Raw genomic sequence first — 72,089 nt, 5'->3', positions numbered from 1 at the left:
TGAAATGGAAGGGGAAAATGAAACACGGATGAAAGATTGCAGAGACATTGACTTTATGGTGAGGCAGGGAGTAGTGACTTGGAAGACAATTTGTTTCACTGCAGACTTCCCAAACAAATCTAGCCAGTCATCCCACCAGTTTGAACATCAGTTTATCTTCTGTAAAAAGATTCTGAGAGAGGAACAGTCACAAATTGTCATGGGCCATGGTGAATATAAAACAGAATGGCAACCACCTTCTAAGTGATAAAAACCAGTCTGAACAACAACCAGAAAAAAAAAGTTTTTATCTGAACATTCTCAACAAAGTCACAGTTCATGGAGGAAAGCAAACAGAAACAGACAGTGAGAAAGTTGAATCCATTTCTGCTTGTCTCCATGATGGATCTATACCCAATATATGCAGTTACTATACTTTCAGGAAGCTCATTTGTGGGCATCAGCATTGCAGGGCCTATCCCCAGTTGGCAAACGTGATGTTATCACACGTCCCTCAGCATTAGGGAAGGACAACAGCTTTCTGCTGAAATTGTGTTTTTCTTTCCCTGCTGTCATTCTCCTCCCACCAGGTGTTTTCTGTGAATCATTGCTTTGCACACTAAGTTCTACTGATGTGGCTGAAAGAACAGACTTTAATTTAGGTAAAGTGGAAAAGACCTCTTGGATATGGATGGTGCCAAACTGATTTGTGATTAGGCAAATATAGCCCTGGAAGCCTCTCAGTCTCTGAGTGCTATCACAGGAAGCCACAGAACAAAATGTCTTTCATTCGAGTGAAATATTTTTAAAGCATCTGGCCTCTTTCCTTGCCTCTCCCATTAGAGACTGCTTCTAAACCTGATTTCTCTGATGGTTAGAAGCTTTCTTTTAATTTCTAGAGTATATTCCTTTATGATCAGTTTAGAGTCAGTTGCTCTTGGAATATCCTTCAACTGTAATATCTGATTTTACACTCCAATAGATTTATAGAGAGGAAATCTAGCCACTCTTATCCTTCACTTTCCTGGCTGTAAAAGCCATTCTCCCTTCATCTCTCTGCATAGGCTATGAGCCTCCCTAGCCCTGGTCACAAGGCTCATTCTTCTCTTCACCAGCCCCCATTGAAACTCATCTTTCCAGGAAGTGGGCAACAAGAATTGTACTCCATTTTTCAGATGAGATCTCTCTTGACTCCGGCATACTAATAATCACTCTTCCTTCTCTTTCTGGATACATTGTAGGGTATTATTTGTCTTTACACCCCTGAAACATTTTGGGGCTCACAGTCGCTGTGCAATGACAGTGTGGTATATTATTAAGAGCAAGATTTTGTCGTTCTCTGGCATTTCCAGCTGTTGAGCTACAACAGTGTTGTGTTATAGATGCTGATCCATTTCTGCATATTAAAGCTAAGGCACTAGGAAAGCCAGCTACTGAATTCCACTCTTCCAAACTGATGCCTTCCCTTTCTGCACAACCATCAGCCAGTTCTTTATCTACCTTCTAACTTTTTCATAACTTCTATTTTAGACATTAATTTCACTTATGGCACCATGTCAAGTACCTTATTGTAGTCTGGACAGGTAAGATCTCTATCATTTCCCCAATCTAAAATAGTTGTTTTATCAAAGAGAAATATTGACTTATTCTGGCATGCTCTGCCTTTGACAAACTAATATTGCATTGTTCCTCATTGTTCATTTGCCTCTGTGGTTTTTTTTTAAATTATTCCCTCCTACAGATTGACTCTAAACCTGTAGGCACCGTGGCGGTCAGAAGAATGGGTCTGCATTTCCCTAGATCACATTCTTTTCCTTTTCTTAGAGATAACTGCATCTGTTATTCTGCAGTCAGACCACCAACTTGACAGATTAATTAAAAATCCACCCTGTAAGATTTGCCATTTCATATGCCAGCTATCTCAATATTCTGAGATATTCTGGTCCCTGTAACTAAAGCTGATCAAGATGCTTATGTTCCTGTTTCATCGCAAATACAGTAATTTCCTTTTCTGTACACACAGTGTTTGCTCCATATTCTCCTTTGTCAGAACTACTGAAAATTGGAGTTTTACTTAATTAATTTTTGTTGTCCTTGGGTCACACCTGGGATCCCCTCATTTTTTTCCCCAAGCATCCACATGTCCTTTCCACATCAAGTCACAAAGGAATAATTTGTTGTTTTTTTTGCTTGCCTTTGCAAGACGTGTCTTAGGCTGGCCTTTAATCATTCTTAATTAACTTTTACTGTTTTAACCCTCCTACTCCACGGCACACAGCAACCCTTTCAGTGACCGGCTACTTTTTTCTGGTGCGACCTGTGCTTTCTGAGCTGCATCACTCTAAAGGGCCACTGACAGAATCGTTTTGGAGCCACTGGATAAGAGATGTCACAGGGTCTTGCCTGGGTTTAACATCAGCCACGATTCTAAACTATTAAGAATTAAATGTATTCAACAAGTGTGTGAAGATACACCCTAAATCCTTAATTGAGATTTAAATGAAGGCATTTCTCTATACGACCCAGTTGCTCTGGGTCAGGAAGAAAGAAACATTTTTCTTTCCTTGCCTGTTCTACACATTCACTTATTTTGTAGATTGTGTCTTTTGTATTTTTAGAAGTGAATGTTGCTAAGGCAACCAAACTAGCTGAACATTTTGTTTCCCTAAGAACAATACATGTTTAAATATGCAGGCAATTTTCCATTGTTCGGCAGAAATGGTGAGATCAGTCAGATTATCCAGACCAGACGAGGGGAGTTTAGGTTGGCCTTCTCTTACATGTTAAAGGCTTCAGTGTGCTGACAACCATCCAACAGCTCTGTCCAAGCGGAAGCAGTACACAGCAGACACCCTGACACAGACTGCCCTTATGAAAGGGGGAAATGTTTTGGTTTATTTCCTTCTATTACACTCCCCACAATAAATTAAAACGTGTATATTTCCAAGTAGAGGAGTTACACTCAGTCCTGTGTTGATGATGACACAGAGCCTGCTCCTCTTCTGAAAGCACAGCATCAGATAACAACAGTATCTACAGATCAGAAAGAACAAAGAAAAGATCTACCCACTTTATGACATCCTCCCCTCTTGCCAAATCCATGACTTTCAGGCACATTTCAAGCATCTGGAAAAGATTTAAACTGCAATATTCCAGCTGCTTCCTGATATGCCCAAAACTGGGTGGTGATGGGATCCTGCATGTGACTCCCACCTATACACAGCTCAACAGCCTGGCTTTCTGGCTGACTTTGCACCAGAGCAGATTCCAAAGGGGCTGGCACAGCCCATTCCACTGGCTGTTCTGTGATGGCAGGAACTCCCACATCGTAAGTGGTGTTGAGCAAAGTGCAGTGCTCATGCCCTGCCAGAGAACCACACACTGAGACTGAGATACATTGAAGTCAGCTTCTGACATGAATATTGGGGTGATCACTAAGTGTGCGTAGTTTCACTTTTCCCTCTGACATTGTGAGATGGCTAAAACTATAAAAACCTGAAGAAAATATGATTCTGGCTTAAAAATGTTTTCAAAGACGTGCCAAATACTATTGTAATGCTGAAAACACCAGGAAGGGAAGGGTAAATAGAAGAAATATAAGAGATTGAAAGTGTGAAAAGCAGTCAGCATGAGACACTGCAAAAGGCATAGAGGTACAAAACCCATGGCACAGTCAAGAAAAGGGATGATCCAGAAGCAGGGACCAGCCTGATACTAGAGTATGGAAGGTGCAGAGGAGAGTCACAGTGGGAAGTAAACTGAGGAATGCAGGACTGAAGCTGTCAGTGACAGCAGAGATGCTACACAGTGGAGCAGTCACTCCTCCACTGAGTGACACACAGCACATGCCTGACTGACGAGTGTTACTATGAGATGGAGCTACTGATCCTTTCCAATATCTAGCTCTGGAAATGTGCTACTCCCTCTCCCTTCTAAATATCTTTCCAGGAGACAGGAGCAATAGAGAATTAACACTGGATTGCAAGTCATCCATCCGAAAAAAGAACTTAAGAAACCACTTGTTGTTCATAATTTGTTAGTTTCTGTGTGCATATTTGTGCTCTGCTCTTTCTCTTTTTAAAAGTGAAGCACATCACCTAGAGCATACCTATACTTTGGCCTAACAACTAATCAGTGCAAAGAGGGTTATGCTGTTCAAAGAACAATGGGAAAGTTGTCTGGGTTATCTATGCCAGATCCAAGCATACCAAACAAAAAGAGAAGTGTCCTAGGATTGCTGAAGACACTGGGTTGAAATGGCAGTGTTAGTTTTCAGGAAACTAGCTGGTTCTGAGGATGATGGACAGCTAGCGAGAGCCTGAATAATTAGAAAAGGCCATGAATCCTGGGTTAGCTTGAAATCTATGGGTGCCATCAAAGAGCCATACAAGCCATACAAGTCATAGAACTCCTAGCTCTAAGACAAGCTAGCCTGTTTGGCTGTTTTCCAGCCTCATCATTTTTCCTGAAAGACAAGAATAACAAGACGAGAAAAGACAAGAAGACAAGATTAGATGTGGCCCAGGATGGATATATAAGTTGCACCAAGGGAAATTTAGGTTGGATGTTAGGAAAGCCTTTTTTTACTGAAAGAGTAATAAAGTGTTGGAATTGTCTGCCCATGGAGGTGGTGGAGTCACCATCCCTGGATGTGTTTAAAAAAAGACTAGATGTGGCACTCCGTGCCATGGTTTAGTTGAAATGTTAGGGCTGGGTTGGACTTGATGATCTTAAAGGTCTCTTCCAACCTAGTGATTCTGTGATTCTGTGATATCACATAATGTTCAATTAAACTGCTGCCAGAAGTGTTGTTTGGGATGATTTCCTTTGTTTCTCCTTTATAGCCTTCTCCCTCTCCCCGCAGACTGGACTGCCTACCTGACTATCTCCTCAAGCCCAGGACTTGGCCAAGCTGACCAGGAGGAAGATCCAAGTCCAAAACAGGGCTCATGGGTGAGCAAGCTCTTTAGTCAGAGATGAGGGTCTAAAAGAACCTTAGAACTCGGCAAAGAAAAAGATGGAACTTTTGGCAGAATGGCAGAAAAAAGGTCTAGGAATGGGGCAGATTGGTGCAACCCAGGTTCACAGTTAGAGAAGTTGGTGAGAGCCATGATCCTTCACACTGCAATACCTCTGACTGCAAAAAAAAAGTGATAGTTTCAACTTTTTTCCATGGTCTAGTGAAACTGGTGCAATCACGGCATGGAGCACCCGAGCCTAATGTTCTCCTGGGGCATCGGATTGTAGGGAGTGATGGAGGGGGAAAAAGAATTGGGAATTGCGACTCAGAGTGCTCTGGGAAAGGATACCAAAGGGACAAGGAGCAGAGGGGAAATACAAGGTGTGCTTGCTCTCAGTGCAGCCTATTCTTGGAGCATCAGCAAAAAACAAATCCTTTGTTTCATTTAGTGTAATACAACACCTACTGATTCATTAAATGTCAGTGTCTTTGCCCATGCCAAGTGTTACCGATGAATAATTCTGTCACCCAAATACATCATGTACCAAAAAAGGGAAGACTGAACTTAACAGGACCAAAACCGAGAAGGGATCATTTTAATTTAAGAAAGAGCACCTGCTATGTAAATAATCACTACTTGGTCACTACATGAGAAAGAAAGGGGAAGGTCCCACAGCACTACTGTTGGACCAGAGCTAACACAATGGTGCACTCACAGCGCCAGCTGTGCCACACATCTGCAGTGAGTCTCATTGGGGCAAGAGCAAGAAGCCCAGGGATGTTTCTGCACAGTTTACTGTATACTTCCCAGAACCTGGGCTAAGCCAGGATTAGTTTCAAGACTTGGCACTACCAGTGATATTACTCATATCACTTTGAGAAAATCACTTACCCTCCATCTGTCTCAGTTTCTTCACCTATGAAACAGAACCTGAGAGTGGCTTTGCAACATATGACTGCTTTTCTGGCTCTGGCTTCCCCACCTGCTCTACAGCTGTAGCACGGCAGTCAGCCCGTGGATCTGCTTTCTGTAGCCTTAAGGGAGGCAGCTCTTGCTGTAAGAGACCGTGGCTGTGTGAATATATGAGCAGAGAAGTCAATGCAACTGTTATTATTACAGACAGCAGTAGTGGCTTGTTGCAGTGTGTTTTTATTTTGCAGGTTTTTCTCCCCCTGATTTTAGAGTGACACAGACCTGCCTTTGTTATTCAATTTAGCCAGGTGTCAGTTTATCTCTTTGCTACTTAGCTACTTTTCTGCCAAGTTTCAAACCCCTTCCTCCCACATCCAGTTGTTAACCCCTCCTATCCCAAGCAGTTTTCCTCCCTCCTATCCCTTGCCCTTGTGCTCCACCGCCAGAGCTCTTGATTAGTTGAACATTGTATCCTCCCTTGAGACATGCCCTCCTTTACAAGCTGTTGTTTGCCCCCAGCTCGTTGGCTGGGACCCCGAGATTCGAGATTCGGCGAGTTTAACATCAAATAAAGTAACCCAGTGCCACCCAGGCCTGTGCTGCTGCTGTTCTTTCGTTCCACGTTGCACCTCCACTGGTAGCTGGGATTCTGCAGAGCCCCGAAAGAGGGGGACTGTCGCCCCCACCACTGTCACCATCTAGGTGGGACGTACGACAGTGGCTGATACAACTTCTCTGAAAATGTGATTATGGCCTAGAGAAGGCAGCTGGTGCAGATATGGAAGCCATGCACACCTACGACTTTCAAATCCTATTTGTATTTATAAATGTGAACTCACTGCAAGGTGATTTACTCCTACCTTTCAGTAAGCGAGATAAAATACCCTCTCTGAATATCCCATAAAAATATCTGAATAGTATTTTGTGACCACTCCCCAGTGTAGCCACCCCCTGACAAGGCTCTGTGGCCTCTGCACTCATTGTGAGCGCTCCATCTAACCTGGGAGAACAACCTCTGTCACACACAGCAGAAAGGATACTTTGCATAAAGGAGCAACCAGAAACTGCATTTAGGACAGCTCACTGTTCTGCATGGAACAGTGAGCCTCTCAAATTATTTTTATTATCAGTTTTCTAAGGACAACAGTTTTATATTCAGTTGGTATAAGAAACACAGCTGCAGTAGGCTTAGGGGGTTATATGGATGAGATTACTTTCTCTTTTTTTACACACCTGGTCTCCCAGCTACTGTTCTTATTAGTCATCTAGGGAAAAGCGAGGAGGGGACCAGGAGAAAAGGGGATGAAATAGCAAAGATGAAGGTAGATGCTCATGTTAGTCTCATGAAGTAGATGATCAGATTTTCTTTCTTCACAGTAACTTGAATTTTGCCATGAAAAAGGAAAAAATTTAAAATAAAGTTGTAACCCTGTTACAACTCACCAGCAGAGCAATCTGCAAATCACATTTTAAAAAATGTTGCATACCCAAACATGAATGATAAGGTTTTCAAGAGTGAGGAAAAGGGAGGTTTGGATTTTACTCCAAATTCAACTTGTTCCTCACAACTTGGACGTCTTCCTGATATCAGTGCCATGAGTAAGAGGCATTACATAACTATGCAAAATGCCAGAGATGTGGGAGCACGAATCCTGTCGGGGCTCAGGTATTAGACTATGACTGAAAATATTGCCATGATTTCCACAGCAAATCCACTGAGTCACGGAAATGTTAGGGATTATTCACAGATCTACATTTCCCTGGCTCCTCTCCTGTGGGAGGAGCCAGGAAAATGCAGATCTGGAAGGAGAACTTTTGCATGAGCCAGCTTCTGCTTAAGGCAAGAAGAGAACACTTATTGATCTATCTGAAAACAGGCTAGGTGTCCTTTCAACTAATTTTACACCATGAACGAAACAGACCCTGCCCCCTCCATCCTAGGTACCTGGGTACAAGGATGCCTTTATATTCAACCAGCTTGGCTCTCCTAAAGCTTTTTTGTACTACACAAATGCAGAGAATTGGCTAAACAGACTGGAACTTCTTGACAGCAGGCCCAGGGCTGAGGACACTGAGAGATGAGAGAGTAGGATCTGCATGAGTGAAGGGATCTCCACACAGGCTTAAACAAGCAGCTGCCTGCTTTGATTTCAGAGTGATAATATTCTTCCAAAAGGCATCTTAGGGTTCAGCTGCTGCAACACTGTTTTTGGAATCAAATTACTAGAAAGGTCAAAATTGTCAACATGTGCTTTAGGAAGAGGGAAAATACCAGGCAAAACCTGTAAGCTTCCACTGTTGAAATATGTCTGCTGGACTAGCAGATGCTAGTATTTTCTTCCTTTTACTGTAGGCAGAAGAGCGTCCTCTCACCAAGGGAACAGAGAAGGAGGTCATTCTGCTTGGAGTTCTTTCAAAAATGTGCAAGGAGGCGGAGACTCTTGTGACTTTTTCATAATTTAAAAGGCATGAAACAGTGTTAGAGGGAGTGAATGAATAGATTATGTTCCTCTTACCTGACATGCCCCTAACCTGTGCACTCTCTGTAGGGCCTCTTTGGCACTGTTTGGCATGATTGTTCTAATGTTATAAATGTAAATACCTGTTATTGATCCTACATCCAGCAGGAGAAAATGACTGTGGAGCTGGTGCTACAGCCAAAGGACAGGGTCTAAGAAGAGAATTTTACTCATGCCTCCATTACATGTGTTGGGGCATAAGCATAATAATTATTACACTACAGTTCTTCAATAAGAAGCATTATAAAGCAAGCAGACAAAGGCCTCCACAATGTTTGAGCTACAACTTTGTCTTTCTTGTTTACCAGACTCTGTGAGGCCATCTGAAGGCATTTAATGCCTCAGCATTCCATTAAACATCAAGGTAGCTGGCAGATCTGGGCAATTTATTTTCCTTTTGAAAGGATTCAAAGAAAAGTTAAAAACATCTGTTGAGGGATAGCATAGAGTTCCTAATGGAGACTTATTTTGGATGCATCATGCAAACGTTGCCTCTTTGAGCTGGACCTCACTGACTAAAAGCCAACCTTATATTCTCCAGAATATGGCTAAGACAACACTGAACACAAGGAAGAGACTGTGCTCAGCCCATGTTCTCTGCCCTAAATTTTGAAGTTTATCAAGACAAACAGTGTACACACAGGCCTCTCTCCCACTGATGCATTCAACCATCTCTTCCCATGCAAGTTAGCTGCCTCTACATTCCATACGCCAGTGGTGCTTTCATTTTGTCATGCATACCCCAGACGGATAATAGGATTCACCTTGATATGACAGTGCCAGTCTCTAAATTAATTTGGCCCATGAAAAATCATCTTTCTAATCCCTGAGAATGTCATATGTATGAGCTGCAGCCTTTCTGGTATGAATTCTCCAGAGTAGATTCAATTTCACACAAGTCCTAGCAAGACAGACCATCCTAGGTTAGGAATTCATACCCTCCACAGCCTTTAATCTTCAGAGAGACAAGAAACCACTGCTCTCCCTATAGCACCCACCTTTAAATCTATACATAATTTTTCCTTCCTAGAGCAGGGAGGTTCAGTCTGGGAATCTGGAGGTCAAATGCTTTAAACTGTCTTACTCTCTATCTCCCTTTCATGTTTGAACATGCTTATGTACAGCACTGCTTGTTTACATACAGTCTTCACCTTCACCTGCATCATTAAGTTAATGCTTTTCCACAGCATTTTTCCTCAAGCATTTCCCCTTGACCCACAAAGTCCTGTCACCTGAGTTTAATGAGCCATTGAACTTGGCTTAGGTTCAGGTTGTTAGACACTGTGTTCAAAACTGTTAATCTTCCAGTGTTTTCCTATAACCTCTCCTGAGCTGCATATTCTTGGCCAGCTACCTACTCATGAACTCTACTGTAGTATTTCTATGGAGACAAGCATATCAGGTTCCACTTACCCAGAAGCGTACCCAGAATGGCTCTCTTGAGTGCTGCAGGGCTGCAAACCAGGGAGGTGCTCACAGAAGCCCTCCAGCCTCACCTGAGTGAGCACCAAAGGACATGCTCCAGTACAGCTGGGCACACACATTTGTGTGGCCAGTTGAATCTGGCCCAAGGTATACATACAACAAAGAGGTATCTCTCATGCCTTTTACTCTTCTGAGAGTTCACCTTTGCTGTATGGTTTGCATACTTCTTGTTTCAGATGCAACATGATTATTATTATTATTGAAGACCATTGTTTCACAGTCTTTTTTCTTTTTTTTATTACTGCTTTGCATTGCTGCCTTGGTTAAAATACTGCTGCTGCAATCAAGTATTTTGGTTAACAGCTGAATAAATGCTTGAAGACATGAATAATTATCCTAATTTACTCTATTAACCCCACACACAAAATTTAAAGACTTGCAAGCACCGTCACTGGAGAAAATATTTCAGAAAAAGAAAATATTAGGGAAGATGTTGCTCTGTGCTCAAGAAAGACAGTTCAGGAAGGTTGTATAGAGATCATATTTAGTTTGCTTTTAATGTTTTGAAAGGGGAGAATCTTTTAAACTTTCATAAGTGAGTACCTGCCTCAGGACAGTGTATCCTTGACTCCATTTTCTCCAATGGAGACCCCTCACTCTTCAGACCTGCACAGTTGTTTGGACCAGAGTGAAATAGCTGCAGTCATGACCTTGCTCTCACCTTTCCCCATGACCACCAATTTCTTTGACAGTTAGAACTTTTGGGGGCAGTGTAAGGATTGTGTCCACCTGATGATGAGGCCAGGACTTGTCTTTGTGCAGGAATATAGCAGATGTAGTGAAAAACACAAATCCTCTGCTCCTCTTTTCTCTCTGGGGACTTTGGCATCCAGCTTGTCCATGCAGAATTCCCTCAAGGAATGAAAAGGGCTCAGAAATGAAAGAACTGGTTTCAGGCCAACACTTGGTCCTTCAGGCAAACTCCTGAGATGCCCTATGTGAAATGAATTGCAGACCTCAGCCTCTGAGGGAATTAGAGTTAATAGCTTAATGTTCTTAACAAAGAAGGGAAAAAAAAAAAAAAAGAAGCCGAGCAGGCATTTTGAACCTCCTCACTGCTGGGCTGTGCATTTCCTTCTTAAGGCAGTTTCAGGAGAGATGGTTGTTAGGGAGAGGGAGTAGGTTCCCATTTTGTATGCGGATTTCAGTGCTGAATTGAAGGTCTTATGGGCTCATGATGCCAGGGCAAAAGCAGCAGTATCTGGCCAGTCCTTTTGCAGTGATCATCAGATGACCTTGAGATTTACCCAACCAGGGCAGTACGGTTTCTATAAACATTACATTTTCCAGGATTGTGTTTTCAGCTGTACCAGAGACAATCCTAGAGAAGAATTAATTCAGTCAGGCATACACTCCATTCCTTCTTACCCCTTCCCTCTCCCCCAGCACTGGCCCTCCCTTACTGTGGATTGTAAAGAAAATCTCTGAGATTTCTCTTTTAGCACTGACCTTCTGAGCTATCTAATGATGAAGATAGGAAGAGGCTGCAACCAGACAGTGGGAAAAAAACCCCTTTTGCTAGCAGGGAAATGTGTGAGTAATATACACACTGTTGGATGGTGGCCAAATCACTCTAGTAACGGCTGTTAGTTCCCCTTACGAAGAAAATGATCAAATGAGAAAGAGGAACTGCAGTCAAGTGTCAGAAATGCTGAGTCGCAACGGGAGAGTGCCGCATCAGATGGAAATTTACCCAGGAGCCAGCGACCTTCACATGCTGGGGATGAGGACCAAGGGCTTATAGGCAGGGAAATCCTGCCCTTGCTCACACACTGCTGTACTACCTCTGTCACCACCCAAGCAGAGCACAGCCTGGAAAAGCAAACCAGGAGATCAGCTTCAAGACAGAGTGGGCTGCCAGGACAGGCTACATGGCATGAAACAGGGTACTGCTCTCCATAGTGTGCAAGGATGTCTGGACCCACAGCCCTGCCTAGTCCTCAGGGATTACTTGCCTCAGTTAATTAATTGCTGCTCATCTGGCTCCTCCCCTGCTCCTTTGGATGCATAGATTTGAAATCAGACATCTGGGTCCAGCTGACCCATACCTGGGGCTGCCACAACAGGAGACAGTAGGCAGCAGAAGTGGCTTTACCACTCCCTGCTTTTAGGGCAGTGCCTTGGGTCAAGGTAGAGCTTCCCCAGTGCATGCACTGTAGCCATTTTCACATGATTTCAAGCCCATATTGAAAGGAGAATGCAGAAATACTCTGGCTTCACCTTTGTCAGAGGATCTCAGGTTTGGGATACCACCAGAACATCTCATCCTCTCTCCCATATACTGGCACATAATCAATGGCTTTCCTGCAAGTTCTCGGCCTCTCCCTGAGAGACAATGAGAAGTGGAGGAGGATGTGCAGTAATGCCAGAGGGCAAAGGATACAACTATTTTCATCAAGGAAATACATTTTCATCAAAGAATACAACTATTTTCAAAGATGGAAAAAAGAGGAGAAAGTACCTGGTGCTGCAATGATGGGGATGCTGGCTAGATGGTGCTAGAACATGCTTCTGTGCTTTTCTCATGAACTAGCACAACATTATTGCTGTTTTTCCTTTAGACAGAGGTTTCATTTCCATTGCAAGAGCCGGAGAAACTACTGTCTGTTGATGGTATTGCTAATAGAGAACTGGTAGTCCCCAATGGAGCTCTTGTTCGTGTCAAAGATGAAGGGCTTTTAGAGTATGAGAAAGATAATTCTCTCTTTGCAGTACTGGGGAATGATAAGCAGCTGTCTCAACCCAGTAGTCCCCTGTTGGCTAAGCACGACACAAAATATGATATCTGCCTGACGTCATCCCTGAACTCACACCTTCTTGTGTTGTGCTACAGAAACTCATTCTTAATCCTCTGGTCTACACTGGATTAAGCTCTCCTGGCTGTGCTGATAGAGCCAGCTCCAGTCACCAAGGCAACAGCAGGCTCCTCAGCCCCTGCAAGGAGCATATCCACATGGTGAGGTGAAGATTCTGGCTCCAGCACACCCAGTCCTGCAAGCCACACACTTTTAATTTGCACGTTGTGCTTTTTATTTGGCGCTGGATCCTGTTTGTGGCAGAGCATCTGTATGGCTCTTCAGAAGATCCAGGACCAGGCAGGAGAGATCCTGTGCCTGCTGAGCTGAAAACCAGTGGGCTTCTGGGACATCTGCTGGTGGACTGGTGCTTGACACACAAGGTCCTGAGAAGTTCAGGCATACACAAGGACTACTTCCAAACTCCAGAGCTTGGATTAAATGTCTCCTATTCTCTTAGTGAATATCTGTGATGAACAACAAAGACTGAGGGTAAATCAGATTTTGAATATAGGTTCAGACCTAAAACAAACTCCCTATATATTATGACTTACACAGAGCCCAGCCACCGCTAGAGGGAACAGAAGCTCACAATGAATGACAAAATTACAAGATTGCTCTCTAAAATGAATGCAGTCAATGAGAAAATACTAGCAGGTGTTCTCCATTAGAACTGGAGATGAAATACAGACATCTGATCTGGTAAGAGGAGGAAATGGCAACTGGAAATGGAGAATAAGTATTTTGAACAAGTTTTGTATCTTTGCCTGTCCTCCAAGCCCCATCTCCAACTTCTGCAGACAGGGGATTAAAAGTGGACACCTTACACCCAAGTCTCCTTGAAGCTGTTGATAGGAAATTAGGCAAAGCTACAGACTAGGACAGCATATATTTGGTGGAAAAGAAGATATCACCTCATCAAAAAGAGCTTACAAACATCTCAAACCCTCTCTTTGTAATGGCAAATGTTGCACACTGAAGCAGAACCAGCTGGGTGAGCTGTCCCAGGCTTGCTCCTGGGTGCTCTATGAACATGTTGCTCTGCTCTGGGCTTCACTGTCCAGCCAGCCTTTTTCCACAACAGTGGAAAAAGATCAGTACCAATATGATCAGGGAGAAAGCTAAAGTAAATTTTTTTCCAAGAGGTTAGAAATAGCCTCAACTTCACCAGCCAGTTATCCAGAACTGAGAGAAATAGGAACTAGCAATTGAGACTAAACAGTACACATCCCTGAAAGTCCTCAAGGTTAGTAATGAAAGGATTTCACAAATCCCTGCTGCTGACTGCTCCTTCAGAGCTGTTCATGCTGCCGTAAGTATCCTTTGGTATGTGCTGAGACAAGAGCAGTGTGCCTTGCTGGGTACCCTGATTCCAGGCACTTCACAGCAGCTCTCCTGCTGGCTGATGGTACAGAGCAGCCAGGAGCCAAAATGGATATAGGGCAGAGCAGTCCTTACATAGTAATTCTCGCTAAAGTTTAAGGTCAGGTGAATAGTAATGTGGGAAGGAATTGCACTCTTACTGCCCCTTGTGTCAGTCATTTAAGTCTTCCCTTTCCTAGCTCTTGGATTTGTATGCCTTCATCCTCTGTTTTACTATGTCAGGTGCACTGACCTCCAAAGACTTGCTCCTGATTCACACTGTTACAATCAAGAGGAGAAGAAGGACTCAACATTATTGTTCCCAGGAATTAATCCTTCTGTGAAGCAGCTACAGGGAAATTTAAAACAGTAGTAGAAACAGTCCCATTAGTGCCTTTTGTCCGCATGACTCATCTTGATCCTGTTAACTGCGATTAACCTATTTCCTAAGAAATGCACTTTTTGGTCCTGCCTACTTCTTATGCACAAGTTTTCCTCTAATTCCTGTTGATGCTACCCTGCCTGGCACAGAGTGAGCCATTTCCCCTCATTCCCACAAGCAAATCCCATGCAGCCCTGTGCAGCAGGTATCAAGAGCCACCTGGTCACACTACAGAGAGAAACTCAGTCCAGAGGCCTTCAGCTGAGCAGTAGACATAGCACAGCTCCAAAGGTAGGTCGTGTCCACCAGGCACACCACCACCTACACTACCTCATAGAGTCTATCACAGCTGACCACTTTACTACAGGTGACAGAGAAACAGCCCCTGCTGAAGAAACCTTCTCCTGACCCAATTTCCTGATAAACTGTGCTAAGAAAACCCCGCATCCCTCCTGAGAACTCTAAGATGCTCCAGAAAATCTGTTTGGACACTGGGGACTCAAAATTGTTTGCATTTTGAAAATTGTCTTATAGGCGCTTTTAATTGTTTTTGTCATTTTGTGTTGATTCAGTTGATCCTTCAGAAAAGCTTTCTGAATAATACAAAAAATGGGGAATTGTGGAGGCCCTGGGGGGCATCTCCTAAGTTATACCCCATTGGCTCCTTCCCCTGTTCCTATGTTCCTGAGCCACTCCTTCCCATTTTCTTGATTGGCCCTTATCTTTGTATGGCCTGGCCTGAGACCAGGGTCAGCTTCCAGACCCCTGGGGGGAGAAAGGGGGACTCTCCGTGTGTGTGTGTGCTCGGACCTGAACATCTCACTGCGCGGTGGAATTAAACACCTGTGGATATTATGCAAAGGCCCTTTTTGCTTCTTTACCCTGGACTTTACTAGCAGCAATTCCAGCTGCAATAGTCGTGTATGTGGTTCTTTTCTGGCCTCTCTTTTCCCCTGGAGGAAGAGGAAAACCTTGTTTTTAGTATGGCTACAAAATCACCATGGCTGCCTGGCACAGAAATCAATGGAAGGGCATGAAATCTAGTCCAGTCCCTGTCATGGCACTTCTCAGGTGGGAAATTGCCTTTACCTTTTCCTCCCACCCTCAGGGCCAGTTCAGCTACCCCCATAGTCTGCCAAGCACAGCAACAATATTTTTAACCAGCTGCAAGGACTTCACTCACAGACTGGCTTAGATGTGCACACACACAAGTGCTACTGATGCTCTCATGGCCTGTCTTCCTCTGCCCTCATCTTCAAATGTCAGTCTCATAGAGGTTCTGGGGCTGACTCACTCCAAGCACAAATTCTGGCCTGCCCATGACCTGCATGTCTAAAAATTCTCCTCAGCCAGCTTTATTTCAGACCTTGGCTGTGGGCAGGAATCATGTGTCTGGGAGTAAAGCTGAACTCCTTTGTGATTGACAAGGAGGCCTCTGGGTATCTTTAACCTAATACTGCTGTTGAAATGGGCTGGTGCCACAGAACACAGCAGTAGGAACAACTCTGACTGAGGTCAGGGAAATGCCAGCCTGCAGTTTCAGATCTTCTATAGAGGCAGAATGACCATCTTCTATAGAGGCAAAATGATCTATGCCTCTGTCTAGATCCCAGTTTAGGCTTGGAATATGAACCATGAAAAACTAGCAGGGTAGTTGAATCCCAGAACTGGAATTGGGATTCTCCCTTATCTTTTCAGACAGATGCTTCAGGATTTTTATGTGAGACCCTCCAGTACCCAAACAGGAGCAATATGGCCTCATTCCACAGAGCCATAAATTCTCTTATCAAATGTTCAGTTCTTGACCTGATCAGCATGGGAAGCTTGTTCCTAAAACAAAAGGTGTTTGCACAGCACACAAGGCAAAGAATTAGATTCTTCTGTACAGATTACTAGCACCTTAGAAAAATCTGGCCTGTCCAGACTTCAGTCATTTCTAGAAGGTAATTCTGCAATACTTTGCACCCTCAGATGTCACTCGGAGTTTTGCTCTTGATTTCTGTGGGGACAGGGTTTATTTCAAGGTCATTTCATCTTATCAGAAAAAAAAGGCACTTCATATACTCTGTGCACACAGGCCATTCAGGGAAATGCTGTCTCTGTAGGACAGCCATGGGCTGACAAGACATCCACATGCATATAAAAATCACCATGTCAAGGTCTTAATTTTTCTGAAAATTTTTGCCTCCAAGCGCTATGCAAATTAAGCAGTTCACCTTCATTTCCCCCTGCTGGAAAATAGGCTGAATACAGAGAGGACTTACAAACAGTACTTGACAAAGTGTATAATTCTTTAGTGCAATTAGGGCCCCAGTATGGGACAGGAGCTGTGCATTTCACCACTCTTGCCTGTGCTCATATCTTAATGTCATCTTGAGAAGTTTGACATTGCTCAACTAACAAAAAAATGGCCAAAGCATTTGAATGAAGTGAAGGCCAAACAAAAAATGAACTGTATCACAAGTCAGCTCTGCAGCTCTTAAGCCAGCCCTCCTTCCCTGCAGCCAGTCTGATGCCAAGATATTGCTATACCTTTGGCAGACACCTGAAGAAAGATGAAGTGAAAGTGTGAAGCCATACATTGCCTTAGCACAACCCCATTCAGGAAGGTGAGAGCTGGGGTGGTGGGGAGCCCCTGCTTGAGATATGGAGAGAAACTTGGCCCATGCCCAAGGGTCTCACAATAAAATCATGCACTTTAATATCTGCACTGGACATAATGCTTGATGGTCTTTAATTTTTGAAGGGATAAATATGAATCTAAATAGGGAGTAGGATATGTAAATGCATACATTATTTTACTAAATAAACAACCTTTTTCTCACCTATTACCTCATGAGCATATCTTTAGCTACAATGAGATAAGACTTGTGGTGGCTGTCTGTTTGGAAGCTCCAGTAAGAAGTGCTTCTGTCAGACAGCTTTCCTCTCTCTGATGTTACAAAACCAAGGTGGCAGTGGACTGCAATGTGATGGTCAGTGAACCTCAACAAGCCTTGAGATGGTTCAAGCAGTGCAGACTAGTAATTAAGCATTAACAAACATCAGTACAGCAAAAGAGAATATCAGAGAGCAGCAAAACAGGATTCTGCTGCAAAGCTCCAGTGAGGTATAGAATATGTCACAATTTTCATGGCAAACCACTTTCCCTTCCTATTCTTGGTAAATCCCGTCCCCTCTCCAAAAGACTTCTCTTTGCAAAGAAACAACAGGGGTGAGGTTCACACAAGGGAAATTCTTGAGCATGAAATGCAGAACACAAAACACAACATCAGCCTGAAAAGTCCAGCAATCCATTATCATAAGCTTATATGACCCACATTTTCCATGTTTCTAAAACACAACCAAAGTAAACACAACCAAAGTAGCTAACATCTCTTATGTGGCAGGAATCCAAAGAGGCAAGCCAAAGCAAGACTGGGCAGACCTCCAGCAGAATGGGTTAGCTTCAAAAGCTGAAGTGCACTTAAAACTTTAAGGGGGAACAAGGGGCCAGCTTTAAATGTTGTTTTGTCAACCATACATGGATTTCCAAGCTGATGAGAAGTTTCATCAGATTAATACTCCACCATTAGGCTATAGTTTTCTACATAGAAATGAAGGCATTTAAGCAACAGGAGCAAGTTTTATCGTTCTATCAAAAAGCATGACTGACAGTTGCTATTTCCAGTATACTCTGTTCCACACAAAGGGTAAATTTCCCCCCAGAAGAGTAACTACTATTTATTTAGCAGGAGCTCAGGTCAGAAAGAAGAGACTGCTTCTACAAATGAAGAGCGCTTGGGAAATTCAGGGTAGGACAGAATGTTACTAGCATCTTGCAAGAAGTAGCACAGACACTTCTCTTGACAGTCTCTACTCTTGTGCAAAATAGTCACCTAGCAGCCATCTTATCAGTATGGGGTTACTCTTTCTTATTGCTGTTTTGCCATGCCTTGTTCATACAGATAACTGGCGGCAGATGTAAAAGAAGTGAGAAGAAAAATAGGTCTTTAAAATAAATATTTTTTTCCTCTGAGCACACTCAGACAAAAGACAGGGTTTCAGAGATCTTGTGGTGCTTTTAGGAGAGAGACAGGGAGAGACAAGTCATTTTAGGGAAGCCAAGTAATTCTAGCTTTAGTGATCTGCAGTGTGTATGTTGCATTGAGCAGGATAAAGGGGAAAGGGGCTACAAGCCTGCTTATATCAAGCAAGTGCAGATAGAAGAAGCTATTCACAACACAAAAACATTGTTGTGACTCTTAGCCTTGCTCTACTGGCAGCCTCAGTGAAGGCAGCAAGAATTCATTCAGTTTGGAGACTGAACTCCTATCTCTCTCCAGGAGTGAATCTAAGGGAGTAGGAGCACTAGGAAGGAGGGGAGGAGTGGAAAGCAAAAAAAAAAAAACTTGTTCTTCTCTTATTGAAATTGGCAGACAGCTCCCCTGGTGTCCTCACATTGGCAAAGTGCCTACCCTCCTCCTTAGCAGCTGCCCCTTGTTTCAATGTATTTAAAACAAGATAATAAATCTATCCAGAAAAGACATTTACGTGGTGTCTAAAATACAAAGAGTGCCACATCAATACAAATCAGAATTTTGAACTGGCTGTTCTGACTTCACAGAGTATATTGCTCAGAAGTTTTTAAAATAACTACGCGCAGAATTTATGTTATTTTTTGGAAAAGTAAAGAGGAAAAAATACTGACCAGAAAACCTCACTCAAAGCCTAAATATGTCCTCTAACCAGCTGTTGTATACCCAGATGACTATTCTTTTTTTGGGGTGCACTGCAGGGCAAACACTGAAGATTTCATCCAGGAAGAAATCTGGGGACTTTTTCAATGTGAGAATACTGAAAGAAAATTTGTATTAGGAATCTTGTTTGAAATAGAGGCTGAGAAAAGATGGGCTGCATCCCCACATACTACTGCACACAGTCAAACAAAAGATACTGAGTACAGAAAGTCCCATGGAAAACTGTTCTTGACTCTTTACACACTGCATGCTCCACAACATTTCAGAATGATCTGTTTATAAAGCAAAATACTAATGGCCCATAACAAAGCTAAAAGCCAACACTATATTGGGCCACAGAAAAAATAACAGAGAAAGGAGAATTACTGGAAGTGTCCAAGGTCTCTGAAATAGCTGGGAGTTTGCTAGGGAATTTCCTAGCTGTTAGCATGTGAAAGGGAAGCAGGACTGGCAGCAAGTGAGTCTGCATAGCATATGAAGTGTTTGGGTATCAGATCCAGATTCAGAAATATGGAAAACGAACCCCACCTTCAGGGATAAGACCTGCTGAAAGAGAGGACAAAATGGCAAAATGGTAGCAGAAAAGGAAGACAGGAAGGAGAGAAGGTACAGAGAATGGGAATGGCTAAAAACAGAAAAAGAAATGGTGGTGAACTACTAGGATTTTTAAAAATGCCAGTTTTTTTATAAACTCAAGTGTGTGACCTTGATGACAGGGAACCTTTCCATGCTTTTCCTGAGATTCCCATGTCTGTAAAATAGATAGAATAATTCTGTACCTCAAGATTCTTGCATGGAAAGTGCCAGAAAGCTATTGAATATACAGTGTAAAAAAGTATCAATTAGGCATAAAAAGAAAAAGCCAACTCAAAAAATAATCACTGGTGTCTGTGGAAACATGTCATACTGGGTGCCATAAAGAGCTATGCCATTTATATTCTTAAAAGGAGGCATGGCTGAGAAAAGCAGCCCTTTCTTCTTATTACCACTGAGGTCCCAGCAGACCTTCCTACTGAAAGAACACACTGTAAACAAATAAATGCTGATGTGATTGTGATAGTGATTGATGAAGGAAGATCAATATCTCATTGTGTTCAGCACTGTGAACACCTAATAACCTTACTCGAGAGCCTCGTATTCAGACTGCAAGGAAAAGACAGTAAAGGATGGAGTAAGCTGGTAAGAGATGTAGATGCAGCAATGAAGTCGCTTTTTCAGATTGGGTTTCATCTTGGTGAAAAGATAAGTGATCCCATCATCCTGGGCTCATGTTTATAGGAATCTGGATCTGTGTGTTGTGTATGAAAGCAGCCAGCAGTGCTCTGGTGTGGAGGGCAGAGGCTGTATCAGGGAATTTGTTGAGCAGTAACTATATGCAAATTATTACCTCTGCAGTGGATGACAGAAAAGGAATTTTTGGCAACATCCTCTCCAGGATTTTGCTGTTCCTCAGGGAATCTTCTGACTAACTGAAGGGCACTTATGAGTTACACTACTTCATTATTTCTGCACCTTGGACACTCTTTTGCCTGCAGCGCTGCAGGGATCTTAGCATAGAGCTTGGGGTTTTGCCAGTCAGCTCACTGGAGTACTGAAGCAAAGCAATGAAGCCAATGCAGCAAAAATGCTGATAATACTACAGTCTGGGAGAAATTCTTTTCATATTCAACTCACGACAAAGCCTGTTACAACACCATAAATCCTCTGTAGCAGGGAGAGAGGGAGAAGAGAGAGAAGCCTGCTTTCTCTGCTTTTCCTGCACTGTCTATTCTCAGCACTGTGTGTCACGCTCTCCTTCATCACTCTCCATCACTTCTGCACAGTTCAGGAAGATTCTAACATCTGGGTCTGCAGTGTTATGAGTTAGCAAAGGCCTTTTCCACCAGAATCCAAAGATCACAAAAGCCAGAGAGAGAGTTTCTTGCTGTCAAACCACATATTTTTGCTCTGAGTAAACTTGACAGAATAAATAGAGAGCCCCCATAGTGCCAATATTAAAAATAATTTTCAGAATACAACAGAACTTTAAATGGGGAAAAAATGACACAAGGTTCTTGGAAGAAATAAAAGCAAATGTAAATGTCAAATTCAGTTAATGTCAGGAAATTGTATATTAAGAGAGATGGGTTCATAGCAGTTATTATAATCACTGGCTAAGAAACAGCTTTTTGTTTCCTGCTGAATAGTTGGTAGTTTTTACCCCCATCTTCTCCCACAATAGCACAAAACTGTGAATTTACCCAAGAAAAGACAGAGAGCAAGAAGCAAGCAATAATAGTTAATACCTGGAGAACATGGGTATTTGCTTGGGGTTGCAAGACATCAATTGTCAAATGAGACCGTAACTTAACAACTGAGTTTACAGCATTAGGCCAGAAGTACCAAAAATGAGCAGAAGACCAAACAGGAATATGAAGAGACAAAGTAATTTGTTTAAGGATTCAGAACAGAGTGGCAGAGCTATCTTCAGCTATGACTAAACCCAGTGTGTCAAGATTTATTAACCCAGGATTCCAGGATTTACTAAATCAGTAACTCCTGCTGAACTGTTGATATTCTGAAGATTAGGTTTAAATACACAATAATATTGTTGGAGGGATGATATAAAAAGGGTTTTAGGCAATTCACACAGTTCTTTTACTGGGTCCAAGGTTGTCATCTGGAGAGCTGCAGCACTACTGGGCCAGGGACATTGATAGTTTCAAAGGCAATTAGTCTAACCCATTGCTGACATAAAAGAACAATGGTGCACTCCTTTTAATTGATGAGTTTTGGATTCATCATAAAAGTAATGAGGTGAGAGCTGGGAAATGTGCCTAATATAGGCTGAGAGACAGTCTGACTTTCATTGCATGTGTGGCATGCATCTGCATCCATGTTGCTAAGCATTCTAATAGCACAGAGACAGAACATGCCTCCTAAAGTGAAAAATATACTATTTTCAATATCATGCTTCGAAGGGTAGAGTGATAAAGAGAGCTACAGAGCAAGGAGTGCTCAAGTAGCAGAGTAACAGCAGCTTTGGTTCTGTTACCAATTCCTCTGGTCACAAAGATATTACATTACGCTTGTATAACTCATGATTTCTGTCTGCAGGTGGAAAAAAGACAAGGTGTGCATTCTCCATCTCCTGGAGATATTCAAGACTGGATAAAGCTGTGAGCCATCTGGTCAGATCTTCAGCCAACCTTCATTTGAACAAGAAGCTGATCCAGAAACCTCCAGGTGTCTTCCAACCTGAACTATGCTGTACCCATTGCAACTTAAGGATGGTGTGGTTTTGCCTCTCATGCTTAGCAGAGTAGCAACATCTGGCCTTTATTTCCTGCCCAGAGCCAAGTATCTGATCTCTGCTGAAGAAAACTCTTCAATTTTTCATGCTTCACCAGAAAGAGTCTTTGGGTATGGCTACAGAAACAGCTCAATCCCATAGTGCAAGACTTATCCACAAGCATTTCCAGTTAGCTTAAATCGTGAGCTCCTATGCCAATGAGTGCTGACACTTCGCATTGTGCTGTGTGGACATAAAATGTAGCTGGGCATTTAAGTGATGAGCAGAAATTTCTCTTAAACTTGTCATATTCCCTTGAAGGCAATCATGAAGTACAACAAAAACTATTCCCTAGTGCCTGTCATGCCTCACCTTATGTATAACCCAAATATACAACATTGCTTCCAGAGATTTTTTTAGAGTTCTGCTGATTCTTTTTTGTTCTTTCCATGTCTATCTTTCCATTTATTGGCAAGTATTTTCTCTTCATTTATGCATATAAACCACATAACACCAAGGTTATGCACCCTCAAGGCTACTCCTTCATGCAACCTTTTCTCATGATAAGCAGGGGATGTAAATGTACTAAAACTGAGAAGAGATACAGGGAACACGCTGCCCTAATAAAGTTGCTGGAGCTCTCAATGCAATAAAATAAGCTAGAATGTAGCACAGAGAAAAGGATAAATTATTCTGTGGATGCTGTTGGCAAACCATGGGAATTTGATGTGATTAGAAAAGTTTAAGGCAGTAACAGCTTTGTGGGCACTTTCCTGCTTCTTGGTGAGCATAGTTACTGCTGGTATCTAGTGTGGTGTCAGGCACACCAACAAAATACAAGAGTGCTCACACAAACATGCCCTATCATGTGGGCTGGCATAAGGCTCAGTAAACCGTGTGGTGCAAAGGCAAATGTTTGAAGGTTGAGAGCAGGCTCAGAAACTTCATAGCTCAAGCATATATAGACTAGATAACAAAATCATATTTCAGGGGCTCTCAGTTATGCTTCTTGTGGCGATGAGCAGAAGCTGTTCTGGCCCAGCCTCCCAGAGAGCTTAAATTAATAGCAGAGAATTTGTAGCAATATTGGTCTTTGTAACTGCTTGCAAGAGGAAAGCAATGGAGCAAAGCACACCATGGATGAGGACTGATCATGGGAGTGCAGAACTACTGCAAAAAAAATGGGCATCTCCTTATCCTTAAGGACTAGGGGGGGCAGCTTTTCTGAACGTCAGAGTAAAAAAAGCTCTGCCTTGACAGAATGGTGCAGAATGGGTTGAGTAAATACATTTTTGATTATATGCAAATTCTATCAGAATGGTATCTGAGCCTGGGCCATGTCAAACCTGGCTGTCACACTCACTGAAACAGTTCATCACCCAGTTGAACTGCAGGACTATCAGGACCTTCATTATCTGTGTTCTATTTGTTTGAACAGATAGAATGACCACAGAGACTGGGCATCAGATATTGTCACACTCTCCATATCTCAATTTTTTGTCTGCAACCCCAGATATTTCCCAGGGGAAGGCAACTTTCCAGTGAGCTGTCAGTGCTGTCACCTCTGTACAGTAGCAGAGCAGGAGTTGCACCTAATTAGCTGAAGAAAGTAATAACAAGGATGACCTCCAGCCACCCCCTGCTTAAAAGACAATGAAGCAAGATCTGTAAATGCTATGTAAAGAGGCACCTGGCAACAGCAGCTGCCAATTGCACTTGGAGAAAGTTTATAAGTGAAGGTGAGGAACTTGTAGCATGAGAAGGCAGATCTGACCTAGCTTTTGTCCACCTGGCTGAGATACCTCCAGCAACAAAGACAGGGAGTCTTAGCAGCACGAACCAATGGCCACACAAATGGGCAGGGACCCTGGTGGCTCTCTGCTCTGCAGTGCTGGCACAGGAGGTAAGTCCCAGAAGGAGGGGAAGAACAGAGACAGAACAGGAGGGTCTTTTCTGAGGCTAAGCAGACAGCCCTCAATTGGCACAACCACAGAAAGCTGAATTTATCATCCACCCACAGACTGGGACTGTCGGCTTGAGCACCCTGATTAGTTGCTTCAGTTCTCATGGGCAGCAAAGAGGGGTGGCATGTAGGAAGGAAGAAGGGTGAAGCAGCCTGACAGCTGGGAGGACACAAGGACAACAAAGCAGGGGAGTCAAGGAGCCAGATACCACTGCAGGGCCATGCTATTATCTCAGTGCAATTGCCAAGGAACTACTTCTGGAGCATGACAATCTGTCCCGTAATGACAGGGTTAATTTTAGATTGGCAGAGAGCTTCTGGGACTTTTTCATTTCCACTGTCAAATCTCTTGGGCTGGCAGTTGCTAATTACAATAATATGAGGTGACAGTCACATGAGGAGTGATGGATAGCTGAGCAGGGCTGAAAATCCAGAAGGTCAGATCACAATGAATTATAGTGGCAGGGTGCAGAAGCCCCTTCCCCAGATTTTCTCTTCCTCTCTCCCCAGTTCTTCCCCCCACCATCTGCAGCATCTCAAAAGCAAAACAGTAAACGCTTGACTAGAACGCAAAATGAAAGGATGGTGCTGGAAGCTAGGTTTCAGTCATCACTCTATCTATCCAAATTCACAAAGAACATGGCCAAAAGAGACCAAATAGGCATCCATTTCATTTCCAAGATAACATGGGCTTCCAGACAGCACCTGAATTCAGTGACTGTTACAGCAATATCATTATGAACTCTTAAGATTTTATTTTGACACAAAGAAGCCTACACAAAGAAAGCACAAAACTGAAATAAAACACCACGAGCTCTGAGTACTCCTACTCAGCATTCACTTTGCATGGGCCTGAAAGGTCATGCAGAGATAGGGTCCTTTGCATGTAAAACTGAGATGCTTTTAAGTCACATTGTCAGCTCTTTTCCCCCTTATCTACCTCAGAAAAAAAGTGGCTTTGGTTCAGCCCATTCCCACGACCAGCAAGTGAATTACAGCTACTGCCATTCTCACATAAAAGATCAGTTCAGCCCTGACCTCAAACTTACCCCATGGGTCTGTGCAGAGTTATTATTAGCTCAGATTTTCCCCTCCAGCATTTCACAGTGATGCTATGAGCTGCGGTCACAGTCTATGCTGGAGAAAGCCATGTGAAAATTTTCTAATGATACCAAAATTCTCTGAAGGTGAAACCCACTCTCCATCCACAACAGATGGTTTGCATGACAAGCATCACAGCTGATTTCTTAACACCGCTCAGTCGGACACCTACAGTCACACCCCTGGAAAACGTCACCCATATTTAAGCCCAGGTCAATAGTCCATGGATTTTGAAAATGCTACATCTGTCTGCTGTGGACATTTCTAAAAGGTGTCCCATGAACTAAACTGAAACAAAAGTAACCAATCCTTACATAGAAACAAGCATTGTGTTGGACTTTCAAAATTTAAAAAATGGGGCTAGGGCCTCTGTTGTATCTCCTTTCAGATTATAAAGAGCACCTCAATAACACTTTGATTGATTTTCGTAACTTCTCCTTTTAATAGTAACATTTTTCCTTCATGTTTTATCTCAACAGACTTTCTCAATGCTTCAAGAATCAGCTGAAGCTACACATTTTGAGGCCAAACTTAAAACAAGTTGGAAGACAGAAAGGGTAATTTATCATATACAAAATTCCTTATGTTTTAAGTTTAGTAGCAATTGCACTCAATTGTTTAATGAGGCCACTGGAGAAAAAGTTTCTTTCTGGAGGAGTCATAAAGTTTTAGAACATTTTGTCTGTGCTGATCTGGTGATGACAGCTCTTCCAAGAAAGGTCTCCTGCTGTATCAGGTGGGAAACAACAAACGCATAGAGATAGACAAGTGTGAATTTAGCTCAAAGACTAAATATAACTATTATGTTATTATTTAATATAATTTTTTACATTAAAGCCCACACACATATGTGTGTGTGCAAGAAGGATGAGTGATGAGAAGGGGATTACTCAGCTCAATTTATAATAATGTCGTGGCAAAATGCTGCCTGTAAATCTGCGAGGAGGTTCAGCACTGACTCAGCCTGAAACATCTGGCTCTTTCCTGAATCAATGCCCCCTGAATTTCCTGTTTCCTCAAGGCTTTTAAAATTTCTTTTGGTAGCTTCACCTTCAGACACTGTACCCTGACTGTCTAGGCTTAATGCAGGACTGGATCTAAGATTTGGTATGGATCTCAAGCTTATCTGCTTAGAGAGATAGTGGTAACAGCAACTACAGCAATAAGAACAGACTCTGTTAGCAAAAAGTACTCGGAAAAACCACCTCGCTTTTAGCAGTAAAATGTGATTAGAAAGGTACCATGCCCTGTCCTGATACATGAAACTGTAATTGCAAACACTTTTCAACTTGGCTTTTCCTGTAAAGATCCTGGCAGGGCCACTGTAACCACAACTTCAGGTATTAAGTATTTTAGCATAAAGGGTAAAGAGATACTACAACAGGGCAGCTTTTACAGTATGTGGAGCAGACTAGGGAGGAGCAGTTATACCGCTGCTCTGATGAAAGCCTGAATTTGATTAGGATTAAACCATAGAGGAAGTTGATCTATTTTAGTGGTTCTGAAGAGCAACAATGAAAAAAGCATCAATTTCTGTTCATAAGTTGTGTATGACTTCTTACAATATGTATGTAATAGTCAAGTTACCAGGTTCCTCATGCCTGTATTTGATGAATGGCTGTATCAGAACTGGTTTAATGACCCTTAGCAAACCTATTTGAAATTCTGTGAAGAGATCTGTGGAATTCTGTAATGATGGCAATTGGTTCTTGGGTTATTTAACACCAGAATATTCTGGGTAGCCATTCTAGGATGTTTGTATAAACTCTACTGTTGATGAAGATGCCTTCCATTGCAAAACTCTGCTCTTTTCCAGTATCCAACTTTTCCATACTCAAAGGGAAGATAGGGAAGATTTGTCACAAAGGTTTGTGACTGTTGCTTTTGAGCAATTTTGGGGGGTTATTTGATCTAGCAATGATGATTAATTTAAGATGCAGTTGTTTGCTGGTTATCTGAAAATTAGTTTTCAAAATAATAGATCTCAGCCTCACAGAAGGAAAATAGTTATCATGGCATCTAGATGGTTTCCCAAACTGAGAAAATTTGTTTCAGTTGTTTCTTTACTAATGTTTCAGTGCAGCTTTCTTATCCTTTCCTCAGAGACCTTGTGACTCAAGTTTTGCTTTTCCTGTTTGCTTCTATTATTTAATCCATAATTTAATAATACATATGCTGGAAGGAAGCTATTACAAAAGCAATTCAAATGCTTATGGTAACTTGGAAAAATAGCACTGCAGCGAGCACTTTTTTTTTCCTCCACAGCAATACTCCAGGTGGTATCACAGAATTTTCTACAGCTACTTCCAAGGAGAAAACAGCTCTGCAATATCCTCCAGTATCACAGTATCTTAAGTAGTAGTTTCCCTTTCACACGAAAGGAGCTACACAAAGTAGAAGCCAAACCAACATCAGTGTAGGGAAGGAGCAGGATGATTGGGAAAATGTGTGCTTTCCCAGGACTGGAGTAGAATTTTAAATTCCAGTCTAGATGCTGAAGTTTAAAATCTCTTTCTAGCCCTGAAGTACTGGTGAACATTGAGCAGATCACTGTTCCAGATTGCAAGGCAAGACGAATTGTATTTCAATCTGTTTGGCAGTTATCTTGTATCAAGTGGGCAATTCTCATTATCTCTCTGAGTGATCATAATCACTCCTCCCTCAGCAGGGGACAACTGCTGATAACAGGCTATTGAATGTCACTGCATGACTGATAAGAACTATAACATCCCATTGTGAGATGCTCCACCCAGAGGGAGGAGCCAAGCATTGCTTCTCAGATATAATCCGGAGGTTCTGGAACACCAGCACAGCTTCCCACTGGATTCCCCAGAGGAACAAAAGCTGCTTCTACTTCCACAGATCTGCGGAGGAAGAATACACCCTTTTTCTGCAGGACCCCCTGCTCCAACAGAACCACACCTGACACTTCAGATGGACTGCAGCCACATTTCCAACTGGACTGCTACCAATACCCTGACCAACAGGGTGTCAGGTTGAGTTCTGACTCTGTCAGTGTTTGTTCGAGTATATTGCACAGTTTTATTTTATCCTTTTTTTCCCCCTTCCCTATTAAAGAACTGTTATTTCCTGCTCCCATATTTTTTGCCTGAGAGCCCCTTAATTTAAAATTCATAGCAATTTGGAGGGGTGGGGAAGGTTTGCATTCTCCATTTCAGGGGAGGCTCCTGCCTTCTTAAGCAGGTACCTGTCTTTCCAAACCAAGATAATCACTCAACCCACTCTGGAAAGGGTTTTAACCTTTCTCATTTTTCAAAAAAGTGGTTCAAATGGCTTAATCAATATACTTTGAGAACATCAAGTGAATGGAGCTACACAAAATATCATTAATAGCGGGAAAACTTGACAAATTAACTCCAGCCTTCACCATGTACATTATTCTGAAAGGAGATAGTATCTCTGAGCTAAAAAGTTGACTAGGATATATCTTTACCACTTGTGAAGCAGTCTTTCAGCAGCTCTGTCCTGCACAATACTAAGGTCTCTGTAACCTCTTTTCAAAAATATAATAAAAGTGCTTCAAATCCTCAAACTTTTATGATATCTGACAGTGTAGGAAACTTACTTTTATGGATGGATGGATGGATGGATGGATGGATGGATGGATGGATGGATGGATAGATAGATAGATAGATAGATAGATAGATAGATAGATAGATAGATAGATAGATAGATAGATAGATAGATATTTCCCACATTTAAAGGTTCAGGATATGGGGTACCTTTATTATGTTTCTGAACACACACATATATAAAAGCCATGCTGCAAAGATGACAGGAAAAGTAATCTGCAATTGAATTCAATTTACAGCTCCCAGATCATGCAGCCTCCCTGACTCATCCAAGCCACTCTGCTTTATCAGAACTGCCAGCATCACACTGAGACAGTGTGCAATAAAATATGGAAAATATGTTCACTGTGTGTGACCTCAGGGATGATATGAGCTGTCATGAAAACCACTTTCTTCTTATGGTGAAATGCCACGATGCAGTTCATTAGCTTGGAAGCAGACATAAATTGCTGCTGCTAGTGGTACTGCTTTTGCCATACCTGTTTTGTGTGCAGAGGATTTCAGGGCTCAGCATTATAAACTCACCCTCATTCACCAGCCCAAAATACAAAGCTTCTCTTCTCACGATAGTCCTGAGTAATAAGAGATGGAATCTCTCTCATGCATCTAAATGGTGAAGTGCTGTGAGATAACAGCCTCATATGCTCCTTCTGCCCTCAAAGTGGAGTAAAAACTGGATGCCCATGAGCCAGTCCTTTGCAGACACAGGAACTTAAACAGCACAGATACTCCAATAAAAACACATGACACTATTTTCATGCAACTCAGTTTTGTAGACACTGAGCTAGTTGTACCTGTCACTGACCAAGCCTGAAGCCTCACTTTTTCTCATTGCAGCTCTAGCATCTTTGTGTTTGCCAAATAATAAATAAAGTTTTACCATTCTTTCTCCTATTTTCATATAGAGCTTGGGCTGGCTACTGTTATTCATTCAAATAATACTTCTGCATCTGTGATTTTAGTTCTAAGCACTGAAATCTTTCTGCATTTCATGCCTGTGTCATGGCATGACAACAAAATACTGTAGCATTTCTTCTTATGCTTCAAAGTACTAAAAACACTTGCATCACTTAGTAATGGTGCATCTGGTACCTTCAGCAGGAGATAAACACAGAATAATTCAAGTTGGAAAGAAGATTCTTCTTTGGTCCAAGCTGTGTTAAAAATTGAGCTAACTCCAAAGTTAGGCCAGGGAGGTAGGGTATCAAGAGTAATCACTTTTATCTGTAACCACTGGGCAGGACAGAAATTAATTTTTTTATGTGGTTTAAATGTAATGTTTCTTAGAGCTGATGGGGAAAACAATTACCATACAATATAGATTCCATAGCAAGGAACTAATAATGAAAGATTGATCTTAGCACCTCATATTTACTACTTCATTGACACTTTCTGCTTTTCCAAAGATTGGATATACAAGGCTGATATATTTAAAGTCAAATTAAAGGGTAGGTAATTTCAGAGAGGGACTGATTTTTAAATATCAGGATTTTCTTGCAGTGCAAACTGTAGCAGAAAACAACCAAACACACCAAGCTGCAGATTAGTTTGCAGCTCAAAAGCACTGGCTCTTGAACTGTTGTGCTTGATTCAGTTGCCAGAACAGAATAAGGCTGGCCAGGACATGTCTAAACTGCCACAACTGCTACAGGGAGTTGTTTTTCCACATCTGCTGTATTCACTGTTTTCCCTGCATAGCAGCCAAGCCACTTCTTGATCACAGTGAAGCATGGAAGTGCCGCTCTACCCATTAGCTGGGATCAGGAGGGGTAGACTGTATGTTAGAAGTGAAAACAGACACCTCAACGCTTCACACACATGTCAAAGGTAGGCAAAGACTGCCTACTTTCCACAGAGCCTTCCTTCCACCTTCTCCTTCCCTCTTGCCTGTAATATTGTAGGTTGTGTAAGAACTTTGTTACAAGCAATGGTGCTTATAAAGGGTTATGTGAGGTGAGGATCATATGTATATGAGAATGTGGTTCTTCCTGCTAAAACTTCTTCCAGAATGCCTCTTAGGCATCTATAGCAGTGTGCAGCATTCCCTGATGTGACTATGTGTTTAAGGAAGTAAGAGGGGAAAAAATACACTATTGAGTTATCTGAAAAACTCATGTGAGATTGTGCAGCTCATGCACTCTGGTGCTTCAGATAACTACAAGAGTTTTTAATCTTAATTTCCACTCTCTTAAGACATTGGGTACCCGTGTCCCCCACTGGTACCTAGGATTTAAAGGAAGGCAGCTGAAGGAAAGGGCTCTTCTCTGCTGTCTCCATAGTTCCCTTCCCCAGGCATCTGGGGCTGCTGCAGCTGGAGGTGAGGCACTGAGCCACACCAGCAGCTCTCACTATGCCTGGTGCATGTGGATCTGCACTATCTGTGAGCACAGACAACTGAGATGTTGCTGCAGTGCTCAGGAAAAGACCCAACTACCACCTACAGTTTTGGTGAACAAGGTTCTGCTACAAGAAAAGCTATTAGCTAAAGGCATAAAAGCATCTGGCTGATGAGGCTGGAGGCAGTTTTGAAACCTGAGGTTTGTTAGTAAATGCACCTGCCTCCTGGGATGCTTATAGTCCTGCATAAAGATGACCAGACAGGATGGATTTGGAGATCCCTAGAGAGGAACAATTCCAATTACTATCACAGGCCTTTCTGTCAGTACCAGCAACAGAATAAAAGCTCATAAACTTTTTTTTCCCCCTTATTTTTTTTTTGTTTCTTTTCCTTTTTTCTGTGCATGGTCCAAATGTGGCAGAGAGGTGATAAAAAGATTTGAGAAGGACCTTGCAGCAAGAAACAGTCATTGGATTTCACTAAAAGAGACAGAATCTGAATCTGGAACTGTTCCAAGGGTTACACATTTTATTAGTAACACAGCAGAAGCAACCGAGGCACACGTAGATTATGTTAGATTGAGTTTGGACTGTCTGACTTATTAAAACATGCTCAAGTCCCAGAGTTTTCTATGGGACAAGTACACAGTTAAGTAAAGCACACCATTCCAGACTTTCCTGAAAAGAGTGGCTTCCTGATAAAGAAATTGCCTTAGGATGTTGCATGTAAACACTTTCCAGGTGGCAAGTCAGGTTTTGAATTTACAACACAGCAGTTCCTCTGCAGCAGCCTTGTGTTCCTAGCCCATGATAAAATCAAGGTAGCTTAGAGGCCCTCACTCAAAGATTTCAGTAGGCTCTGGTCATGCATGAAGCTTTTCTCATTGTAACTTGCTTATGTTCTTTATCCTCAAAATATCTGCTGAGTCCACAGTTTCACAGAGCTCACACACAGTCATAGCAAAATCAGTTCTACTTGGAGGAAGCCAATGCCCTACTTCTCAGGGTGGGCTTCTTCCATGCCAAGACAGAGTCTCAAGTCATTTGGGCTCCACCTTGCCTCCAACCAAACCAGCTCAAAATTTCTAAAGGAGTTTTTCATCAGGAGCAGTGAATTCCCTCACCTTGCCCAATTCTCTTCTTTCTAGGCACTGGCAGACACACACATTTAGGAAAAAGAGGATGGCCACACACACACAGAGGTTCACATTTGATGGCAGCTTGAAATAGAACTTTAATTTCAAATCAAGTAGTTTTCAAATTTAACCGCTGTCTGGAGGATGAAAGTGGAATGTATGTGACAGTTGTACTATGACATGTAGCTTGCTGTGCACAGTAGCTCTGCAGTGAAGGATCACAGATGGTTTGCGGTGGCAGAAAGACCCTGCTCTTAGGGACTGCAGTCTTACTGTACTTGCAGAATTCCACCTTAAAAGTAATTGGACATCTCTGTAGCTCAGAGAAGGTTTGCTAAGCAATGACACACTGCACTTGGATCTGAAAACATAACATCTGGAAGCCAAATGTTAGAGGCCATATAAAAGGGCCAGCCCAACAAACCAGAGGGGCACTTCTAAGCCAGGAACATCTTCAGGATGGACATTTTCCTTCTCTGTGTGTTTCTGCCTCTGGTGACTGTGGCATGGGGCCAGTACAGTGACTATCACTATGGTCCCTATAATTATGGAGATAATGATGAATGGGTCAATGTGTACCGGCAAGGTTTCAACTTTCAGTGCCCGCATGGGCAGGTGATCGTCGCCGTCAGAAGTGTCTTCAGCAAGAAGGAAGGCTCTGACAGACTGTGGAACTATGCCTGTATGCCAGCATCCCAGAGCCTCGGTGAGCCAACAGAGTGCTGGTGGGAAGAGATCAACAGGGCAGGAACTGAATGGTAGGATAACCCTAGACATCCCTGGAGGGCACAGCCCTGATAACCCTTGTGGAATGTGGGTCCTAATACTGTGGTCAGAGCAATGCAAATGCATATGAATGCCATGATAACCAGCAGGTTTCACTGCCTTAAGACTCTTTAATCACAATGCATTGGAGCTGATTAGCATCACATTTGTCTTTGTAGCAGTTTCTTGCTGGAGGGTGTCAGTGTCCTGCCGTTGATCATTCACAACCTCAGCTGTGAAGTGGTTTGGTGTTGCTATTGTTTCAATGATGAGGAAAATGAGGCAAGCACCTATGGTGAGAAGAGCATAAAGTCCTTCTTGAAAAGTCACATTAAATCAGTGACTAAACTGGGAAACAAATTGCAAAACTCCTCACGCTCTGATCACTAGGAAAAAAAATCTCTGTATTGCACTGGCTCTTTGCTTTGTGTTTTTGTTGCTAAGCTTTTTGGCTTAAGCATAAACAAATGCTGTTTTCTAGTTGTGCTGTTATTACGGGAGCCAAAAATCCACACTAACTAGGAATGACGGTGGCATATATATCTGCATGGTGCTAGCAGAAGATCATGTTAATTTCCTAATACCATCAGTTTGCTTACCTAAATGTTACCTTTTCCATCAACCTTGGAAGCAAAGGTGATCACATTATGTGGAGACAATAATTTCTGGAAATATGTATAGCATTTAATATTTGGGCAGAATACCCAGTATTTAATTATTTTCTTTTTTTTTTTTTAAATGAAATGGGAAACAGAGTTTCCCAATAACTCTGGGATTGAAATATTCTTTGGACAGAATGAAATGCATGCAGGAATGAGTATTTTCAAATACTTGAAATGGTTTTGTCCCAGAAATTGCAATGTGATTTTTAAATTTTGTTATATGGGAATAGGATAGCAATGAAATGTGAAGTTTCTGCTTTTTAAATGATTCAAAATTTTGTTCTGAATTAATCATACTCTTTCATTTACCACATGGCGCATGCCTATGGCTGATGCAATTGCAAAGGGAAAAAACAATTGACCCTCTATTTAACTTTGGAATAAGAATTGAAAAAAGGGGGAGAGCTGCAAAACAGGCAGAAAGAACAGATTGTGATAATCCTGGACGACTTCTTCATTTTTAATATATTGATGCAATTTCTATGTATTGCAAAATAATTTTGAATTAGACATTTCTTTTTGTTCGAAATAAACTTATTTTTTTGCTTTCTAAAAATCTCTGGCAGCAATTGCTCAAGTTCACTTCTCACAAGCAGAATAGTGTATAAGTCTATACAGAACATTTTCTTCTGCTATGTATCCTTTCATCACTATGCTCTGTATGCTTAGCATGACTACATCCACAGTGTATTATCTGAATCTTGTTTCCATCACCTCTCTAAAAAATCTTTTCACTTTGTCCTCTTTGTTGCCTACTTTTTTCCTATAGCAAACCCTTTACTTTCCCCAAATGTATTTCTTTTTCAACACCTTTTTAATTGTTTATCTCAGTTTCTTTCCTTTTACTAGTTTTTGGAGTAATTTTAGTAATTCTTCACTAGCTCACTTTTTAAATTCAACATCCTTACATCTCTCTGCCTACTCTGCATAGATCAGAGATCAACCTTCCTTCCTTCCTTCCTTCCTTCCTTCCTTCCTTCCTTCCTTCCTTCCTTCCTTCCTTCCTTCCTTCCTTCCTTCCTTCCTTCCTTCCTTCCTTCCTTCCTTCCTTCCTTCCTTCCTTCCTTCCTTCCTTCCTTCCTTCCTTCCTTCCTTCCTTCCTCCCTCCCTTCCTTCCGCCACTTCCTTCCTTCCGCCACTTCCTTCCTTCCGCCACTTCCTTCCTTCCTTCCTTCCTTCCTTCCTTCCTTCCTTCCTTCCTTCCTTCCTTCCTTCCTTCCTTCCTTCCTTCCTTCCTTCCTTCCTTCCTTCCGCCACTTCCGCCACTTCCTTCCGCCACTTCCTTCCGCCACTTCCTTCCTTCCTTCCTCCACTACCTTCCTTCCTTCCTTCCTTCCTTTCGCCACTTCCTTGCTTCCTTCCTTCCTCATTTTGCAAAATTGAACTTGTTCTCCTAGTTACTTGGGCCATTTCCATAAATCCTAGCTAGCTGGTTGGTTTCTGCAGTTTTCAGGTTTCCACCCCCAGGGCCGAGCTAGCTGTATGGCAGTGCTTCGTGGAGGAAGGCTTGCATGCAAGCACATGCCTGGTTATGCCAACACTGCTGCTCAAGAGCCCACTGACTGGAGTGAAAGCGTAGGCCAGTGTAGCCTCAAATTCATCTGATGGCACAGATATATCCTGGGCAACCTTTGAGAATCCTGCCTTCTCTCTTGGCATTCTTACTTTTCATAGGTGCCCCTCTTCTCTCTCTCTTCCCCATCTACCTCTGTGCTATTTGGAGCCATGCCCAATTCTAAAGATTCACTTAATAATCGAGTGGGACCACAAATATGAGTCACCATCTGTACCAATGGGTCCTGTTTGGCCAGGTCTCTTCCCTGCTATCTCCCAAAAACCAATCTGTTGGTGAGCAATATGTCATTCTCTGCTGGACTTGCACTCTGCTGGACTTGCTAGTACATTTTCCCATCCTTGTAGGATGGACTAAAATATTCCTTCTTCAGCTCTGTTTCACAGAGTATTTTGTCTCACCTTGCACACCACATACAGTGATGCTCAATTGCTTGTACCACCAGTAGCTACAAGTCTGCCAAGTTTTTGCTAAAATTTTGCAGAATCAATTAGGTCTGAAAAGACTTGAAATAATTGAGTCCAACCTATGACCAAACACTACAATGTCAACTGAGTTGTCAGAACTCAGGACATCCCTTTGGGAGTCCGGAGTTGCCGGGACCCCTGCCAGGGGGCTCGGAGACCCTGGCACACAGCCCAGAATACCAGCGGGTTCGATTACGAACCATGGAGCAAATTGCCACCTTTACATGAAGAGATAAAAGCCACAGCAGTTTAAATAGTGTAATAATAATCACAGGGTGTAAATGTAGGTTTTGGGATTTTTAGTATAGAGGTTTTTGAGGACAAGATGGAGGGTTTTGGGCGTGTCTAGCCTTTCTTCTTCTTCTTCTCTACCTCCATCTTCACTGGTGATGTTGACACTTTTAGATTGGTTTAGAGTAGAAGCTCACTGTCTAACATAGGTGATAGCTATTGGAAAATAATTGTAAACATGTTATACGTAGTTTTTAATATATAAAGATAACACCACCCTGGGGGCAGGCAGAGTGCCTCTGTCTGTCCTGCTGAGCAGACCCTGGCTGGGCAGGAAGAAAATTTTATAGATAAGATACAATAAACAACCTTGAGACCGAAAAACTGAAGAGCTTCAACTCATCCTTTGAATGCACGGGCTGAAAGAGAGACTTTTAACACAAGTCGGGGTCGCAAACCCTGCTGCCATCCGACACTGAGTGTCACATCTGGTCTGTCCTTATACACTTCCAGGAATGGTGAACTCCACTATGTGTCCAAGCTGAGAGCTGCCAGCTTTTTCAGGAGTATGCTGTGGGACCCAGTGTCAAAGGCTGCTACTCTGCTGCAATTAAGGCTTTTTATTCTTTTCCCTACCTTCACTGAGCAATGAGAACAAGCTTGCTGAATCTTTTGTAAAATCCTTTTTCCTTAATAATAGGTAGCAGCTATGCTTTTCCCTCACCCACACACCTTCATCTATGCTTTTGCTTTCAGGCTGAACACGTCTCCATTCCTCCAGTTCTTCTCTGGAGGTTTTGTATTCCTACAGTCCTAAGAAAGCACTGATCATACCTGCAGCTCTTCTCTGAATTCCCTCTGATTTCTCAGCCAGAACCCTAGCCAGAAAATCTAGCCTGGCAGAAACACCAAAAAAAAAAAAAAAAAAAACCTTTGACATATTATGCTTATGGCATTTCAAATTTCAAATGGTGATTTTCAAATTACCATTTCTGACTGCTGCTCAGCTGCACAACAGAGACAAATTTAAGAGAGGTTTCTTTATAAAAGACAATAAAGAAAGTAAAAGCTTAGGAGAGAAAAAGAAGAGGGAATATAAAAGACAGAAGAAAGAGTCTCCAATTCATTATTTTCTTTGGCCTTCAGTATTTGGGACAAAATGACAGAAATGGATGGGGGGACCATAGGGATAGGAGAATTGGGAGCAAGAGGGAACCACTGGCAGATCTTTCTGGTAAGTTTACTTCCTTCACTAACACTAGGGATTATACAGTCTTAGATAATCAAACCATAAAACTTAGAATCTTTCATATATGAAAAAACCATCCAAGAGAAAGAGGACAATGACACAGATCCACATTAGGCATCTAATGCCTAATAATGCTCAGTTTATGACCTTTGCCTCCTTCCAGGGTCAATGGAGAAAACGGGTACTCTAAAAACTGCTCTGTGGGGAACCCCATCTCTTTCACAAGCAGACTCATGAAGACCAATCCCTTCTGACCACTACCCATAATTACCTAGAGGCATTTCAGAATATATCTAACTATGGTGCTTCACTGCATAAATGCATCCTTGAAGTTAATAATATATATTCATGCACTTCTGAAGAGATTATGTGCATTTGTGCTTTGCTGAAAGGACATAAGAAGCTTGTGAAACTGTTAGAAAACTCAAAGGGGAAATTGTGGCAATAGATTGGATCAGATGATCAGGAATGCCTTCTCAGCCTCATTAATCTGTGAATATTTTTAAAATTAAGATGTGTGCAAAGACTTTGTTGAATCTGTTTTGACACCTTATTTCTTCTGACTAAGGTTAATTATCTGCTAACCAAGATGATATTCAAAAGAGAGACAGCAACTGGGAGCAAGAATCAGTTTCTGGATAATTTGGGAATTCTCATGTCTGGAGTAGGGAAAAGTCTCCAGAGCATGCCCTGATTCTGCAGTCTTTTTACTGTAGAAGTCCTTGAGTCCTTCTACTCCTTCTAATTTTTATGCTGCAGCTTCTCAAAGAATCCTATCTTTTCAGGGAGCACAAATTTTATATTTTTATCTCAATTTGTACTGCAGAAATTTTGACCTTGTTTAAATATTTCACCACCTAAGGTCTGAATGATTGAGGCTGAGACTGTTCTTCACTGCTTTGTTGAATACTACAGAGTTGTCTCTACAGATCAGCTATTTTTTCTTGCTGAAAACTATCATACCAAAAGACAGGGTTCACACAAACAAAGGAACAAAAGCTTGCAAGTGAGGAACAAAAGCTTGCAAGTGAAGACAAGCAACACTTCCCTCCAGTAACATAAGTTTGGTTTACACTACATGATACAGATGAAACCATACCATATCCTCATGATACTCCTAGTTAGCTGTCAAGTAAAAAAGAAGAAGCATTTCCAGCCAAGAGCTATTTACTCCATGCTTATTGCCTCTTTTCCTTGTTTAGACATCTGAAAAAGTGTTTAAAAGGGACTTGGAAAACACAGATATATAGATTCTCCCTCCCCACTCCCATTCTCTCCCTTCTTTGCCCACAAACTAGGTGCAAAGACAGAGTACTAAGCAAAAGATCCTCCTGTTCAGGTTCTAGCAGCACACCTTGGTATATCATTAGGAGCTATTTTTGTTCCTAGTCTCTGACCAGTCCCAAATTTCAGATCTGAGCTGTATTACCCAAACCAAATAATCCAGCTGCTCTTTGAAAATGTTCCCATTCGTGCTATCTACACAAACAAGTTAATTTTCTTCAGAGCCCTAAGTTTATGTTAAAGGACTAATGCTACAAGTCCATTTAGCACAGGTACAATGGACTGAGTCCAGAGGGAGCATCTGAGAAGAGGAATGTTTCTGTAGAAAAGGAGGCCTCATCAGCTACTGTCTAGAAGAAATCACCAGGGTGAAAAGGGCCTTGCATTCCCTTGGTCAGGGAGAAAAAAGTAAGTCATAAATGTCCCCTGAATGAAAGAAAATATTGCTGAAGAGGTTACAGAGGTTACAGAGGTTGTCTTTGGCATGTGGAACAACAATATGTCTCAGCACCCTACAACAGATAGGGAACACTTGTTGAAGAATTGGCTTTTGGAGACTGACATGGCCTAATCAAACACATTAAAGTTATTCCCTCTGTCTGGGTGCCAGAGTTGCAACTCTGAGCCTGCCTTCAGCCTCTTATGTCTGCCCATTCACCTGTAACACACTGACCATTGAATTAGCTCTCATCACACAATTAATTCAATTACACTGAGGGAGGACACACCACAAAGATAACTCAGGAGAGCAGTATAGGGCCTCTCCTCCACAGGGAGGAGAATGGCACTCACATGATACCCTGTTATTAGGAACAATAACATCACCCTCAATGCAGCATGACCTAGTGCCTACTGAGCTGTGTGTCAGCCTCAGCATGGCTCTAGAGAGCTTCAGGGAGCAGAATCCCAGTCAGTGCAGCAGGAATTCAGTGCATTCTCTAACAGCACTATTTCCTGCAGCTTAATTTGGGCTTCCCTGAGCAGATTTGTAATGAACAGACTTCCTCTTTGGATTCTTATCCTCAGGATAACATGGTGCTGATGTAGCTGAGGAACAGGGGGCCTCAGAGGGAGGTTTCCTACACAGCACCACCATTAGGTGGGGCACAACACTATGAGGCTTTGCTTAGCAAAGAGCAAAATTAAGGTGCAGGCATAAGTTTGAAGCGTCACCAAAACTGATTCCATTGCTCAAAACAATTCTATTGCTGTAAGCAATGTTTGTATTCAGTCTGGCAGACACCTGTTGAGCCAACGAGGATTACGCTTGGCTGCTGAGGATGTTCGCAAATAATGTGGCACAATTTAGGAGGATCTATAGGGTGAAACGGGTCATGCACGGATCAAAATTCTCATATGCATTTTGGGTGGGTTTGTTTCCACCAGCTGTTGTTTTGTCTCACAGATGAAAGCTCACTAGTGAAGAACAAAAGCAGTTCTGACCTGAACTAAATCTGTAACATGGATGCATGCTTTGATTGCATGCCATGACAGAGCTCAGCTGTACAACACTCATTAACCAGTTCAGAAGAGTATTTGGCAGAGGAGAGGTTTTTCACAGGAATCACAGCAGGCCAGGAAAGTCTCAGATACCAAATCCCTGTTTCTACACCGAACTCCTTCCAGAATAAGGCTTTCTGTGGAAGACTGCTGACATTTCCCACACCTGTACCCAAGGGAAGAGCAACTTCCCCTCCAAGAGCACCTGATCTTCACCACCAATGTTCTCACTCCCCCACTACCAATCAGCTCGCCTTCTCCCAGCACCAGATCCAAAAGACAACTCTTCACACTTGGCAACCTGAACCAACTAGAAAAAGTAAACCTATACACTGCCTAGTTTAATCCCACACAGTCCCAGCCAATTTCTCACATTCTTCTGCATTTACCTTGTAAGAGGCATTTTCATCTCTTCTTAGCAATGCCAGGATTTCAGGAGTGAGGAGAACCCAGTCACATTAATTCTGAATACTGAACTACCCTTTGTAGTAAAAGTGCTGAAGAGTGAGTCTTGTGAAAAAAATATTGTTTTGACTTGGCTATAAATCCAAGTTCCTGAATCACTAGTTTTTATTCAGCCTACTTGCTTCAGGATTTGCTGTGACAAAAGTAATGAATTCAACAGAGAAGGAAAAAATTCTAATATATTAAGAGTTGTTTTCAGATTAATGCAGAGAGCGATTGACTGAAAAGGTGTGTGAGGAGGGTTGTTTGTTTCACTTAAGAATTAATTCCTGCTTGTAGGAGAGTGGCCAGCTGGGAAAAGGAAATAGAAGGGAATATTTTATTTGACTTCACAAATAAGCACTCCAAGTTCTGAGAGCATCTCTTCATTTTTGAAGGAGTGTCTGGATTTTACTTGAAAACTAGAAAGATTAAGGCAAATAATCTTACATTATCTCAAAGCTGAAGAATAGTACTTCAACATCACTATTTTTTTTTTTTTTTTTTTTTTTGCTAAACCAAATACTGAGCTTGAATAAAAGATTACAGGACCTTGTGCATGAGACAGAAGCAAAGAGAGAGAATTGAACATGACCTTTACTATGTATTTCAAATTTTACTTTGAATTACATCAAAACAAAACTGCAATTTAATTATAGAACATTACTTATGTCCAGGTACACTTACCACCTAAGAAACTAATTTTTAAGGCAACTGCAATTATATTTTTTAATCAAATTTATCATGAGAAGATAGAATCAGAATAAAAAATACCCACACCTTCCTAAAATCTGGTACTCAAATATGAGTACATGTAAACATATGAGTGTTATGCTAGCTAGGTTTGTTTCTCAATTCACTATAGAGAGAAGTGTCCATGAGTGACATCTCTTTCAAAATGAATCTTTCCATCACTACCAGACTATATAGAAAATAATGTCTCAATAATGTTGTAGGACAAAGGCAAAGAACACAGGACTTCCCAGACTGAATGTCAACAGGTGGGAAGAGAAAAGAAGGAAGAACCTCCCACAAATACAAGTGAGCAGGAATATCAGACACTGATCTGATCAGTGGGGATGGGAAGTTGCAGGGCAGTGTTGAGCTTCTGAGAGGAAATGCCAAGGAAATGGAGAAACAAAGTGCTCCCAACATTGCACCTTTGCAAAAGAGCTAGAAAATCTCCTAGGGGCATGAGGACTTGAGCAGTGCAAATGCAGATAGGAAGGGTGAGAGATGCAAGATGTAGCACAAATTTGTTGCTATTTTACACAGTTTAATGCTCATCTTGCAACACGTAGAACCAATCCCTATACTGCTGTGCATCAACCATTCTTCCATAAGGATAACACCAATCATCTGCAGCTATCCAATATGTTTACTCAGTCTTAGCCATATGTTCCTATGGCCTATGAGCCAAAAATCAGAACAACTTCCTATCAAAGCCTTGCTGAAATCCTGAGTGAAAGCCAGACTGCCATACCTGGTGTGATACCATGGCAACTCAGAGTCCCCATCATGACTGAACTCTGAAGGTCCTTGAAAGAGTCTCACAATGCACAACAAGTACTGTGGTCTCATCAGTGTGGAAGATACAGGGACACAAACAAATGTAAATACTCTTATCGGAACAACAGAACACAGGGGAAGAGACAGAGTAGAGACCCTTAGGTTCAAAAATGGATGCTGAAAACTCAGTAGGGAAATTCATCTTTGCACTGGTCAAAATTGATCAGTTTTTCAGCTTTTGCATACTTCAGCCTCACGCTGTCTTTGCAAGCACTAACACTGCTGTGCACAAGTGAACGACTTTTCAAACACCAGACTCTGCTAGATGATGTGTGTTCCCTTCTGAGAACTTCAGGTCTTTAGAATAAATTATGAGGTCATTGAATGAAACTAAGGGAGATTTTGGGTATTTGTTATACATGCAGCTACTTCTGAAAGTGTCTTTCAGATAGATCATTTTAATTGATTTTATGAAATCACAGAGAAAGTATGCTACAGGTTTTCTTTGATGAAAGGAAAAGAAAGAAAAGGAAAAGTGATTGAAGAAGCAACATTCCTGTAATTTTCAGGATAGGGAAACAGTGAGGCCGGAAGGGTGCTTGAGAGAATGAGCACCGGATAGCTGAACCAATGACCTGTCTGTTTTCATGACCTCCTTGTCTTTAGTTACCAAGAAGCAAGCTATTCAAACTGATTACCCCTTGAATTACTTTGGGTGTTAAGGTGTTGAAGGGTGTGCAGACAGAGGCATGCATGCTTTGAGACCATGTCTATTCTACCTGGAAGCAGTGATTCACATGTATGATAGAATTATCGAGCACACAGAAAGCATGAAGCAGCAGATTTTTCTTTTGAAAATCCAGTCATAAACTCTACGTGACACTTAAAATTATATAACATCTGAATCACAGTTATCCTTACGTGATTGCTATCAAATAATGATTTCATCATAAGCCTAAATGTTTTTAATAAAGAATCCCTTCTCCTAGAGACACATAATTGTGAAAGCAAGCAATTTAAAAAAGTTAATGAACTTCTTTTATAAAATAGCTTCTTAAGTTTTTGTTTTGTTTTGTTTTTTGTGGTAGAGAAGTAGTTGAAAATGTTAGTTCAATAAAGCCCAAATCCTCAAATACCAACAGTCATAGACAAAAATATTAATGAACTGTTTTGAAGTCAGTCTTATGATTTGTAAACAGTTGAGGATTATAACACCAGAACAATCTTCTTTCCTGGTGAGCATACTGGAATGATTAAATACTTTAGCCTAATTAAATAGTTTTAAGTGCAACATAAATGTTAAGGCATTGGTTAACTACTGCTGCTTTCTTATAGAAAATTGTTACTCTATACACAGCAAATGCAAACAGTGCTTCTCAGCACAAAGTCAAACCCTCAACTTGCATTCTATGTCAAAAATGCTAATGCTGTTTTGAGAAATGCTTGAAACTATCAAGGAGTCTAATACCATGTTTTCCTTGTGTGTTCTCCTCTTTACCTTCATTATTAGGTATCAAACCTGCTCAAATAATGGGCTGGTGGCTGGTTTCCAGAGTCAGTATTTTCCATCCGTGCTGGACCGTGAATGGCAATTTTACTGCTGTCGTTATAGCCGGAGGTGCCCATATTCCTGCTGGTGAGTTCAAGCAAACACCAAACCTGTGATCTTCTTTCTCCCAACAATCCCTATAAATGCCTTTGGCTGCTTGACTTGTCAGAAACGACATCTGAAAAAGAGTTAACTGTGTTTTATGGAGCTAAGCATGTTATTTCCAGTCTGCCACAGGATTCTTAAGGATCCAAGGCTAAGGGAAAGAATAAGAGTGCAGTTACACTGAACAGCACAACGCAGTAGCTGACCCTCAATGAACAGGTCTGGGGATCAGCATCAGCCTAGCTGTGCTGGAAACACAGAAGTCTCCAAAGAAGAGTGACATTTTTCTACTATAAATCCAGCACATTTACTGGAGTATGAGCATCTCTGTGCTACACTTCTGTGCAACAATGACTTACAAGATGGAACTTTTACCACTTACCTCAGAAAAAATATTAGTAGTGCATATGACTATGCTTTCTCTCTCAAAACTGTAGTCAAAATGAACTACTAATCATAAACCCAGAAGAAAAACGTGGTTTCAGCAGGGTATCACAAATAGTGCTGGCAACTTAATGGAGACTGAAAAAATGAGCTGTAAATCCCAAGCTTCCCAGTTTCTCTAAAATGCACCACCGGTGTGGTTTCTCTAAATTAAAACCAAAGACAGCAGCAGATTTTGTAGAGGCAGCTTGTATTTCTCTTGTCCATTCTGTTCAAGAGAAGTCATCATTTTATGCTTTGGGGTTACCTTCAGCTTAAATTTAGCTATTTTCAGTGATACAAAGAATAACCTGCCAACATTTAGAAAAGAAAAAAGAAAAAAAAACAAACAAACAAAAAAAAAACCACCCCTACTAGAGGGAGAAAAAGGTAGACCTGTGCTTGAACCCTTTTTTCCAGACCTCAGTTTTGAAGGAGGCTTCCCATTGAGATGCATACAATCTGTTTTTGTGCCTGTTGGTCTTACTTGGCTGGCTGGCTACTGGCCAAACACAATACCACTGCCTTGCTTTTCATCCTTCAGTCTCCTTCCAGCCAGGAAGAAAATAAATGAGTTTTTTATTATTATTTTTAATGCCTATAAATTACAGGAACTGTGTAACAAAGTCTTTGAACATTCTTCTGCCTCCATTCCAGCAGACTTTGCCTATGTATATTCCCTACCTGGCACTTTATTTACAAACCTACCCAGGCTCTTCCCTCTGAGGGAAACTCAATCAGACTTTTAAGCAGTTTTTCCATTCTCTTGTACTCCTCTAATATTGCATACATTTTCAGAGAGACGACAGAAATCTCTGACTTGTTTTTGTTATTGTTGACAGTTCTACTTCCCTCAGATGTTGTCCTGACAACTGGGAACAGCTTTGTCTCTGCTTTGCAAGCTTGCATTCAGATTAAGGCAAATTTTAATGTAAATGTTTGGGGTTACTGGAGTCTTTAGTTTTCATCTCAGCTGCATATGGACTCATATACTGCCCTTCTATTTCCAACAGTGACAAGACTCCATTTTTGTGCTTAGAAAGAAAGCCTTATGTAGTTCACCTGCAGTTCCATGCAGAAAAGGCAGCATTTAAAAGCAGGTGAAACGTTTTTCCCTCCAAGCAGGGTAGAAATCCTATGTATTCACCTTCTTCTGGGAGGGGGGAACCGTAAAACTGTGTCACCTAGCTTGTGAAAAGCTTCTGGTGCATAGTTTGTGATTATGGGTTCATTAAAAAAACATTCTGCCTCTATAGTTAGCAAGGTGTATGTATATAAGCTCTTTCCAGATACAGTTATCCAAATTAGGATGTTAGGGTCTGGATGGACAGACAACTAGCTGGGTTAAAATATAATGGTTTAGCAGGCTCAGAGGGCAGTGGTGAAAAGGTTATACCCTGCCTGGATGCCTGTCCTGCTTAATATCTCTATCAATGATCTTGAGGAGGCAACAGAGCACATACTGGCCAAGTTTGCATATGACACCAAACTGGGGGGTGCAGCTGACATGTTTGAGGGCAGGACTGCCAGTTCAGTAGGATGTAAAGAAAACTGCTTCTTCTATGAGGATAGATTGCCTATTGAGGCTCCTTGGAGGCTTTCAAGACTGAACCAAATTAAAGTTGACCAGCCTCTGACCCTGTGGTTGACCCTGTTTGGAGCAGAGGGCTGTTGCAGAGACTTTTTGAAGTCCTTTTCCACCACAGCTATTCTGGGGTGCCATACAGAAGGACTTTTTCACTGGAGGACTCACACCAAGGAGGACACACACACTCCAAAACAGCGGTGTTTTTTCTACCATCTGCTAGGAATGGTTTCTTTTCTGGTTTGTTCTCTTTCCCTGCCTAGACAGTGTAGTAGTACTCAGGGCAAGTACTGGTTGTTATGGTAACATATAGCCAACATGAACTTCACCAGTGTAGTGTGAAACCCCATACTTTGGACTCACTTTTACTCATGAAGTCACAGATGTGATTTGTCTGAGTTATTAAATTTCAGTGTACCAAACCAAACTTCCTGTCCCCTAAGCTCAGGAGATCTCATTCACAACATAACTTTCATTGGCATTTCCAAGTTATTGTCACAAGACTTTGTTCACATATCATGCTTCTGGTCTGTATCTTGCACCAGTTAACATGCACTTGACAGGAAGAATATGTTTTCCAAACAAACTGCAAATTAGTTCTGGGCTACCATGAGTAAGACCTCATATTGTATATGCATGTGAGACACAACAAAGATGTGCATGTATAGTGTATCATTACTTATTGCAGTTTCTGCCCCAAAAGATAATAGTATTTATTCTGTTCCAGGAACTCATTGTAAATAAAGTAACTGTGGAGAATTAGCAATCATCATGCTGCTGAATCCTATTTTTTGGCTGGAGAGGCTTATTTTCATGAAAAGGCATGAAATATATTATTTCATTAGTATATGACTATGTGGAAAAGTAATACCAGGAAAGTATGCAATGATGGTGGTACCTTGTGGATCATTCATTACACAGGAAAATCTATATTCAAAGAAAATCCACACTGCAGAATTTCTCACAGCCTTGACTTTTAATGCGCACTGTATCCTTAAGTATGAAACCAGATGCGGGCAGAAATGCATTTTTAAGAAAACTGACAATATTGTGGTGTGCCAAAACTGTTTCAAGGTAGCTCTCACCTCGAGTATTTGATTCCTTCCTCTTCCATTTGTCTCCATACAGGCCTCTCTGGTACATATAAAAGCAGTAAACCAGCTGATCCTTATATATGGTTTCTCTTGTCTCTTCTGCTTCAGGACTATCTTCCTCCTGAAGTGAGATGACCCTACAATGAATAAAGACAAGTTTTTCTTATGTTCATGAGCCATGCAACAGATTTGTTAGAATTTGCTGTTTTTTACACCTAGAATATCCCTGTGTTTTTTGAAAACTGCTAGTTTGCAAAATTATATTTGAAAATTATATTTGCTAGTTTTCAAATTTATATTTGTTGGAATATAAATTTATAACAGCATCATGCTGACTGAAACCAACGCTTTGCCTCCATTTTGCTTAATAAAATGACTGAAGTTAAATTCATGCAGAAGGACTTTATTTGTTAGCATTTATATTCTTACTCTTTGAACCCAGTACTTCTGTTTCACAGCTCATCCTCTCACCATTAATTCCCAGCTTTCTTCTGCAGTAAGCTCATAGTGAAAATAAATTTACTAATCTTTTCCAGTCTCATAGTTTTGCACTTGCTTTGTAATTTTTTTTACAAGTACTTAGTTTCCTTCTTCATCATGCCAAGACTTGTCATGGATTCTGGACATTTTTACAGTACTAAAAATAATTAACATTCCTCACAGGAGGCAGAAAAGCTCCCTTTACTTTACCTGGCTAGGGAATGCTACCACAGTAAAATAAACTAATTTGCACCATCAAGGAAGCAAATCTATCACAGATGCAGAGACAGTGTCACTAAGTGGTCCCATTAGAGTTCTGATTTTTCTCTTTGCCAGGAAATGAAAACTTGACTCCATACTCTGAAAAGCAAACATGTCACAGAGCAGCCCAAGGTCTGCAGACTGTTTATGACTGTTTCCCTTTTCGAAACAACAGCAGTTTAAATGCCAGAAAGTCTGTCATGAGCTGTGGCTGTTCTCTGTCATGGTGATACTGTCCAGGCAACAATTACATTTTCCAAGAGTTATGGGGTTTAAAGCACCTGTTTGTTTTCCTCACTTAACCTGCCACACAAGACATATTGAAAATTATGTGATCCTGTGCAGGTTTCTCAGAGATAACCAGTAGCAGGGGTACAAATCCAAGAGGTGAACTCAGAATAGATGTCATGGAAACATGCAGTTCTGGACAACCCAATTCCCCTCCCCTCTTTTCTCATTTTTTTAAAGGTATTTAACTGTTGGGGGAGGTTGATGATTTTTTTTTTTTTAACTGTTACCTATCAAATACAACCTTGCAGTTCAATCAGCAGGACCACCTTCCAGAAACATTTTAGGAGAAAGACATTTGATCTGACATTGGAAATCTGGCCAAGTTATTTTGGGCATATCTTTCTTAAGGAGCAGGCACAAGTTGCCTTGAGCTGTCAGCTGCTGCTCGTACCTGCATTGCACGAGCTCTGGTCCCACTGTGCCAGCCTCTGGCCTTGTGGCTCCTCAGCCCTGGAAGGGCTTTTGGCTTTCAGTGCAACACAGTGGGAACACAGCAGCAGTGATGTGTCTGTGTGAATCTATGGGCTCAGAGCCTGGAGCCTGAGCACAATCCCAAAACACATTATATGGCCACATAAGAGAACCTCTCATCTCTAGAGGAGCTCCAGAACACCTCTAGTTCCCTGGCAGCTTGGCAATCTGGGATCTATACTCAAAACAGTTGCTGGAATTTCTGTAGACAGCTTACTAAGACCTTCTTTGGCTTTTCAGCATAGGATGTATTTTTTAAAGCAGATGACCTCTGTCTTCCAGCTGGAGGAAGAGTTGAAATTGATTAAAGAGGCATGTAATTCTCATGTTCATTGAATGTAACTTGAAGGCTTGGGGCTCTTGAACAAAATTTCTCCTTTAGGAAAGACATACTCTTGAAGTACTTGGAAATAGCATCTAAAAGTAAGCCCGTAAAGTAAGGAGTGTCAGGAGACGCTCCTTGTCCTCAAATGTCAGAAAGTTAATGTTACAGCTGATGTCTTCCTCTTAAAATGAAACAGCTCTTTCTTTTGGCTGTGGCATTTTTAGAGGAAGAGTTCAACCACAAAGAGGGTACTGACGGTTAAGGAGAAACCATTCATCTTGTTAGCATTGTAGTTGCACAAGAAGTGAACAGAGTACATATTCCAAAAGCATGTACTTGTAACCAAAACCATGTACATGGTTCCAAAACCATGATTAGGGAATAAGTATATTCTACAACTGGAGCCAGAAACTGTTCTACCACTGACTATCTCTCATATTTTAAAAGACTAATTTCTTTTGTCTGCTTGGCATCTGAAAGCAAGGCATACACACTGTTCTCATTTATTTCTTTAATCAGCAGGCTGTACATATTAAGGCTACCAGTGTGACTAGATCTTCTTATTGGCAAATAATGGACTCATGGTAACTATTTCTGAAGTCAATTGTTAAAAGAGTGCTACAGATCAATGTAGATTAGTACAAAACATTCTTCTCAGTGCTAAATGAGTAATTCTGTGTTTTCTGTTAATCCCTACCATAGTAATTCTTCACCATGGAAAATAAACAACAGAGCTGTTTTCAGATTAAAATAAAAACAGCAACCCTGGTAAAGAGTTAATGCCTTTTTTGAGTACATATCCTACCCTGAGCAAGATTTATATGATTATAGTGAAATACATTAGAAAAATGTGTGGATGGTTGGACCAATGTAAACCACTGAAAAGATAAACCATTCCACATCAACCCTATTCTAGCTAAAAATGCCATTATGAAAATACCTTCTTCATTCACCTTTTCCCACTCACACACAGGCCAAACTATGTACACCCCTTATCACAAGATTTCCTTTCCCAGTCCTGAACACAGAATTACCTTTTTTCTCCTCTCTCAACAATGCCACTGGTGCTTCAAGTCTCTTGTGCCCAAACATCATACACCTGGTACTATCCAGAAGTAGATTTGAAAAGCTGAACCAGAGTTTTCTGTATTTTCTTGCAAACACATCATACAAACTGAAAAGACTACCACTTGTTAAAGGTCTCGCATTACTCTTTTCTCCCCTACAAGTCCTTCCCCAAACTTAACACCTGTGTATGTATCTGGGTTTGACAAACAATTCCACTAAATGCACCTTGCTGGCCCCTACCCCTCAGCATTACAAATTACTCAGTGCCTAGAGCCCACAATTGCTATAACACACATCTTCTCACAGCTGCTTTGCCAGCCTCTTTCCTAGGGCTCCCTGTCACCTATCCCCTCAGGCGCCACAGACACCCTGGCTTGGTCATATAATACCCTAAACAGCAGCAGCAGCTTTGGGCGCTTGGCAATTCCCAGGCTTCTCACTCCCCCCTAGCCCAATTCTGTTTTCTATGAGTTCAATGCCAGAAGTGCTTACAGGGCACTGTGAAGGTTGCTGTGGATGGCTGTTCGCACCTGAAAAGCCCATGTGCAGGCAGATCCTCACTAACTAAGGCAAAAAGTGTCTCACACTCGTTTTGTGACTCCTCTCAGGTACAAACCATGCATTGCCACACATGGCTCACAACCTATTTACCATGTTTGTAAATAAATTACATGTCTGTAGGAAAATGGTAGGCAGCTCACAAGTTGATATGCACTTTGTATTCATTACTGACTAAAATATTTAACATTTTCAGTTAAGTACTTGATAATAAGGGTAAAGACCAAGCTACAACAAAACCTGAGGGAACCACTGTCCTGCACCAGGCAGACCACTTTGGGAAGGCCCTCACTGGCTGTCTTAATTGACCTTTCTCCTCTCCATGATGAGAAAACCACATACTGACTATCCCTATGCATTAAACACAAGGGCATCTCTAAGTGCAGACACATTTTGAGTGAATTAATCTCAGGATTCCAAAAATGGAGATAATAGAAAAGGAATGGGACCCACCACAGAGCCCTGCTACATGGACGATCAATTGCATTGCCTTCTAAAGAACGCAGTGCAAGACAGACAACCTTGAAATACAGGGGCTTAGGGGAACAGTTTCAGAAATGTGTACAGCAATCATCAAAGAGAAATGAATTAGACAGACCACACAGACTCATGTGAACTTGAACACTGCTGTTATAGCACTATTTATAATTCTTCTCTCCAGAACAAAAGTAGCCTCTAGGCACCTGCCTATAAAGCAAGACACATTTCAGAGAAGCTCAAATCCCCAAATAATTTATTTTTGGTGACTGCATAGATTTGCTTTTTGAACATTTCTTAGTGGAGGAGCCATAAGAGGCTACATGGTAATGTGGAAAAGTTAATACAGAGAGAGGGGAAGATGACAGCAGTCAGAAAAAAAGAGAGGGAAGCTAAATGAAGACTCCCATTGCACTTCAGAATAACACTGCATGCCTCTGCAAAAGGTCTGCGAGACCACAACAATTCAGAAGTTTGTCATCAGATTTATTTTTTTCAATTAGAGGCCCATGAAAGAAGTTCAAAGAACTGACTATCAGCTCTGTTTCTGAGTAGAGAAAAAACCAGCTTTTTAACCTTGTGTGGTGCAGTCTCATCTGCCCAGCACATACTGTTAGTCAAGATTACAGAAGATTTGCCTTGCTGAGTGCCAAACAGATGTTTTGAAACACATTTGGTAGAACACATAGAAACACATGTCTTAGTGGTTTCTCATTATCATAGCTAAACAAAGTGTCAAAACCTGGAGTTGATGGGAGAATGCAAAATTAAATGCTGGTCCATAGCTTGTCTTAATTTTTAAAATCTTCTATGACCTTGGATTTTCTGAAGATGCACTATCAGACACTCAGGCTTCAAATTAGTAAACTAAATATGGTTTACTCTCCTCTGGCTGCGTGGGCAGTGTTCATGGTTTCTTCTCTTTCTCCTAGTCTGCATGACCTGTGAAATACTGATGTTATTTCTTACCAATGGCAGAGCACCACAAGGGCTTTGCACATCTGTGTGTCCTTGGTCAGAACTCAGAGAACAGACACTGTGACCAGGCCTGACTGTCTGCTTTCCAAACACACTCTGGGATGTGTGTCCTTGTACTGTAAGTCAGAATCTGTGTGATGATTTTCATGGCCAAAGGAAAGGAAGCATGAGAACAAGATATATTCAAAGAAGTTGACTGATTAGACTTGAGGCTCTTATATGGTCATGCTTGAGTTTCATAAGCGGACACATTTTTCACTTGTCAAGGAAAAATTATTTGTTAGGAATGATGTTTTAACTGAATGATCTTTCCCATTCAAAAGCTGAGTATGACCTGGAAAGCAACCTAATAGCCCAGAGAACCTCAGTTTTCAGGTAAACTTTCAGCTTCTGAGTTCTCCAACAGTTATAGGTTTTGGTTCCAAATACACCCAAAGCACTGCACAAAAGCTCAAACCCATCCCAAAAAATATATCCCTAGTGAGTAAAATATTTAAGCTTGTGCTTAGACTCTGCTGATTTAACAAAACATAAACATTCATGAGTGCTGGCTGGAATGTGCTTCAGTCACCTTCAAGCATCATTCAAGTACTGCTGTTGGGCTGGATTAAGTCAGGAAAAGGTTGCCAGGACTTCTGTAATGTGTTTTAACCGTGTAAGTCTCAACAGGAGCTGGGCTATTTATTTCCAGGTTCAGCATCTCCCTCATGGGAGACCTGATGCTTCTCTTTGCTGTTTCATAGTGAGGCTGACAAGTCCAGTAGGAACACTCATGTAAAATGGTGTAATACAAGGAGTGCCAGGCTTCCATTCAGACTTCAAATATAATGTTGACAGAAAGTACTGGTCAAGCTTCCACCCCCTTCCTGAATCTGCTCATTATCTGTAAAATGAATTAGTATTACATGCCTATTTCCCAGAGAAGCAGCAACTATAATTTGGTTAATAATTGAAGAAGCACTTTGAGGTCCTCAGATCAAATACTTTGCAAAAATACTGTCCAGGCCCATATTTTTACATTCTAAATTGGGCAGAGAGAGGAAAGAACAAAGAGTAATGGATTAATTGTTACATTCACTTAATACAATTCATACATGAATAAAGGCTTAGAGTCATTTTACTTGGCAACATTTACTGCAGCCTATAGCTGCAAACCAAAGAGTTTCCGAAGAGGAAAATTTGCTGGAGCAAATCCCTGCAATGAAGACCATAAGTAGTAGACGAGTTTTATCTTCTTGTTCAGATTGCTTTTATCCCAGAGCTGCAGATGTATATACAAATATTCCAATACTGCAGTTTCCTTTTAACTGTTCTAAAGTTGCTGAAATTTTATTCAAACAGCTACCTGAATTAGTTGCACAGAGGAGAAAGGCAGTCTCATAAAACTGTATCTTGTGGTGCTGTTAAGAAACAAGAACTTTCAAAGAGGCAGGAGAAATCTACTAATTGAGTTGTCGTCATTCAACTGGACTCTTCTATAAGATGGCAAATTATATTATCTTCTTTTTCTTTAATGTAAAGGTTAACAACAGAATATCCAGGACACTATGGAGAAGACATGGACATGATGATGTACACTTACGACTATTACATCCGTGGGGCAACTACAACCTTCTCTGCTGTGCACAGGTTTGCTTTTCACCTGTTTCATTAGAAACTTTAAAGTGCCTGTCTTTTCTATTTCCCCCCAACAGAGCATGGCTACACATCATCTGCTGTGGTACTCAGCAAAGCACTAGGAATTCTGAGGACCAAATTCACAGTACATGTGATTCATTGTCCAGAGTGGTGCATCAGGAGCAGAGCATGCTAATGGGGATTATTTGCCATGTCCATCTGAGCAGTGAAAAATACAGCAGTGGTAGGTTGGGCTGAATCTGACCTTCACTAAATGCAACAGATCTTCTGTATGCTTTCTCACCTACCTCTAGTTGGAGCATATTTCATTGAGCTCAGTAAAAACAACCTGTGCCTTTAGGGAATGAGGGACCAATTTTGGTCCCCTTTTTTTGCAGAGAAGCAGGGAATCTGCCAGTATGCAAAGTTAATACCGTACAAACTGCAATGTGAATGCTTTAAACTGCCCAATCTATTTCAACACAATTCTAACAGATTCAAGCCACTCCAGGAATTCAGGCAGTGCCATGCACCTTGATCCCTTTCCAGAAAATGAGTTAACTACATTTTATTGATAAGTCCTTGTCATTTCTTGGCATTTGCTAGTCCTCTTGGGAGAGGCCCTATGGCTAGTGAAGTTGTAGTCATGCAAATGGATTCACAATTTTTCCATTCAGTTAAAAAGGAACATTTCTCCCCTTTTAATATGCACAATTGCAAAGTTTTTATCTTTGGATTTAACATAAATCCCACACTGTTGTCTGCCTAGGGCTTCAGAGTTCCTAACAGAGCAGGTTTAAGAAGAGTATAAGCAGTCACTGAAACCTGATTGTGGGAGAGAGATCTTGATTCTTTTACGCTGCCCTCTAAAAAATCAATAGTGAGCTATTTCTTTGCTGATGTCTTTTGTTAGGCACCTCAGCTCAGTATATTAAAGCATTTGTTATCAAGCAAAACACAGACAGCAAGGTAAAGTGTGCTGCACTGCTCTGCCAAGATGGGCTACATGAGAAGTGGGAGAGAAAAGAGAAGTGGGAGTTTAAAGACATCAATATTTCAAGTTGTCTCTAATAACACTCAAAGCAGACAAAGTGCTTTTGTCACGGTAATGTTCTCAGCTTGCCAAAATTCACCATAGGGATCCCTCAACCTAAAATAAGGAGGCTTTTGCAGAATGACAACATGTTGTAAGACTGCTGCAGGTCCATAACTATAATTTCCAGGCTAAAATACATTATCCTGTTTATTACCAAATGGAAGCCATGTCTGCAAATTCTTCCTACAAGTGGAAGAATTATTTTCAAAGATACTTGACTCAAGGGTATCTATTTATCGCTTTAGATAAAGAAATTACAAGACATAAGGGACAGCCCTGTTCTGGGCTTTTTATCTTAAATATTTCCCAGTCCTATCCTTAATCCTTGTTCCTCATGGTTGTGGCAGAGAGTAGGGGAAATAATGCAGACAGTGCATTCCCCTACAGGTGGAATCCAGACTCCATCGCATGTGGACCAGGGTAAAGTCTGGAACCACAAGGACAGGCCTGGAAAGCAAAGCAGCCAAGGTAGCCTATGCCTCTGAGCAGATTGCTGTCCCTGGCTGCCGAAGGCAGCCTTCAGAACAGGTGGCAGTAGGGACACTGGAGCAAAGGCAGTGTCATGGGAATGTACATTGGGAGTACAGGTCCTCACAGGACCACAGTGCCTGGAAGAGGAAGAAGCCACCAGCACACATTTGTCCTATCCCTGCTCTGGCAGAGAGACACCTGCAGTCATACACCTGCAACAATAACACGTTGAAACTACAGAGAAAATATTTTATGAATTGCAAACTAGAAAAGTTTTCTGCACCAATGAACTTTCTGGTCCTCAACTTTTAGAACAACCAGAAATTATTTGTGTTGCCAAGAGAATGAAGTGAAAAAAAATCTTGCTATACCAGTTCAGAATTCAGATTTAGGCTGTAACACTCCTCCTGAGCAGGCTGAATCATAAAAGTCAGCAAATTTGTCATCCTTAATGATTCTTTGCAGATCATGAGGCAGAATAGGAGCAGGAAAAGGTTTTCTGAGTCTCAGCGTGCCTGAGGCATGCACATTTCCACTTGTTTTTGTGAACATTTTTTAATTCCTCTTTTCAAGCACATTAAACTTGTGTCCCTACTATTTAGTTCACATGGACAATGTTCTTGAGCTAACAAGAGGCAAGAAAAAGCCTCTGAAGGTATTTCAGTTAAAACTTCCCAATCACTTCAAAAAGGTAGGTATTTTTAGACTTTTTCAATAAACTTGCAGAAATCATATCTTCCCTTCCTACTCCCTAAGACATTGCATCAGTGAGGCCACTGTTGATACAAGGATATTTGAGACAGCATGTGAGGCTTGTGGCAAAGGACATAGAAAGTTTAGAATGATGCTATCCCTACCAACACTTGTGTAATCAGTGTCTGTGAGTTTTCATGCCTGTGTAACAGGAATGAATGAAAGAGTTATTGTTGTAGTTATTATCAAAACTTTTAACTGCTTGTTTGGGAAGCACAGGCTTCAGAACTGGTTACTATTTACTTTTTCCAGTCTCATTTAAATGGGTCAAAAGGAGAAAAAAAACTGTCTATAAAGAAAGACAAAAGCAGCCGAAAAGAATTAGAAAAGGCCTGAAGTATCTGCAGGAGCACATTCAGGAGTGTGGTGATAACACTCATGCAGACATGATGACCTTAGGACATCAATAAGGGAACATTTGCAGGGAAAGGTAGTATTTGTATCAGACAGACTGATACAGTCAAATTTCTGTAGAAGGAGAAGGGACATCTGATGGGCTATCTGAAGCAGGCTGTAAACAACTGAAACTGCCCACATACATGTGCACATTGCAAACCCTTGGCAAAATAGCTTCCAAAATTAAACCCACAAACCAAACAACATAAAACCTTCAGCCTGAGCTCTGAAACATGCCAAGTGATGATGGTATGACTTTCTGATGGAGCATTGTTAGGTGGCTGTGATCTGGTTGGAACAGTCTCCTGGTCCAGAGAACACCACTGGAACACTCACAACCCAACCTGCAGCAAGTACCTTGGAAAGGGAGGAGGAAATTTCCAGGTGTTCTTGCAAAGAGCCACAGCTTGTCATTTGCTATGTAGTATAAAAATAGCACACGCAGACTGTCATAAGCTTGTTTCTTTTACAAAACTGCCCTCTGCTCCATTTGTTTGGGTCATCTGGATAGCCAGTTACTTCTTAACTGCTCCGACATCATCACTGAAAATAAATTGGCAGCCAGATACCCCAACAGTAAAGTATGTTTGAAATGCCCAGACAAGCTAGACATCCACCCAGCTCAGCTGAATTAAATTATAGGGTATTAAAGGTCCCTAATATGTTTCATATGACCCATGAAAGAGGTTTTTGTCAAACTCAATATGAATAGGAATTCACAGAATTTTTTAACTGAATTGGAAACAGATTATTCAACAATATTTGGAGATGAAAGTAATTTCTCTATGCATCAAAAAAATCAAATCTGACAAGACATAACAGCTGGAAAGCAAAAGAGACAGTTCAATATTGATTCCCAAAGCCAAGGAAAATGCATTAATTTAGCAACTGGGAGGGGATGACACCTACAAACTCGTATTAAGATCTGCAAAGGCAAGTTCAGATCCATTCTAGTGTACACCTCAGAAGGCAATTCCTGATGGCATCTGCATCCCCATTGGTAAACTTGTAAGAGTTCTACAAATTGAAACAGGCTGATAACTGCTGAATTAAGCACACAACAGCAATAGTACAAAGTAATTGCCTGCATCCTGAGAAGTTGGGCATACATGCTTGAGTTCAAACACAAGTAACAGGGGAAAATAAGGTAATATGCCATAAATGCATCAGCCATGTACATATATGCTAGCATCAGCAAATCCAAGCTGAAATGACAGCTTCAGAAATAATTCTGTTCCAGTATTATAAAGCATGTTATTAATTCAAGTGACTAAAATACATTTCTTTTAGAGAGCGTGACTTTTAATTTCACAATGTCCTATTTTAGAAAACCTACTTGATCTAAGAGTTTGAGCTAAAAGTCTCTCTGACAATGGGTGCTATCTTAGCAGACCTTAACTTTGACCGTTATAATTCTGTTTTCTACAAAGAGATCCTCTTTATTTTTTATCTCTCTTGGTAACTTAGTGACCAAAAGAGTAATAACTGTCCTTGAAAAGCATGCACATAGACCAAATAAGCAATACTTAAAATAAACCTAAAAATGAATCTTGCATTTCATTAACCTTTGGTAAAAGTTTTACAAGAAAATTACAATTTAAAACATCTAGGAAAGATCTAAAGAAAACCAAAGCCAAACTATATAACTGTTACATCATACTTGCTGATGAGCATGACACAGACCCAGTTCCAAATGACACTGAGGATAAACTTGTAGCTTGGCAGAACAGTAAATTTCCAATTAAAAAAACTCAGTTAACAAAAGCTGCAATGAGGCATTTTATACCTATAGGGTAGGTACAAAATGTATACCTACAGTGCTTAAAAGTCAAATTAGTCTTATTCCAGGACAGAGTCACCCAGTCAGTGACACCATTTAAGCACAGTTAATACCAAAATCTGGGCTCAGGCGGTCTCAGCACATTCCCAAGAGGCAGCAGTCTGGCACCAGTTTGGTGCAGGCGTCTTTAAATGCAAGCTCCTATTAAATCACCCACTACCAGCATTACCCATCCTATGCCTCAACTTTAGGACATCACTATTAACAGAATTCAAGCTTTCAGAAACCTCAGGGAGGACTAGCCATTATCAATACAGATGACAACTGCCATCTGCATGGGCTGTAGTTTGGATCTAAATTCAAGTTAGCCAGTATCAAGCAGCCTAAATTCAACATTCCCTTCACAGCAGGACAGTATTTGATCCTCTGATCTCCTGCCTATCTGTCAAAGGAAAATTTAATGCACAATAAGCTACAGAGGAAATTAAATTTGTAGCCTGCTGCATCTATTGGACACTAAATTGCTGCACTCCACTGTTGAATCCCATTGCTCCAGTCAGGCTTCCTACTAACAGTTGTTAGGCTTCCTATCGCTCTCTTGAGAGAGAATACCAATCACTTCTCACCAAACTGAGAAGAGCATAAACTCTCCTTACATTCATAATTGTTAGTCTTCCTCATATGTGATCTGATGGAGGATAGGAAATCAATATTTGCTGCATGGATAACTCCCCTCTTTGACATAGCTTACAAATCACCCAAGTACTTTTCACCTTTTACACATTACTGAACAATATATGACATGACAATAACTTTTGACAGAATTATCCTTTTCCTCTTGGTCACTGATTAAAAGTCAATTCAGGAGTGATCACCATCAGGATTCATTGTCTTCAGAGACCTACTTATTCAGAAAGCTGATTTTCTTATCTTGTAAAGGAGTGTAAGGGAATTGTAACTATCACACATATTTAATGTTCTTTTGGCTCTCGAAAACACAGAGCACTCAGATGAAAGTCAGTTAATGGCAGACAGATGTTTTTCTTGCCATAATACATGGTATAAAGTTACTCTTACTTGTATAGCATCTTCTGCAGTTCTGGCTCACTAACACCTCTTCTTGTCTCTCTTTCATGCAGGGATCGTCAGTGGAAATTTATTGTCTGCAGGATGACAGACTATGACTGCCCATTTCAAAATGTTTAAAAAGATTGAGTGTGCTCCATTTGGAAATCTTGGGGACAGACAGGGTGGGATAAAATTAGTGATTACAGAGAAGATGGATTAGGCTCACAAAAATGTACCAAGACTTGTCACCTGTCTGCTGAAGTCAAAATTCTTTCCCTCTGGAGCTAATACGTAAATTGCCAACCCACATGCTTGCAACAGTGAATTCAGAGGATTCTTTCAAGCTGCACTGACAGTTGTATCCCCCAATTAAATTTACTTATGACATAGACATTTATGATACACAAATCTATGGCATATACAGTTACCTTTCTTATATATACATGTAGCCATTCTAAACACGTACAACTTCCTTTCATGTAGCAGCTCTATAGAAATGGCTTCCCAGTGCCATAACCCCTCTGAATGAGGTGGAAACATACTATACGCTTCCCAACATGCACTAGACTTTCCTGTCTTCTACTTTGTACTTGGAACCAATCCAGTGACCCCAACCAGCTTCTCAGATCTGAAAGTGTGCAGAAAACATTATTGGGAGTTGTATGATGGGCTGCACCTGGCATTACCTGTTACAGCCCTTAGCATAACTCCATTGCAACAAAGGTCTACCCACACAGGAGAATTCCAGGTATTTACAACAGGAAGACATCTGTATCTGATAAAAATGAGAGTAGATCCATCAATAAAAACAGAAGACTAACCCAGCTTTACTGAGAGTCTCTTTTATATTGTCTTAAAAATCTCTGACAACAAAACTAATCAAGAACTCTGGTCTGGGCAAACCCAGGAGTAGGTCAGGCCATTCATGCTCAGTAAATAAGGATATGACATTCTTCAGGAGTCTGAATTTCAGGTGGATTTGGTTTCCACTGTAGGTGCCTGTACAACATCCATCTTCCCTTGGTAATACAATCTTGGCTTAGAATGACTAATAAAGTTAGTGACTTAGGTGACCTTAGTTCCTCCAGTTTGCAGATCCTACTGTCTATAAAGTATAAACTGACCATGTTTCAACACTGCACAACACTTGTGCAGCTGCAGTCCAACATGAAAGAATATTGATCTGTTTCAGAAAGATCTGAGGCAGGATTTTCACTCTTGAACAAGTCAGAATTTAAGGCTCAGTTTCTTAGTTGATGAATTCAATGGTGAACTTAGCAATGGCTTTGGTGCTGCTGGCTCAAGGGCCATGGTGACTCCTTGTGCTAATTTAAGGCTGCAAAGCTTCATAGGAAACAGTGGTATCTGCCAAAGAGTTTCCATATTCCAAGCATTTTTAGCATGTTTAGACGCATATCCTCTTGTCCAATAAAGGAATGATAGGATTTGCTTTGCTGTAGTCTTGTTTTTATTGATTTTCCTTATACCAGCATATTAATTTGCACACAAACAAACCCTCTGTCACTCTCAGAGACCATAAAGGTGATTAGGGAGTTCTATGAGAGCCAGTTGCTGAGATATGCAGGTAACAGTGAGAAAGAGACTTTGAAAAGCTTAGGGAAGCTGGAGAAGCTTGATGACTGACTCTGGTAGACAGGCAAAGGAAGCCAAAGAACTCCAAACAGCAGAGCACCAGAAGAGAAAGCACTCATGCCAGGAAATCAGTGGAAAAGGCTGTGCACTAAAATTAGGCACAGGAGGATCATCCCTGAGAATACTTGCTCTAGACAGAAGTCTATCTCCCACACAACTTTGTCTTGACTACTTAGGCTCCTGTTCATTCTGTGCGCATGCCATGGGCTTATGAAGGCCTCTGATGGGACAGTAAAATATCAACTTAAGCTGGAAAAGACCAGTTCTGGTCTCTTGTCCTGGAGCTCCAGTGTCATATTGTCCCATATCATAGAATCATTAAGGTTGGAAAAGACCTCTGAGATCATTGAGACCAACATGTAATGGAATGCTGTCATGAGAACAACCCCATAGCACTAAGTGCCATGTCCAGTCATTTTGTGAACATGTCCAGGGACGATGCCTCCACCACATCACTGGGCAGCCCACTCCAATGTTTAATCACTCTTTCAGTGAAAAAAGTCTTGCTGACGTCCAGCCTAAACCTCCCCTGGCACAGCACAAGGACATTTCCTCTTGTCCTTGTCTCTGGTTGCGTGGAAGGGGAGCCTGACCTTCACTTTGCTACACTCTTCTTTCAGGTAGTTGAAGAGAGTGATAAGGCCACCCTTGTGCCTCCCCTTCTCCCAAGTTGAATAACTCCAATTCTCTCAGCTGCTTCTCATATGACTTGTACTCCAGACCTGTCACCAGCTCCACTGCCCTTCTCCACAATCTCAAATATTTCTTCTCATGAGGGGCCCAGAACTGACTCCACAATCTCAAATATTTCTTCTCCTGAGGGGCCCAGAACTGGACACAGAATCTGAGGTGCAACTTCACCGGTATCAAGTACTGAGGACAGTTTGTTTCCCTAGTACTGCTTGACACAATATTTTTTATACAGATCAGGATGCCATTGGTTTTTTTGGCCACATGGGCATACTGCTGGCTCATGCCTCTGTTCTCCCTCATCCCTGTCCCAGTCCTTTGTTTCCACTATGCTCTATTCCCAGCTCCACCCTAGCAGTCCATCTGTGTAGGATACATTTCACAGGACTTCTCTTCAGAAAGTTAAGTAATTCTCAGATGAGGAAAGGTGTAGGTGGGACACAGAATGTATCTTGGGGGAAGGCAGAAATGGGGTATGGACCAGAAAAAAACCCAAAAAGCAGAACAGAGGCAGAGAAAGAGTGGTTCCCATGAAGTCCTAGGACAACTAGTCAGTAAAACTAGGAACTGAATGTATCCCTTATCTAAGTTTTTATCTAAAAACTTAGATACTTGAAGTATCCACTTCTAATGTTGACTTAACCCTTCTGTATGGGAAAACATTGCTCCAAAGCTGTTAAGATTCCACCCCAAATTCCTTAGCACAGAGTGAGTTGATGATGAGCCTGTCTCACAACAAAAGTTTGCCTGCTTCAAAACATCATCAAGCTTGTTTTAACTTTCCTAAAGCCATTCTGGGAAAGTGAGCCTTTCAACCTGCTTAGGACATCTTAGGACACCAAACCTGAGCCACCTTTCACTCCTGCTGGCACAAATCAGATGCCATTGCAGGGAAATAAAGAGTTGTGCCCAGTCAGACCAAGTACAGCCCAGCACAGAAGCCCAGTGCAGGGAGCCCACTGCAACTCATTCTCCTGTGCTCCAAGGCAGAGAAGCATCACACCTGCACTTGTACTATTTGGAGTAAAAGTCATCCCTGACCTGAGAGTAAACACAAAGCCCAACATTTTAAATAAATCCTTAGTCTTTAATAAATAAGACATCAAGAAATAAAGTTTTATTTATTTAATAAATAACAACAGTATGGATTGAATTCAAACATCTGAGAGAAAAACATTCTCTTGTAAATACTGAGCATTGCCTGAGCCACACTACAAGGGCTGCAGATGGTACACTTGTCAGCAATTTTTTTTAGATAAACTAGGGCAGGAAAATCTTTGCATTCACAAAGGGAAACACAGCAAACTTTGAGAAACAGATAGAACCTTTTAAGTTTTTCTAAATGGAAATAAAAAAGGTGAAGTAAGGTGGCTCGGCTATGGAAGAGAAACACCAACAGGCACCAGACTCCCTTTGTGGATCTCCTTTAACTTGAAAATCAGCAAAGGCAGGTGCTAAGACAAACCCACGTCCTCTGTTCGATCCACTCGACTTGAGGAGAGGTTCGAACAACAGAACAGTGCAAGTAATTAGGGAAAACAGACAGTCAAAGAGAAGGACTTGACTGCTCTTGCTCCTAAATCTCAAGAGTAACTTAAAAACCATGGGACTTCTGTTAAAAAATAAAACTAATGAGCTCTATTTTAAAGATATTCTGATTTCTCAATTTGCAGAGTATATAAGCACTTCCAGTATTTTTCACTTTCAGTAATTTTCAAGTGTTCAAACAGTGTTTCCAATTACTACTCAACAATGCTGAGCCTTGAAATGTGTTTCTTAAGTGAAGGCTGAGATTCTTGTTTAACCACTTGAAAATGAGAGCTGGGACATCGGCACTTTGTTTTTATATTTTAGGTCCTGTTTTTCAGGACATCAAATACTATGAAACTCATGATAAATATACCTTGGAAACACAGCACTGATGAAAAAAGAAATAACAAACCTGTAGCCATATTGAAATAAGGCTTCTTTCCTGTAAGGTAAAGAGAGACCTTTTAACCTCTTCCAGCCCAGTATTAAGGATTTTGTAATATGAAATAAACCTGGTGGAGAGTCATGGCATTACCTAAGCAGAGAGATGTCAACAAAGCTGAAGGGAAACCTGTCTGTGGGTGAACCAGAAGATATGGCAGAAGACCAGATGGCTCTCTGGAAAACTTACTTAGGTTTGGCCCTTAAAACACAGACACTGAATTTTTTCTATTTTAAAACTTCATTTCAAGCCCATATTTATTGCATTAGCAACAGGTTACTGTGCTGGCCTGCATCTTTAAGGCTAAAGTAGTGTTTGCATTCAGAGAGTATGAATGTCACTAGTAGTGGCACTTTGTGCCAGAGTTGTTGGCGTGAACCGTAGGCAGGAGGAGTTCTGCTAATAACACATTATCAAACATAAACAGTACTTGTGCTTAGATTTACTTTTCAAGACAGACTAGTTACACGGGGGACTGCTACTTTATTTTTCACATTTCAGGGTTCTGGTATGTGTTTGGCTGATGCTCTGAACAGTAAGCTGGACCTATGCTTTGACAAGTTTAGAAGAGGCACAGGACTTCCCACATGCTGAAAATAAAAGACTAAAAAAGTGCCTGCAGATCAGAGACAACAGGCTTGTCTTTGTCTTTCTGAGTTCCATACCTGAACAACATCCATTTCAGTCTCACCAACTTGTGAAGCTTGGCCGAATTCAACTGAATTCAGCCTTAAGAGGCTGTATTTACATGCATGTAAAGTATTTACATGCATGTAAATACTTTCCAGGATCTCAGCTGATATATCTCTGCAACAAATCCTGGATAAACTGGAACTCAAGGTAAAGGGAATCAATCAAAGAGTGTGCCAACAGACACGTGAATGGCCAAGGCAGCTCATATTCTGTACATACTTTCTTAAGACCTGAAAGCCCAGATTTGGTCAGGCCACTGGACTGGATGGTCACTGTAGGTCACTTCCAATTGAAACAGTGTATTCCCTTCTATCCTACTTGAAAAATCTGACTTACCTTCATGAAGACCATGACTCACTTTGCCTTAGGTTATCTTTAAATCATTTAAAAGAAGTTTTATTAAGCTTAGCATTAAAGCCTTGTCATAGATAAATCTCAGTATACAAAAAAAGATCTCAGCTACATTTTTGCAGAATGAAAGTTTTAGTTTATCTGCAGGGTCAAATTCTCCAGGTCTTGCCCGAACAGGACAAATCATCACACTGTAGAACCTGATCCCAAAGATATCATCACAAATCATGAAGAACACAGAAAATTGCCCCAAATCATGAAGAACACATGAAAGTGCAGAAAAGATGGTTCCATCTCAGAGAAAAATGAGGGAAATTACAAGAACCAGAGTGAAAATAGTGAAAGAGACATGAAGCCACCTGAAGAAGATGCCATTAAGTAATTTCTTAAAATAAATGCATGATCCTCTATCTTAGGAGATGAATTGACTAGGATAATTTATTACCAGCAAAGAATTTGGAGAAAGCTCCCCAAATAACTGAAAAGAAAAAAGCCAGCACAGTACATCAAATATCATCATTGAAAAGCAGAGGAGTTGCCAATTGAAGCAGAACCAACTGATAATGTTGATATAAATCTTTTAATCTGTGTTTAGAGCTCTTAACCCTTGACCAAAGAAAACAGAGAAATGAAGAAATAAGCTAACAATGAAGCGCAAGTGGAAGGAGGAGATGTGATCACAGATTAAGAAAGTGGCAATAAAAGAACAAAAGCAAATAAATTCTGAACAAACTAATGAAAATGGGCCTTTGGCACGACCTGTGGCCCCTGAATGGAAATTCTATTTTTCCATGGTTGTGTGAGGCTGTATATAAGGTTTTGCGTCAGTTAATATAAACATATTTCTCAAATTATTTTAAAGGTTGAAGTTACTTAAGACTCTGGCTTGGGTTCAGACCCCTGTTAAAGGGAACAAGCTTTGACTTGGAAACAGATATATTCATCACCAAAAGAAGATCCTGCTAGAATAAATAAATAAATTCAGACATGATCTTACATGAAAAGTAAGATGCAATGATAATTCCTCCTTTATTTATCTTTGTTTTACTTTTTTAGAGTGAATTTGACACTGATGGAGAATTTGAGGTGGTCTTGAAGAAACTCTTATCTATAAAACAAAGTGCTTTTCTGTTTTATATTTCTGCCTTCCCCTGGGTCCTAGGGGACCTCCTTGGGGTCTAGAAGAACTGCTGAGTGTCTGTGGCTTATTCAACAACAGCTGTATTGCTGAGGCAAGCAATGAAGGGCATAAGTAACTCTATCTGCTGCCGCTTCTCTTCCAGAAACTGACTTATGACCATAAAAGTAATGCAAAATCAGCAATGAAATAGTCAATGAATTGTAACAGGCTTGCAGTTGTTACACTGAACTGTAGCATCATCAAGTAGAATTTTTTCTCCAAGCATTTTTTTTGCTGAATGTGCCACACTGGTTTGGGAAAAGTCACCTACTCCAACATTTTTAATTACAACTCTGAAAGAGAATTAGATGAGACAAGAGTGACGTAAACATCCTTCCGTACTGCTTAGAAAAGTTAAACCTGAACCTTTATAGCATCAAAACCTGCAGTTTGCTCTTTGGCTGGTTCAACATTACCTGCTTTCCAGGTGCCTCTGACATTTGCCTTTGCTGCAGATGGGAACTACAGCACGCACATCACTTAACACTGCAGCACAGCAAACATTGCACTCACAACCCAGTAACCTGAGCCATCATTTGCAGTTACTTTCTGCATTATTTAACAAAGCAGACAAGAGGAAAAGGGCTCTGAGCAATTAAATGCTGTTTGGCAGGCACAGTAAATATGTAGATCTCCACAACATTAATTTTAAATGGTGACTGAGAGTGCTTTTGTGCTTTGCCACTTCATACACACACAGCACAGTCTCAGGATCACCAGTAAGAAATGCATACCATGGGTTCAGGTCACTACTTTTCTCTGTGAAACCCAACCAGCCCCCTGGTGCGCTGTCTGATACAAATGGACAGAATTCCTCAACAATAGGGGAGCACCTCCCCCTTGGTGTAAACTGAGCATGTTGCCACACTGCTTGCTCAGGGTCTAGGTATGTCACTGCCACCGTTCCATCCAGCCTCTGTGCTCTGCCCGAACCCAATGGAATGAGTGTGACAAGGCTCCTGTCAAGCCGCCCAAAATGTCATTTCACCCACTTTCCCCTCACACCACAGTAACAACTAAAAAAACTAAACATCATTAATGTAAAAGCATTAGCAGCAACAGTGAAATCGCCTAATTTTTACTCATCTCTCCATCCCAGCATGCAGAATCCAGTATTTCAACTTATTAAATTTCATCCAATTAATCACAGTCCAGTGCTCCAGTCTATTTAAATCCCTCTGCAAGTCCCTTGTCCCTGAAGAGAGTAAACAGCACCTCCCAGTTTGGTATTGCTGGCGAACTTGCTAATTGTACATTTAACTCCTGCATCCAGACCATTGATAAATATATTGAACAGCACTGACCCTAGGACTGAACCCTGAGGTACACTGCTGGTGCCTGGTCTCCAGCCAGATGTAACCCCATTCACTACAACCCCCTGAGCTCTTCTTTTCACCCAGTTCACCACCCAGCATACCATGAATCCATTCATCCCACAGATGGGCAACTTGCCCAAAAGGATGTTGTGGAGGGCAGAGCCAAAAGCCTTATTAAAATCCAGAAAAATACACCTAACACCTTCCCTTCACCCACCATGTAGGTGACCTTTTCATAGAAATATATCAGCCTACTTAAACAGTATATGTGTGCACTTGTTCTCCAATTGTCCTGCCTGTATGTTGTGTTAGATTTAAACAACTATGCAAAGTCAGATATATTCACTTGTACCACAACACCCAAATGCTATCTACATATTCAATAAAGTTAATAACATATTTCCACAATATGCTGTATGAATACCTGAAAAGATAATGAGCTGCTGTTACATATTTGTGAGCTGAAAGTTTACAGCATGAATGTATTAACGAATTAAGCCTTTTGATCAAGGAAAAAGAAAGAGCAACAGACTGATATGTATTATTCTCCTGCTTGTTGTATTAAAAAATTGATTCAGTCTTCAGTCTGTTTCTTGGAAGACCATACCAAATAAACAAAGAGGGTAATAAAGCAGTGTGGGATGAGCAGAAGTAAATATCAAAATATAAATGTGTCCACAGAGCCAAACACCCTGGGTAAAAAGGATGAGATATGCAAGACATATCTGAATTCCCATGCTGGAATTTCCCATTGTCTCCTTTTGTCAACAAGGGTCTTAGGCATAATGGAGGGCAGCCTGCAGTATGGTGCTGACGCACTGGAGCTTCTCCAAATGAACTTGTGAGAATAGTCTAATTCCAGTTGGCCAGACCATAACACCAAGGATTTGATCATGATTCTTCTGCTAACTTAATTAAAAATTACAAAAACCACCTAATGCTTCAGAAAAAGCTGTCATCAGAAAACAGACTATTTTCTACCATGGGTTCTCCCTTTCTGCTGAGAACTAGATCTTCCTGATAGAAAGCTTAATGCTGTTTGATACTATTCTAGAGGAGAAGGAATTAGCCCATTCTGCCATGATCAGGTACATTTCTGTATCCCAGCATGTTTGCTCAGCATTTACTTGCATGTTGATAGGTGTTGCTCTATGGTGCCCCATGCACGGTACAATGCAGAAAAACTTCCAGTGTTCTTCACTCCTCACCCCTCATGTGATACTGTACTTTTCTGATTTCTGCATAGACAGTGAAAAGAACTGTCAGAAATTGAGATTGATAGAAGATGAGAGAGGATAAGGAGGTGACATCTGCCTCATTATAAGCATCAGCTTAGTGCAATGGCCATGGTCCCCCATTCAGCCATATATTTGAAAGCCAGAGCCAGTCCAAAATAGAGTAAGCCCACACAGGGACAAGGACAGATGAGGTATGTACTCTAAACCCAGGTGCAGCCAATCTGGCAGTAGGAAGAGAGCTGCTGTTTTCTTTAAATTATGTACGAGTATGCTGATGATTTAGGAACACTACAAATCAAGAGGGAATATTCATCACGAAGCTTTGCTGGAGAAGCAGTTAATGGTCTGAAATCTTAAAAACTAAAGAGTGCATGTGTGGGTACAGGATAAAAAACCTGAAAATAATTCCAGAAAATAATTACAACCACCTTTTCCTTAGGGAGCTGTTGGGCTGAAAGTACAGTGCAGAAACATCCATGTCATCTACCAGGCTTCACCTAAGCAGAGACCTTTAACTGATTCTTGCTTACTCCTTCTACTGAGGGAAGAAATCCATTATTCTGTTTAGAGCATCATGCTCCAACAAGCTGTTCAAGCTGCAATTTGCATCTTGGATGCTGTGCAAGGCAAAAAAAAAGTCTGAGTCATGCCAGAGAATGCTTTGCAGCAAAAAGAAAGAGGGGAAAGAGTGGGTGTAAGAAAGAAACCTTCAAAAAATAAGGGAATCTGGGGGAATAAGCATTCACAGCAGGACTGAGATCTAATTAGCCCCACGAAAAACCCTTCTATAAGTCACATGAATAGCCTTTATGGAAAGAACGCCCAGTGGTTAAAATGCTACCCAGGAACTTGAGCAGTTCCTGATTGTCCATCCAAATTTCATGTGAGGAGAGAAGGGTCACTTATGCTCTCATGACATTGCAGAATAGGACTGAAGGTCAATTCTAGGAACTTTAAGCAGGATGATATTCTTAAAAGCCACACACAGAGATACTAACACACATTTTCAAAGCAATACTTTCATTGTGCCCAGGCTGCTAATTAATCCAAGCACATACTTCAGCTAACACAGCTTGCCTGATTTGGGGATAGCTCAATCTACACTAAGACTGTGCTTTGTTTCACGTATACTTTGGACATGTGAAACATGCCCTGTGTCTCTCTGAATCTCATCTCTCTTTCCATTAGTCAGGGACAGAAATCATCATTGGCATCATGCACAAATAAATGTAATGACAACAGTGAGGTTCTAAGATATTACGACAAGGAGAAGGCTGGGAGACCTTTATAAATATGACAGATCAGATGAATCTCAGTGTGAGTGTGCTGGCTCCACAATCTGGCATTTTGTGCTTGCCCAGAGTGCTGATACCAAGGGCATCCTGCCTGGCTCCTCAGGGCTCTGCATGGCTCCCCCCAGAGCCACCCCAGCAGCACGGCATTTTCCCAATTAGCAGAGCCACCACAATGCACCAAACAGCCCTAAGTTCCCTGTTCAGATGATTAATTCTTACCTATCAAAGATGGATTTGTCTTCTGGGAGTCAAAGTACATTACAACTCATGTGGCCAGCCCACCCACCATGAATTTTGTTGCCAGGTCAGATACCACAATGCAGATGGTGTTAATGAGCCAGGTGGAAAAAGGACTTGGCTATCTACAGTCTTCTGGATGCATGCTGAAGAGATAAGCTGCATTGGTGGTCTAGGCAAGTGTAAATGGCTGAGGCTCTCCCGGGGCCACTCAGGTCCGATCCAGCTAGCTCTGGACCCTCAGCCCCTTGCAGCCTTTACAAGGACAAAAGTAAAAGACATGAGGTACTCTTCTCCTCTGGGCTAGAAAGTCCTACAGCTTTATTGTGGAATTTCTCTAGGGGGTCTGCGATGGGGAATAGAGTGGTATCCCAGGGGGAAAAGGGACTGAATGCCTGATGGCGGTAGACTTTTAAACCCAGGGGAATGGGGGGTGGAGGAAGGGGGCCACAGCCAATAGGATACAAGTGAGGAAGGGGCGAGAGGATGAGTGAACCTGGGACAAACCATTACCACAGGGGCTTTTGGAGGAAAGACTGTGATCAGTGTAAAAACAACAATAAACTATTTAGTGCAATACAACAGTCAAGCACCATCTTTTTCAGTCATTTCAGTTACCAGTTTTCTAGAATGGCTAGGATCTTTCAGGACAGAGGCGTGGAGCTACTTTGCTGTCCCTAAGTTACTAGGGCTGCACGTTGCATCCATGGAATACCAACTGCTAAAGTTCTGCAAGCAACATGGTACAAAGGACACCTTCCCCAGCTACCACTGCGCCCATCCACTACTGCAAGGACAGAAAATGTTCTTGAAGGATCAAAGTGTAACTTGGATTAAAATGCTTTATAGACACTGATCTAGAGAGCTGCCAGACACATCACCCGTGACCAGATTAACAACAGCACTAAGACCCCAAAGATAGAGAAAGCAGCTTGACAATTCACATTTTCAACACTAAAAAGCAATTTGCTTTGACAAAGATCAAGTTTTGCATGTGGAGGAGATGGGCTTCAGCAAAATGAGCAATGGAGACTGAAAGTGGAAAAGTGGAAGGCAAATTCCTAGTAAATCAGGCTGTGGAAGGCTGGAAACTGGTTCTTAATCCTAACTACTGCTGTCTGGTGCACAGCCTGAACCAGACCACTAGCCCTGGGAACACCTGTAAAACCAAGTCCTGCAGGTGAAGATGCCTGAGAACCTTGCTGAGTTTTAAGGTTGGAGCCAGAAGCAACTGAACATGTGAGTTTGTGTCCAGCAGCAGAAATTAGTCTGGATTTTCATGGAAAGTTCATACACATACAGAAATCAGGTATGTCTGACTGAAACAGCTGCTTGGTGGAGTTTGAAGGGATGTGCCAAGGCACTTAACTGGGCACTTGGACTTCGTAGTTCTTTCAACACATGGTGCAATTGTATGTACATTTTCTACAGTAGCCCAAACAAAAGAGACCAGACTCTGGGCTCTAAACTCTTGATACTGTTCATTTAAAGAACATCAGTCTGGAAAGTCCCAAGTCAGATGCTGAAGGTCAAGGCTAGGTTTAACTTGAAGATGTTGATGTAAAGCTGCTTGACATGGTAGCCAAGAAAATGTGAACCCTTTTTAGCTCCCTGTTCTCAATACTTGCCTCCATAGATAGCTAGTGACATATGGGCATAGTCACTGTTTTAGTTAGCACAGCTTCTCACAGAGCTTAGAGAAACTTCTGAGTGGGGAGTACTGTGACCTCGGACCCATGTGCTGGAATTGGCACTGGCTAGTGGATCAGGCTAAAAGCTCACAAGCCAAGTCATAGTGCTCCATTGCTAATGATTTCTCATTAAATCGTACTTTACTATGGAGGAGGCTGCTATGTTTTTCTAAGGAGGTTTTTCTACTTTTAAACCATTGAGTGGTTTAAAAGTTGACAGGGTAACTCAGTAATGATAATAATAAAAGCATGAGAACATGTTAAAGGCACTGCATTTTTATAAGGCTAAACTATAAAGACATTTATAACAGTCAGTACCCTTATACTCTCCAAAGCATAACCACAAACAACCATGAAAAGGCAGCTGCTGGGCTTAATCCAGTGCAAGTTTAAATCAATGAAGGGACATCAGGGACACTGGACTGTGTCCATAAGTGAGCGAATGAAAAGCACAGGACAAAGGATAGTGCTCCAGAAAGAATTCATACAGTAGGCTAAGAATATCAGATACTGGCAGACCTTGCATAGGAATTGTAAATGGAAAAGCCTCAGGCAGAAATTGCCTCATTTTGAGGTATTCTTGGCATATCTTTCAATACAAAATCTAAGGTCCTAAAACCATAACTAAAGCTTTCCATAGGGCTTAGTGGGTTTACCATGAGTCAGGTTCAGTATAGCATCATTCCCTTTTCTGTGAATCCTGTTAAA

General features: G+C 41.4%; 1 protein-coding gene across 1 annotated transcript; it reads left to right on the top strand.

The window, feature by feature from the left end:
- The first annotated feature begins 32,951 nt into the window (after positions 1 to 32,951).
- On the top strand, positions 32,952 to 60,510 carry DPT (dermatopontin). Its single transcript, XM_059837955.1, has 4 exons — positions 32,952 to 33,293; positions 43,730 to 43,855; positions 53,406 to 53,513; positions 59,137 to 60,510. The coding sequence occupies exons 1-4, from the start codon at positions 32,995 to 32,997 to the stop codon at positions 59,201 to 59,203; spliced, it is 600 nt and encodes a 199-aa protein (XP_059693938.1). The 5' UTR covers positions 32,952 to 32,994; the 3' UTR covers positions 59,204 to 60,510.
- The last annotated feature ends 11,579 nt before the right edge of the window (positions 60,511 to 72,089 follow it).

Source organism: Haemorhous mexicanus, chromosome 2 (assembly GCF_027477595.1).
Source record: "Haemorhous mexicanus isolate bHaeMex1 chromosome 2, bHaeMex1.pri, whole genome shotgun sequence".
Classification (NCBI taxonomy): domain Eukaryota; kingdom Metazoa; phylum Chordata; class Aves; order Passeriformes; family Fringillidae; genus Haemorhous; species Haemorhous mexicanus.
The sequence above is the reverse complement of the archived record's forward strand: the minus strand, read 5'-3'. Positions and strand labels throughout refer to the sequence as shown.

What these genes read in the sequence shown, in the direction of transcription:
- DPT (XM_059837955.1), top strand. Translation starts at nt 32,995, where the DNA reads ATGGACATTTTCCTTCTCTGTGTGTTTCTGCCTCTGGTGACTGTGGCA. An exon ending in AACAGGGCAGGAACTGAATG is followed by an intron (nt 33,294 to 43,729) that starts GTAGGATAACCC and finishes CTTCATTATTAG; the next exon opens with GTATCAAACCTGCTCAAATA. An exon ending in ACCTTCTCTGCTGTGCACAG is followed by an intron (nt 53,514 to 59,136) that starts GTTTGCTTTTCA and finishes TCTTTCATGCAG; the next exon opens with GGATCGTCAGTGGAAATTTA.